Raw genomic sequence first — 72,089 nt, 5'->3', positions numbered from 1 at the left:
AATGGTACGGTAGAGTCACAGTATGGCCGACTTGTATTTGTTTTTGTTAAATGTGTCGTTTTGTGAGTCATCTGCTGAGCTTACTTTTTACTGTAATCTAGCTTATGGGCTATCACTGGAAGAACAATTATTTTGCTTTAAATGAAATATTGTAATATGCAATATCGCCCATAGTTTCATTAAATAGGACCGAAACTTACCCTATATCCCAAATTCGCAAACTTCATTTATGGTATGTTTTCGAAACTTTTTTTTTGAAACTTGTTAAATAAAATTTTACGGGTTTCTGCAAAACATCCTGCTATTTTACAAAAAACATTATGCTAACAGCTATTAAATCACATAATTTTCCCATAAATGGTATCTTTCATAGCTTTGAAATGGCTCTGTAACAAATAAAATAGGGTTAAATTACGTTCAATACATGGTTTTCTTTTTTTATAGAATTTATCGACATTAAATGCTAGTTTTGACAATAATTTACGACATAAAACGTTGGAGTATGGGGTTAGGTTTAGTCCTATGTAATGAAAACTATAGAAGATATTGCATTTTACTATGAGTCATTTTAATGCAAAGTAATTTGTATTTCCAATGACAGCCAATAGCTAGGCTAAAGTAAAAACGAAGTTCAGCAGATGACTTACAAGACGACGCATTTAACAACATGCGAGTCGGTAATACTGTGACTTCACGGTACCCTTCAAAACATGGCGGTAACAGCCATTCAACTCCAATATTTTGTCTGTTAAAAGTCTATTTCATATTTGTGACATGTCATCGTAGCAAATAAAGTAGATTTCATAAAAGCATTGCCTTTTGTAATATGTCTAGGAAAAGAATTGGTAGAATTTGAGATTATTTTTACGGTAATTTGCGACATAAAACTTTGAGATATGGGGTAAGTTTTGGTCCTATCGCATGAAAACTGTCGAAGAAATTGCATATTGTGATATCATTATAAATAAGAATAAATTACCTTTTTAATGACACCCCACTAGCCAGGTTATGTTAAACAATTAGCTTAGAAGACGACTTGCAAGAAAACAAGTTTCACAAAATTTCACACGTGTGCGAGTTGGCAATACTGTGATTTTGCGGTACCATACAAATATTACTGTTATAGCTTCAGCATCCCAATAATTTTTTTCTGTAAAAAAACAAATTCAAGTTTCAAACATGTAACTGTACCAAATAAAACAATTTAATACAAAGCATTGCCCTTTGTATTATATATCTAGGTAAATAATTGATAGAATTTGAGATTAGTTTTGACAGTAATTTGCGTCATAAAACTTTAGGATAAGGGGTACATTTTGACCCTATTTCATGAAAACTAAAAACGATATTGCATATTGCAATATATCATGTTTAACTCACGCGTTCACACACGTTGGCTACTGTCAAAGCGATGTCTGTCTGTCTGTCCATGTGTGTGTGTGTGTGAGTGTGTGTGTGTGTGTAAGTGTGTGTTTGTCTGTTTGTCTGTGTACACGATAACTCGAAAACGCCTGAACAGATTTAAGCCAAATTTGGTACACAGATACGCTATGCTACTTGCAAGAACAGGTCAGATATTGGTAAGTGTGGCTTGTATATTAATAAAGTTATGAAATATCATTTCTTTTCGTACAATGGTTTCCCTATGGAGACGGTAATGACAGTGTAGATATATATCAAGAAATACTGCACAAGATTTCATGAAACTTCTCAGAACATTTGGTGATACTGTAAGTGTCATGTCAATTATCTGCTCATTTGCATATTTAATGAACTTTTTTATTAGTGACATAACTCTGATCAGACTGATATCTAACTGTGGTGTAAAGCATTTAGTAGTGTGAAGTTAATTGGTAGGGTTCATTTTCATATTTAATAAACTTTGTAATTTATATACCACTCAAATTACAGCACCAAGTAAGTGAAATCTGGTACAGATATTGATCCGATAAATATCTAATTGTACTGACAAGCATTTGGCAGTGTCAAGTTAACAAATAGCTCATTTGCATATTTTTGAACGTGTGTAATTAGTCGTTTATGTAATGTTAAATATCTAATGTAAACACTTTTTTCTTGTTTAATATGTCTGAATAAATAATTTAAACACAAAAAGCTCTCAAAAGTTTGCTTAATAAGAAGTAAATCACAATTGTTACATGGTATTTTGGGTAAAAAATTTAAAAATTGTCAAAAATATTTATTTTATGGACGTCCTATTCTATGTACACAAATTTATTTTGCTAAGCTATGTGTTTTTCAGAAAGAGCAGTTTCTCAGCTTTCCAAAAAAGTTAGGTGTTTCTCAGAAAGGGCAGTATCTAAGCTTATTGAAAATGTAAGGTTTGTGTTATTTCATGCTAGTTTACCTAATGTAGAGGATGATATAGTACCCAATACCCCTACTAATTTTTCGCCATCTTTCGCGGTTATTGCAAATCAAAAACCAGTGCAGAGAGGTAGTGCATCCTAAAATATCCAATGTTCAAATCGCTTTTGTAGTTCAGCTGATCCTCAAGAAGAAAAAAATACCCATGTAGTAGGTTTATAGGGTGCACGGTGGGCCCCTCCAGCCCACGGACTATAGCCTCCATTACCGGGAACGGGAATGGAAGACTTCGGCCATGTCAATCATCAGCCGGCGTCGGTGGCAGTTAAGACTTTCAAGCATTACCTTGACTACCTCGATTGCTTCAACGCCCTCGTACGGTTGCCGTAGCCTCGACACCATAGTGAACGTGAATGGTATTCTAATCGTGTGAGCATATGTACAGATTCATTTACAGAGTTGTGCGCTTTTTATGGTCCTTCATATTATTGAATGAATGGAAAAGAATGAAATATTGAGAGTTTTAGGCCAGAATATCGCTATGGCTTTGAATTCATGCCAAATACAGCTAAACAATTATAAATTACGACATGTCTTTCACAATTACGAAATGACATGATGAGATGCAAAATGCGATCACTTTGACATGAAGACTTGACATTCGTATCACGCCATGACATAATAATCCGTGGCATTATTAGGCCAACCATATTTCGATGTGGAAGTCAGAGAAAGACATGATAAATTATGTCTAAATTGCATTGTGTCACAGATTTCAAACCCAAGGAAATGACGTTTACAAGCTAATTTTACATAAACCGCTGCGATTTTGTGAACGAATACGAAAATTTAAATTGCGCGAGGTGCGCGATACATTTCGCGGCCAGGCATCTTTCTAGTTTTGAAAGACAAAAACATTTGTGTGGAATCGGCTTTAAATTGATATTTACGAGTGTTGACTAGCAATATTGCACATGAAGTAGTTGCTCTTGTGCGACGTGTTCTGTCTTATGCGTGAAACAAAATCGAATATTGCAATTTGATACACTGCCCCTTATTTCGGATATGCGATTTTCGATATTGGTTTGGACCCGACAATGTTACATTTTTAGTGATAATCCCGTCTCACTGAGACTGATACATTTTAGACAAAACTGTCAACGGTTTACTCAATAGCTGGTGTCTACATGTAAAAAGCGCGCTCCTTCCTGCCCTTGTGATACTTTCTGATAAAACTGCAAAGTTAGTGTCTATGCTGAGCCGCTGTTAACTCAGCCTGAGGCTGATCTGAAAGGCTGGCACAAGGACAGCTATGGATCTAGAACGGCTGTCAGTCGATGATAGTTACATAAAGGCACTTCTTCAAGTTGATCCCGGGAAAAGTGAAAAAAGAAAGTAAGAAAAGATATCGAGCTGTAGAGAACTGCAAATTAATTACGTGTTTATCACTGTATGAAATCGGGCGTTTACACTTCCGGTTTAGCAACGGTTTGTCAGCGGTTCGTCACCGGTTCAATGGCTGATCCGACTGGACCGGAAGAGAACCGTCGGTTGTTTACTTACCAATACGTTACTTAACCGTCAGCTTATCCGCTTTGTAGGCCGACGTATACGACATGGCTTAAATGTCCTTTAACCGGCATGGTTAAGCCCAACTTATACATCGGTTAGGCCACGTCGGTAACGTTGAATCAAATACTCGTAACCCGTTCACAACCTCAAAATTCTGCCGAAACTTTTGTAAAACCGCAGTACTTGCTAGCATAACGTCATTTACCACTGATACCAGTTGTGTAACATAAGCTAGGTATCCGTATCTGCGCGTGTGATTTTTACTGGGATTTACAGGACATGGTTCATGATTGCATTATCAATGGAGGTATGCTACCTCCATGCTACCTCCACGCTGCATTAATGTAGAGAGTGGCAGCGAGACCTGACTTCTACTGTAGCCTATATTCGCTAAAAGAGTGAGCTTATCTAGGCATGGATGTCTATTTTTTACATCCATGATGTAGGCCAGTTTGTGGAGGGACAGTGTGTAGGCCTACGTTTCGAGTATTCTTCAACCAACGGAACGGCTATATGCCGTGAAACACACATGTTTCATAAATTACAACATTTAATGTTTGTCAGTCAGGCAGTCTGTAAAAGAAATCTTACACTGCATACCAAACGTCGGTTTCGAAACTATCGGGAATCGAGCGCAGTCTTATATAGAGCGCTCAATCTGGGGAAAGCTTTATGACCACAAATGTAGTCGACTTATCACTTCAGACTAACAGGATTAATGTGAAAAAGCAAAAAAGCAAACAACGCTACCAGGCGGCAACCGGTAACCAGCTAATTTCATATGCATTTATGCAAGGAATGCCGTGACGCGGTTCAGCTTTGATGCAAAGGGGCAAATAAAAAGCTGTCACTCATGGATCATGTGAGTGATTATTTACTTCGATCATAGACGTGTTTTAGAGGGTCTATGCTTCGATGCGAAGACAAGTATCAGTGACAAGCGTAATATACAGTATGGCCACATGGTTCGTTGTCCACACGTGCAGCCTCATCAGCTTGATCTGTCGAAGGTGATTAAATATGTGTCTGATTAGCCTTAGCTATCAAGTGTTGGCACGCACAAAACACAAAACTTTCAGATGATCACACCACAGATCCAATTTTAAATGCTGGGAAAATGCCAGGTACGCAACAAATGTGCATGAGTTAGGTATATAGACTGGTCCGCAGCACAAAATCTCATGAACCAAACTGCAGGGACTGACGCAAAATTTATCTCTTTACTAATTCTGTCAACAAAAAAACACATTGATTACACAACAAACAAGGATGAGCGCAACAAATCTCTAAACCGAAGCAATCCGTTGTTTCGTATCAAAGGCATTTTTCGTTCGGATGTAAAATTTTCGAAAAACTGACGCCAAATTTCTCTCCCTACTTGTGCTGTCAATATTAAAACACATTGATTGCACAGCAAACAAGATAAAAGCGACACACCTAACCGAAGCAACCCATTTAAATTCTCTAAATGCAACTTTATTTCGTAATTCACAACACTTTGTAAAATTGTGTTAAGTCTTTTGTAAACATGAGTTTTTACAAATCCCTGTTTCAGATTTTCGACTATTCATCAAAGTTTGGGTTGACGTTATGATTGGGAAATGAATCGGATAAGCATGAAGACATGCGTTTACGGTAGTTCTCTTTTTGGAGGAGGTGATTGCCCTGTATGGCCATTTACTCGGTTTCAGATAAACATAGGAGGTGGAGCATGCAGACATATTTGCAATCGGAACTGCCGATTCTTTATTTTGTTTTGATAGTCCTATAGAATATAGTTGCATTTTGCCAAGGTCGGTGCCATTAACTTTACCGAAAGCGACATAGCCATTCAGTCGCCCGAGATATAGTCTTAAACTGCAGAACTTGCAATTGTTTCTTTCGACTTGCTGATTCCTGCTTCTTCAAGGGCACGTGTGACAACGTAATTGTGGGATGAGCTACTACTAGCCCTGCGTACGATGCTGTGTGTTCCGCTACAGCTAACCGCCCCGCTGTGGTGAGCGGGGCGGTTAGCTGTAGCGGAACACACAGCATCGTACGCAGGGCTAAGCTACTACAAGATCGTGTTGAAATTTTGCATCAATGGCGACGTCATGACTCAAATTATGAAAAAAACCCGCAAAATGCCTTTGCTCAAAACCCTATGGCTTGCCTACGAACCTGACCTAGTCCGACAAAGCTGCACGAAAACAACGTTTTCAACGCCAGCTTTTTCATTTACCCGTGATAACCAAGCCTTGCCATTCCGGGAACGTTACTCGGTTGATCTTCGGCATTGTTCGGCAATGGTCGGTTACCCATAGCTACAGGGTATCATTCATACTCGGATAGACACGATTCAACCGTCGGGGGAAATCGGATGGGGATCGTGACATCGTCATCGTCGCTTGCATCAATGACGGCATCGGAAGATATTTCAATTCACAAAAGGTGAAACAGCCCAAACTGCGGTCAAATTTAATAAGTAGCCATAACTGTCAATTTTACTTGTGGTCAGCTAATCATAAGCTTGCCGCACCGGACGTTGTCAGTTCTTTTCGCGCTGGCTTTGCTCCGAGTCATCTATTTTGCATTGGTCGATCTCTCATTCACATTTTGGAAATGGCATTGTCACTGTGTCAATCGTTCAAGAAGAGCAAGCTTTGAGAATGCGAACACTGACTGCAAAATTAAAATATGATCATGGAGGTAACTGCGCGATACGATATTAAATTGTTCAGTACAAAAGACACTGACGTGCGGATAAAGAAACAACGACGGACGTGAAAACTTGAGTAAGTGGAGATTTTTGGCTATCGGATATGTTGTCGAGTTGATTAATCAGATATCGGCACATGAAAACGGTATCGGGCTCGATACGCTAACAAACCCCTTTGAGTGAACACTACATACGTACTGCCGGAATCAGTAGGAGGGCTTCGTATCTTGGCTAATCTAAAACAGGCAAAACATTTACACTGTAAAGAAGTACCGGGTCGTTTGTTAAAACACGTATTACCACCCGACAAAATCGCTACATTTACGAATCTCTGAGTAGTTTCCCAGTCTACCCATCATGGAAAGGAACTGGCGAGTGAACAAAAGAGAATAATCGATCTGGAACAAGCCTTTGTTTATCAGCTAATCCCAATTAACGAGGATCAGTTAGCACCTCCCGGCAACTGAAAGAAACCGTACTTGACAGTCCGACGTCATAGGCTAACCTGCCATCACACTAATTTATGTGAATACACAAACTGCCAGGTAGACGGTTCATTTTCTGGCGGAAACGTACTTTTTTCATGAAATTTGAAATAATTGTTACATTAGCCGTCTCCGCAATGCGATTTTCACATCGTAGAAATTTGGATAGGAATCCTAACTGATAAGGGCACAAAAGTAGTTTTAAGGGGTACACCCACCTTCCTTGAGTGATTTTGGTCATTTTTTGTTTTATGATAAATTTTGAATCCGTGTAATATATAGCCTTTGAGTGGACGATAAGTTTGAAATCATAACATACTCGGAAATGTGTTAGATTTTAACAAAAAATGAACATTGTGAGCCAGTTCGCGTGCCATCGTTTATCTTATGTCTTAAGGTAGATAAATACTAAATTGGTCATTTTTCTGTCAAATTTTCGAAATTCTCAGAGAATACGCCTTGAAATCAAGGCTGTGTCGCTCATTCATAATAAGTAATTGTTTCCGTGTAATACACGATTTTTAAAATTCAAAACATATGCACGTGGCTATCCCGGTCAAATCGGGGAGCTTTTGTAAACATTGTGGACACATTTGCATTCCTATTTGCATAATTCCCCTTGAATGACACAGCGTTGCGTAATTTACATAGTGACGTTGTTGGGCTTCTCCAAAACCCATGATCACTCCCACCTGTCAACAATAAACCGTAACAATAATGTTTGTTGAAGCACCGTCCCTCCACCCAGGAGGGACGGTGGTTGAAGCCTAGTCCAATAAGTCAGTTTTCGACATACGGAAGTGTCTCCGCTCAAAACGCATTGCGGCCAAAAACTACCTGTTTTACCGGTATGTTTCACGTCTAAGCTTATCCATACCCGATAAGAGACAACTGTTCTCCATCCAACTTAATATTACGACATTAAAACCCCAAAATACGTCCCATTCTGTTAACATTTTACATGTGAGTCGACATGCAACAAAGTTCCACACTCGATCCTGCTCTGAATGAAATTAGGGTCGAAAAAACTACCAAAAACCACGACTTTTTCTGGTATATTATGTCGGTCAATACAATGTCTGACATTCAAAAACTGTTCCCAGAATCCCAACCTATGATGCAGAACACCAAATTATTATGTCCGTTTCTGAATATATTTAGCATATCTGCTCAAGTCCGACATCCAAAATTGTACCTACTCCGGACTAATTGGAGCCGAAAAAAACGAACATCTTTTTCTGATGCAGTGATTGTGTTTTACACATCGGTCAACCATGGTCAAACTCGGTAAACTTCGCGTTGTAAGCTTATGCACCTTCCTCAATGCATCTGAACGTAATCACGGTGAATAAAGATTACGTTCACGTACCTCACCAAGGGTTTCAGTGTCGTTTTATTTTGGAAATGGTTGCGATGTCATACAATTTGACAGTCGATCGGGCGACATCCCCACGAACTCTTTGAACTCCCCCGGATTGTACGCGAAAAAATATGCCGACCGCTCCTCGGACCCTATCGGCAAACGTTGCCAGGGTATTCGTCGATTGTTTTACATTACGTTCGAATGACCTTGCTTTGGTTTGGAATCTCCACCCTCTGACCGGAGCTCAGAGCAATTCAAAAACCTGTTTGTTGAAGGCACGATAAAGTTGCTGCGCTACTTGCCAAAATACGGAAACATCAGTCGGTACCCTCCAAACTTCGTATGATAACCCTAATTATACAAGTAAGTTTAGGCTATACCTCGGAAATACCGATAGTTGTGGTTGGAGGATGAACTAGCCGCTTTGCGGTGCTTGACGGTCTAGTCATTTATTAGATTACTTCTCACAACTTGTGAACAATAAACATTAGTCCGATGTATCTGGGGAACGTAGGCAAGCTTATATTATGAATTAGGACACGTCCGATCTCAGTAATGACTCATTGTCATTTTTTTTTTGCCTGGTAAAGCCATTAGCTCTGGCGACGTGCCGAAACGAAGGCTCCAAAAATCGGTAGTTTTCCGTGATTTATTTTATTTATTTATTTTATTTTCTCGGAACTTTTCTTTGAACAATTGTCATTCCCGATCGACATTATCACTAGGTATAAAATATGCCTGCGTTTAGGTTAATGCACGTTTAATTATCAAATACCGTCGCGTCGAAGTAACAAAACAGGTTTTTTTGCGTTTTTTTCTCGAATTGACGTGGTGTCTATGCAAAGTATAGTCTGACATTCAAACTGACCCCGTCTCAATCAAACTTGGCCTACTTCGAAAATCCAAAAATTACGTCTTTTTCTGATAACACTTTACATGTTCGTCTGCACCTAATGAAGTCCGACATTCAAAATCGATCCGCTCCGAACTAATTGCGACTGACGATAAAAATGTCAGATGACTTTTATGTCTGCATATGCCCAGTGCAGTCTGGCAATCAAAACTGTTCCCGCTTTATACTGTACGGTTTAAAGCATGCAATGAACATTACGTTCCTGTACGTCACCAAAAGTTTTCTGCCTTTTTTGTGAGAATGGTTGCGACGTCTTTTTGTTTCGACAGTTGAGCGAGCAACATGCCTCTCAGTAGAAATTAGAAATAATATGCCAATAGTTCGAACTTTTAAAGCGACAAAATATCGCACCGGTGTCTGCTCTGCCCGGTTGGAAAAGCTTATCGTTATGTAAATTCTATGCGGGTAAAGAGGGAACGTGATACGGGTAACGCACGTAAAGTTTTGATATATTACATTAGAATGCAGATGCTGTGATTTACAATGTAAACCCAATGTTGACCTAGCATTTGTTTTTCAATCTGTACCGGCGCTCTTATAGAGCAGACCACGGTCCCTCTATCACGAACAGTTATATAGAGCAGACATAATTTGTCATTGGTGGACTGCTTATGAAATGAGTCGAAGTCCAGGGTCGAAGTAAATCTCGATTGAAAAGTATGCGATATTTCACAGCACAAATTCATGTCAGTATAGCTTGAAAACGATATTGAATAAGGTAATTATACACTTATACAATAAATTTAAAGAAACCAAAATAGAAAATAATAGAATAATTTCCATGAATTTGAAAAAAACTTAAACAACCACGAAAGTGCTTTTTTCGAATCACCAACTGCTTTTTCCTGTTTATAAACTCAATCACGCGGACAAACAGCGTGCTGCTGGGTTGTCTATCATCGTTATTATAGTAGTTCAACGGCCAGTCGCCACCGAAGAACGACGAATGCTCGATTCAACATATCAGAAAACGCGATATTCAACTGTTTGACTGAAGTTCACGTATTTCTTTACTTGTACAAGACTCGAACCTCACGATTTTAGAATGACACATTCAGTTATAAGCAGTGTGCGAAATTAACGTCGGTCCGACGGTCCGAGACCGACAGATTCCTCGTCGGGCCGAAGGTTTTTGGCAACATGTCGGTCCTTATGACCGACTGAAATTTGGAATAAATGATGAAAATTTCTCCGTCAAGACCTGTCACAGATGCAGATGATGACTGACTCTGAATCATGCGATTCAGACTTGAATGTCATGCACCTATCAATGTTTTCCACCGTGGGAGTGCGGGGCAACAGGGGATGTTGATCGCACTTCGTGTCCTGGTAGTGGGGAATTTGATCTCTATGGTACACCAGACCGGGGGTGGTGGGAGTTGACAATGTCGCAACATAGTAATTTTTTGTCTTGCGACTTTTTACATTTACAAAAAGTCTAACCCCTCCGATCGACGCGCATAGCACGGTGCAACTGATTACATTCAGATCAGTATGAATTACGTCCGTGCATGCAGATTCTAGCAATGATGGAATGGATTGATTTTGGTGCAACAATGTGACACAATATTATAAAAATACTCGTCTAGAGAGTGTAACCCTGGTAATGTTAGCATATCTGTGTCATATGATAACAACACCCAGTTCTACTTCACTAGTTCCACACTTTAAGTGTCGGAATTTACATGTACACAAATGTACATAATACAGCCCTTCGTTTTATCAAACTGACTCTATTTTCTTTGCTTTGATTTTTCATTGAAGCGTTAAAAACATAAACGGTTCACAGAAGAGTTTAAGACAAAAACCTACTACGAGAACAGTGCTGTTGACTAATCATATTTGGTTTTGAACATGGAGGTATTTGTTTACCTCAAGTTTTGAACAAGGACTAGATGTTACACGACAGCCCAATTGCACTACCTGCAGTCGACAGTCAAGTTCAAGTTTCGCTGCGTTTGTTTGTGGACCGCTAGAACATCTTGCTCCCTTGTTGGTCTTTACTTTGGTCTTTACCAAAGTTCACAAGGCCGTACTCTTACCACGACATATCGTGATAACAAGTGTGCATTTTATAAAACAGAGCGACCTATCATTAACAGTTTTGTCGAGTTGCACTGTCTGTCGTGTATATTCTCAGAGGCCGAGAGTAGGGCTTCAAATTGTTTCGATGTATACCGTTTTACGACAGGCAGGCAAAACTCAGCGGTCATCATGGACTGTAGGCCTAAATGTCGCAAAAAATTACGTCTTTTAAGATTTTACGGTATCATTAACTGATTGTGTCGATGGTTTCAGCAGTATCGAGGTCTGTCAAACTTTTCAGAGTCATTTTAATAACTTTACGTCACTGTTCTTATTAATATGCAAAAATTAACATTTGTCCGCATTTTTAGAAATTGAAATTGCACATGCAAAATCGACGAAAACAAATCTTAGTAGGCGACTGCTAGTGTAACAATGAATAATAAAAGGCATATTCAGGACTCAGAGTACAACCTGCAAAAACGGCCATGTGTGCAACATTGATAAAATTTGTCCGCATTTCAAGCTGTGTGTCCGATGTCGCGCGCGTACAGCTGTATTTAGGAACAAACGTGTAACCGTGAACAGCGCTATTGTACACAGCAATGTAGAGAACACCATTCCCCATAGAAAGTTACAATAGAAAAAATTTCTCGCTATCATCAGCCACATGTAGCTAGTGCATGAGCCTGTATTCCCCGGCCCCTGGGTGTTTGACATCATTTATAGTCCGAGAGTAGGGGATTTGACATGGCTAGGAAAAATGTCAAATTCTCCTGTTAGTCCCGTTGTCTCCCCCCCCCGGTGATGGAAAACATTGATAAATGTGTGCGCATGACCTTGAGGAAGATGAGGGCTGTGATCTTTTTCAGATTCCTGATCATGTAGATGAATATTTCATGATCATTCATTTACACTATTCTGCAATCTATGTGAAAAATAGTCCTTTGGAGTGAATACTTACTGACTCTATTGATAAAAGGATATGAAAAATTAAATATTACAACATTCAAAAGCATAGTATCGGTGGAGAAGTTAACTTTAATGGTCGTTAACAACGGCATTTATTGAGGACCGGCAGTTTTCTGTAAGGACCTGAAGCTTTGGCTTGGTGCAGGTCCTTATGACCTGAAGCTATTTTCTCTTAATTTTTTACATGCCTTTCACAAAAGTAATATAATTATTTCTGTTCAGGGCGACACGCTTCCTCCATCGATAGTAGTCGATTGCGACCTTTCACAGGTAGCTTGTAACTGCGACCTTGTTGATTTTTTACATGATTCCCATATTCAATATGTTTTAATTTGTGATTTACGACATAGAAATACCTGATGAAGAATTAGTCGATGTCGGGACCTCAAAATAATACTCTAATTAATGGGTGACCATCCTTTGAAGCAGTCTCTTCTACCGCCATGCACATATTAAAGATGTCTCTTGTAAAATTTCGTGATTGACCTCTCTATTTTATATCGGTGGCGTTTTCTTATTTACTTCGACGATTTTGAATTTCAATCGTATTTTGTGATACAATCATATGTAGCGTTCAACAGTAATATTGGGTCAGTACAAACTGAGTACGCTGGGTTTTTAACGCCCAATTTGGCAATAAAGTGAATACGTTTGTCCATTGACGCACATGCATAAATTTCAGCCTTGAGACAGGAAAGTGAACATCCGCGTGGTCCGACAAACGAAACTAACTATGAAATGGTCACGACGTCGATGGCTCCTGAAATCTTTATCACATGATAGATGTTCTTGTTATCATAAACAGTAGAGTGGGCTCCCTCTACTGTCTATAGTTGAATTGCGTTAATTTGGGCATCTTTAGAGGGGACGGTGAGAGGGTAATAGAACCAAACTCATGATCTGTGACACAATTTTGTTTACTTTATATTTTACCATGGGTTTGGTTTGTGTTGATCTGGTTGGTTAGCCGTCCCAGGGCCTGGGAACAGTAGCTGCAGGCTTGTCAAACACTAACTGGTGTCAACTACTTATCTAGCCGGTACACTGTGCCAAAGTGAAAAATCCATTGAGGATTCTTCTGTATATTGTTCTGGATACTTCAAGAATCCACCAGAATACTACAATATACATTATGTATGCCAGTGGATTCTGGTGGTCAATGGTTTCTGTCGGATACTGAACAGAATCCATTGCTTAATCCATTGCAGGATTCTGCTGGATTCACGTGTTATCCATTATATATGTATTTCAGGATACTACTGGATTCTCTAATTTATAGAGAATCAAGGGACCAGTACTTTTGGCTTGATTGATTGATTACATAATAATGGGAGGGTCAGTTGCCGCATATATCCATACTTATTATTCACCAATTTTTACATAATTATCCAACACTGGCTTCGGGGGAACTGGGGTGTGGGGGTGGGTCCTCAAATAACAGTAATGCTTTGTAGCTTTTGACTCATGTATTTCTACTCATACAGGCATCACATACACTATATATATATATATATATATATATATATATATATATATATGTGTGTGTGTGTGTGTGTGTGTGTGTGTGTGTGTGTGTATACACAATGAGTACTCTTTTTACAAGTGAAGACACCAATGTAATGATGCTTTCTACAGCAAAATAGAGTACAGATTGCATCTGAAAACTATACTGCAATTAGATACACAAATCCAAGATCACTGTAAATGATTCTTCTTTATTCCAAAGGAATGTGTAAATGTTAGTAAAATAAATAAAAGGCAATATAAAGCATTATGTAAACTACACTGATTAAAAAATACAGACAAAAAACATTCAGAACAATTTTCCTGAGACACATTCAAAGTTATCTTCAATACTGTAAAAAAAGAATTTCCATAGCCTTGATAACTCTAATATCAATTAATGCAGTCACTTTTAAATATGCCTGAGCCTAACAGGGAGAAATATGGTTCATCAGAACAATTGATATCTTACCATTATCATCCTTATTGACCTGTATACAAAATTTTGAAGCAATCTGTTGACCTGTTTCAGAGAAATTATTTTAAACAAAAACAGGAAAATAACCCAAAATACAACAAGCAACTAAAAATCTGCTTAATTAAACCCCTATGACAATTTTAAATTATAATAGAATTCATTGTTTCACGGCCTGATCTGTGAAAATAAAACCCAGTGAATCATGTGTCCCAAACAGCAAAATAGTGAAATTAAATCCTGGTGAAAATTAATGCTCTTTACAGTATGCTGTAAATTTTGGCATACGTTTAAAGATATACATGTGTAGTATTCTAAGTTTTGTACATTTTAATTTGTGTCAATTGAGATGTGTCAGCTAATGACTGTGTAATTCACCAAATTACAAGATCAACTATGTGTACCTTTAAATATAGGAATAAAAAATCATTTCAAGAGTTTCTTGATTGAATATGAAGCACTCAAGCTATCTACACAGCAAGAAAAGGCAGACACATGCCTGTAACAGAGGATAATCATTACCTGTAACAGGCCCAGATAAATAACCTTTTTGCAAGACCAGTAAAAACCTGTCAGATTTAGGGTTGAGTAAATTCTGATTCATGGTGGTACAGGATTGTATACAATGCTGTAAATTCTGACTGTATCAAGACCTATAATTGCAGCACTGAACCACCGGTGTGCGTACAGTGGTGTGTCAGCTGCAGGGCCTGAAAATCTGTATGGATTTCAGGGTGTAAATTTGTTGTAAAAATTGGCAAATTTTGATGATAGAAGCAGAAAGAAATGTTATTGTTTGAACACTGAAAAATTTCAGACCCTGTTAGAGATCAGTGTTCACAGCACTGTGTACAGGTGCTGTAATTGGTAGAAATACAGCCATGTGTTTACAGTACTTGATACAGACATGTGCATCAGCCCCTGATAGAACTCCTTCTGTGTTTGCTGACACAGACCTGTATCACAGTTTGTATCAGGGCCTGTGCAGGAACTGTCACTGGGGTGAATTTTTTTGTAGTGTATGTTTAATTAACTCTTACTTATCACATACATGTATGTGCACTGTTAAATCGTAGCTTTTGTTCAGTTAATCAAAATCTCAAAAACTAGGAAAAATTGCTCTGAAAAACACAATATTGCATATCTCAGGACAAACTGATTACTGCTTCAATTATATTATCCTAAGAGACCTGCATTTAAAATTTCAAAGCAATCTGACAAGCAATTTCAGAGAAATTTTTGGACAAGAAATAGAAAAATACCATCAGTAACACGGTGTGGCTCACATTTGTTTCAGCATGTTTAAACACTGTAACTGCACCTTGATAAATTCTTGAGGGCACAAATCCAGATACGTCAAAGTGACACATTTCATGAATACTTCAAAGATGTACTTGTGAAGTATTTGTAAGTTATGCCTTGGTTATACTAAACTTTTCTTGGTGTCAACTGACCTGTGCCAGCTAATGACTTTATATTTCACTGAACTTACAACACCAGCTCTGTGTACTGCTTTTCAAGTAAAGCAATTAAAATTGAGAACAAATCAGTTGTTGACCAACAGAGGGATGATGGATAATTACTCAGAAAAGCTATGCATCACTGTTCTGTCTCACACAATTGTCACTGAACTGTTGTTATCAGGTGGTCTCTCACTGGCTCTGCCATACTTCCTCTGCAGTATGTAGTGTCTTGAATTAGAGTCATTAAGCATTCGCTGATTGAGTGTGTCTATCCTATCAAATCGTTTAGTTTGTCAGATCGCCAAAAAGGCCTGGAGGCAATCATCCTTCCATCTGGTGGGACCTCCTCATCAGACATCAGGTCTGCAGTTACATCATTCCAGAAACCCTTCTCATCTGCATTGATCACTGCACTTCTCCTCTTTAAAATCTGTAGGTAGAAATTATAAATGATGGTTATTTAAAATCATGCAAAGAGTGAGATAAATGATGGCATAATACATAAAGTCACTGTCATAACTAACAATATGGTACATTTGATATTTTAAGAACAACTCTGGTATCATGACTTATTACTGATTTGAACATATTATGTTGCCTTCCATTCCACCTATGCTTAGGAACATAAGGAAATTCATGTATCATTTTAACATTGGCACCCTTGTCCAAAGACCTTTGAGCACATCAGAATGGAACTGTCAATTTACATAACCCTCAACTAAAGTAAGTTTTGCTTTGTTAAATTTTATTTGAACCCATTAGTACATTTGTACAATTATTGTGACAAAATTGTTGACTCTGTATATCTAATAGTGCTAACTATGCAAAGACCCAACCCATACTACAAATATCCATGATTCATTCTGATTTGTACCAACAGAGATTCCCTAGTCAAGCCAGGCATAGCTCACATGTGTAGAGAAAACTGTAGACTACAAAAAATAAAAATTTTGAAAAAATGCTTGAAGGAGACTCATTGTCAATTACCATTTCAAATGATTTTTCAATATCATGCATTATTTGGAGTGCATATAACACGATGGGAACTAATTTGGGATAATTGGATGAAGTAATGTCGATTTCATCTACAAATGTAACTCATCTACTTTTCTTTTTACGTTACGCACTTGTTTTTATCAGTATTTTGTAATATTGCAACATTCAACTATACGGCACCTAACATCTTTGAGAAATTTGAAAAATATGAAAATCCAATTATCCCAAATTAGTTCCAATCGTGTTATATACATTCATATAATTTTCAAGAAATTATATAGACAGCCATACAGAAAAGTTTGAAGTATAATAGAGATACTTGAAGCATGGACTGACTGTTGTTGAATACTGTTCAATAACTGTCAGTCCAGCCACTAAGTAAATACTAGTTCAAAACTATATCCTTGTTCCCAGCGGGTGCAACATGAAGCTGTTTTGACTATGCAAAATGTTTTATGAAAAAATGTATATTAAGTTACATTTTGTGAAATAAGGCAAGAGTTTCTTGCACACAGTTGGTTGTTCCAAAAACAGTTTCGTATAATGTTAATAAAAGATAAAACTATGGTTTTTTAGCACATCGTGTAATCTGGAACATGTTATCAGAGCATACATTGTAAGCTTGTTTCATCTTTCAATATTAAATTTGCAACTCTTGGACATGAGTTTGTCTTGTGATATTGTTTCAAAGTTGTGTTCCCAGGCAAGGTTCATAAATACACTTCATGGATTCCTTCAACAATATTTTGGCCAGTTAAAAGCTGTTAAAAGTGTTAAAAGCTCATCCTGAGTTTGACTATGCTATTATTGTATGTTATGCTATGTACATTTGTGTTTTGAACTCAATCTAAGAGCCCCTTAAGTTGTTTCAACAATACAGATAAAGTATGGCATAAAACTTCGCCTCAGATCACCTCTGTATCATTTCCGACATTGCTGTCGCATCAGTTTGTTTATTTTCTATATCGTTTCATTACCGCCTCTGTATCAGCCTTGCATTGCTTCCGCATCGTATCAGCCTAAACATCGCCGCTGCATCGTATCAAGTCAATTTCATGGTCCAATTGGCCACGGCATATTATTCACTCAAAAATGCAACAGCAAAGTTGCCGCCTTCGGAAATTTCGCCGCCTGGCATTGCCGATGTTTTGAGAGTAAAGGTATACAAAATGAAAGATCAAATACATGTGTCCGACCCCATATGTCCGACATTATCCATTCATGAAATGTTGCTTCAACACACAAAAATGGGAACAAAGTTGAAACATATTGTGATTATAATGCGTTTCTTTTACGAATTGCTTTTATTTGATATGAAGTTTGTATACCATTTTATTTGCGAACATTTTTGTAACAAGATAGCACTCTACCAGGGACAGACATTAACGGTTGCAAGTGAAAGTCGCGTTTGGGCAACTGCAACTGAAACACCAGTACCGTTGCCCGATGAGACAAGTGTCAAAAAATGACGTGGGACAACTTTTCCACTGACTAGAAACCCAGAAATGTGTGGTACTGTGTGCGGATGACCATTTTAAATGACTGAAATTAGTATTTTTAAGCTTAAATACATGTACGTCCTTGAAAGCGCACAAGAAAAACTGGCCATACAAAGTAAGGAGAATTGCTAAAATAATAACTGCAGTGTATCATATACTAGGTTAACACATATAGTGATGCCACCTTGAATTCACCTAACGCTTTACACAGTGACCTTTAAACCCGATTGACGTGAATAAATTATGATGTAGAGGAAGTCCGTGACCTTTAGTCACAACACATTGATAACAATCTGATAGCGGGAACTTCCAAGTGTTTCAATAATTGCTACGCCATTCATACTATAGAGTTACACTCCGCAACCAATTATCCATCAAAAATAAAATTAATTTTAGGCAAACTATCGCACCGTGCGCATACGGTATAAATCTGAGTAGGCCTACATATGTCACGCCGCGCCAATCACTCTAAATCACGTACCCACATCGTCCAAGACGTTCGAATTCATGATTATTAACCGATCATTTAACTTCAACTAGATGAAATCTTGTCTATATTCTCAATTTTCGATGACTTTTGACGAAATGACATCGACTTTTCATGCCCGATATCTCATATCTGATGTCTTTGAGTTCCGTGAATGAGGCGATGCGCTAGTGAAACGATACGGAAACAATACCAAACAACCGAGTGAGTGATGTTGGATTTGGGGTTGGGCGATGCGGAAACGATACGGAAACGATAATGAGGCTAAAAAAGCGAAGCTTTGGGCGATACTTTATCTGTATGTTTCTCTAAAATAATTTGCAGGGTTTACACATTTCATTGTGATCTCAAAATTTGACATTGAATAAGCTGCATAACAATCGATTACATCTGTATCTTCAAGGAAGGTTAACAAGCGACCTAGCGGCCGATATAGCTCCGCTGTGTTTATGTAGAGAATAACTATTTTTGACACATGTTGGTGAAGAAGGTGGAAATCTTTGATAGCTCATTTCAATGGCCAGAAAAAGATGCTAAAATATCTGCAAAAATATACAATTGAAGATTTCATCATAATTTGAATTTTTACATCGGATCATTCCAAGAACACGTCCACTAAAGCTATCTGACGAGTAGTTTTTAGAGAATAAAATTTTCTGACCAAAAATGGCAATAATTGTCCCCCAAAATAAAAATTGCAGATTTCACCATAATTTCAGTATATCACATATTACAATAATCCCTTGGAACCTGTATACCAAATATCAAAGCTATCCACTTGCAGTTTTTGAGAAACAAATTTTTTTAACAGAAATGGCAAAAATTGCCCCAAAATATACAAAATTGCAGATTTTACCATAATGTCAAAATATCAAATTTAGTTAATCTGTACGAACCTGCATATCGAATTTCAAAGCTATCAGACCAGTACTTTTTGAGAAACACATTTTTCGACCAAAAATGGCAAAAATTACCCATAAATAACAAAATTGCAGATTTCATCATAATTTCAATAAATATCATTAAGTTCATCGGTAGGAACCTGTATACCAAATTGCAAAGCTATCAGATGAGTAGTTTTGGAAATACACATTTTTTGACCAAAAATGGTAAAAATTGCCCCCAAAACACAAATTACACATTTCATCAGAAATTCAATATATATTACTTAGTTCGTCTATACAAACCTGTATACCAAATTTCAAAGCTATCAGACCAGTACTTTTTGAGAAATACATTTTTTGACCAAAAATGGCAAAAATTGCCTTAAAAATGCAAATTTGCATATTTCTGCACAATTTGAACAAATCTGAAATAGATCATCCCTAGGGACCTATGTACCAAATATCAAAGCTATCTGACTGGTAGTTTTGAAGAAGAAGATTTTTACAGATTTTTTTACCAAAAACGACAAAAATTGCCTTGAAAATACAAATATGCAAATTTCACCATGATTTGAACAAATCTGACTATAGTTACCCTAAGTAAACTGCACATCAATTTAAAAGCAATCGGACGATCGGTTTCAGAGAAGATGACTTTTTTACCAAAAACAGGAAAAATTGCCCAAAAAATACAATTATGCAAATTTCACCACAATTGAACAACCTTGACTGGGGTTACCTCCAGGAACCTCTATACCAAGTTTCAAATTAATCTGACGTGAAGTTTCAGAGAAGAAGATTTCTTGACCCAAAACAGGAAAAATTGCCCCAAAATACAATTATGCAAATTTCACCACAATTTGAACAATCTTGAGTGAGGTCACTCCTATGAACCTCCATACCAAATTTCAAAGAAATCTGACTTGCGGTTTCAGAGAAGAAGACCATTGTTGACGGACGGACGACGAACAATCAGTCTATCGGATAAGCTCCGCGTCTCTGACAGCGGAGCTAAAAAGGCAGATTTTGTCGCTTAAAGCTGTTAGGTGCTCTGCAAATGTATAACCAAATATCAAAGCTCAACTAAGTAAAATTGATTTTACTTGTGTCATGATGGTTCTACCATGTACTATAATTCACCAACACTGGTGCTTTGGTTACCTTGTCCTTCAAGTTCACTGGTTTAGACTAAAAAATTATCAGTGCAGACTTTGTAGTACATACCTCTCTTATTCTCTGTTGTTGGCATGCCTTTTTGTGTAACTCTGTCTTTCCTTGGGACACTACCCTTTCCCTACTTTTTCAGTGCCTAATAAACATCTCCAAGGGGCCTGCAACTTGCAAGGATATAATAAAAGAGTTAAAACTCTTACTGTGAAAAATCAAAATATCTGACACACAGATGATGAATCATCATATTTCATGTGAATAATCATATTCATCTGGCTATCAATTGGTATTCACATTTGAATCAGACAATAGCATTCCCATGGCCTACAAAGGCTTGACATCATCGGATTCCCACTGCACTAAGCATGGATGAAAGATTGACTCTTTTTACATCCATGGTTATACAATAATACAAAATGTTCATGTTGAAAATAAGACCACATTTCATTTGATACAGAAATTGCATTAATTTAGAAAGTTGGATATCATTAATGAAGTGATGCAAAATAAAATGACATACCATGTTTAGGTAAGATCAGAATTATTTCATGTTTACTTTAAGGCAGATGAGTTGCAACTTTGACATTATTTTTGATTTTTATATTTAGATTAAAATCAGTTCATAGCAAATTTCTACATAACTCAGAGATGTTTACTCTAGTGTAATTATCCACAGAGTTGGACTGCATGAGGAGATTCTTGTAAGACAAATAATAAATGGGTGCCGCACCCAAATATGGCCGCCTACATGCAACTACATGATAAACAGCGTAAATGGTGGATGTACACATTTAAATCTTTACAAATACAACATGGTGCAACCCACTGAAAGGAAGGGAAAGGGATTCACTCCACTTAGAGGAAAAATTCTTGTTTTCACTTATTATGGCAAGATTTTGAAAATTGCGGGAAATTTAAAATTAACAAAGATGTGCTCAATTTCTTGTCTATTCTGCCACAAGCAAATGCTGTTGAGGCACAGTTAATGACTATATCGTTCAATTTGTAGATTGCAATGAATATCTGAAGAAATTGAAGGTACTTTGAGGTTGGACAAATTTCACAGTGTTGCAGCTCACGGCCTTTTAAAGCCCCACTAGCAGTATCTTTAAGCATTATTTTATGCGCTAACCCTTTTCTGCCAAGTCCATATTTCACCATCAGGTCAAGATGGTTAAAATAAATGAAACACAACATATTCCATATGGTGTATTTTAACATAATATTATACATTTGAAGGCTGTAGAAAACATAAATATTGTAAGCTTGATTTTTTTTGACTAAAGATGCTATAACAGGCCGAGCCAAGCAGGTGAAAAAACGCCATGTTTGGGCTCAATACCGCGTTTTACTGACTTGGCTGATTGGGAAGTTATAGTCTTAATACTGTCTGGCAGGAAAAGGGTGAACTTTCAAGTTGAAATAAGTTTGTGAGAGTGTATAAGGTGGTGCATAAGAAGCTGGGTAGAAAGGACTGATGTAGGGTAGAGCTGTGTGCATGTGACATGGCTAATGAATTTAACCCTTTTCCTGCCGAGCGCCCTTGTCCGTTATTCTCCCAAGTCAGTAGAAAACCGCCCCATAATATGTGCCTGCAAAAGATTGGCTCTCCTGCATGTTATCCTGCCAGCCATTTTGGCAGAAATCGCCCATTTTCAGGGTAGTTTTAGCCGTACTTATACGTGTTAGACTTCGATAATTTTACATGCCCGTAGACAGGGGAAGGAGCTCAAGGGTTGCTGCAGAAAAAAATTGAGGTCACCGGCTTTGTTTGCCCCTGGGAGTGCGTCATTTTATTGCCGTTTCATGTTTATTTTTTCGGAAATAAACTCCTTCAGTATTACGTACGTCCGCTAGGCACAAACATCACCTCACTCGTCTGTTAGTCAGAGACCCTGAGGGTCGTGCTAGGGGTGCAGCAGCACCGTCAAACCTGTCCTGTTTCCCCAGGACGTGTCAGAGTGGAACCACACGCGACGCCAGGATCAATGTCAGCACGTTATAAACACGTCGGCCAACATGGCCGCCGCCATATTGGAATTTATGCAATGTGAACTCGATCGCGATCGTGATCGTACTCGGACAAAAAAAAAAGATTATCGTTGTATGTAAAATCATAATCAACCTCACTAGTCAACTGCTTCTTTGTTTCTTTTGCGGTCCATTTCGTTGATCAAAGCATGGGAATGTGATCAAAGGCCCCGCTAGTGCTACACCGCCTAACTCTGTGAATACTTGTCCTCGATGTATACCGACTAAAGGTCTTTGTTGGTCGTAATAGTCGTTGTGGCATGAAAACTTGTGAACAGCCCAGCCGATTCTTCTATTGTTTTAACGTTCCTCTCAACACTTACGGACAAGTTATCGGACGCATACCATACTTCACACCTTCCACTCTTTCACCAGGTTGAAAGTTGCAGTGAGCGCTAATGTGTAGACAATGCATGCAACAGCTGGTAGCTACGCAGAGCGCTAGCGTGTGAACTAAAGGATGGCGGGAATATTTTAAAGCGTAGCGGGGAGAATCAAAGCGTAGCGGGGAGAGGCGAAAGCGTAGCGGGACCGCTACGCTAAAATGGCCTGGGGAGAACACTGCAGGGGATAGCAAAACGTAGTGCCATCGACTTAGCAGGAAAGGGGGTACCCAAAAAGGGCCCGATTTCCACCGCGTTGGGAGAATACGGTCACCAGTGCTTAGATTCTGGCTACACCGAATTTCAAGCGGATTTTCACCGACTTGGCAGGAAAAGGGGTAAACAAGACAAAATAGACTGTGCATAATGGCGATAGGCTAGTTGCGACTTGGATTTTTAATGCCAGTAGTTGATGCACCCCTGTTTTAGACAAAGATGATGGGGCATGTCCTCAAATTGAAGCGTCTGCAACGTCTACCACCCATACAAAGGTTGAACACTACAAGGCAAGCATCCATGTAGGGCCAGCTATGATCGTTTTGAACAGCAATATTTTAGGTCGGACATATCTGATTTTCCAGAACATTAATTTCCAAATACATACAAGTTAACAGTATGTTTAAGAGTTGATATAAACTTTATTTAAAGCTCCATAAGCTGTATCTTTTGGCTATTTTTCAGAACTTTGTTTTGTGGTTTTCCTACACTTTATGCATTGAATCCCTAATTCGTAATTTAAAGCCAAGTATTTAGCATATCAACACAACCTAAATGAGTATAATCTACGAAATTACGGTATTGTTGAAAATTGCATTCAAGCCTGGACTAGAATTCATTTGTAAACAATAAACAATGATCACTACACACATACAAGCTGTGTTGACAAAAAGAATACTTGAAATTTCAGCATGACAAACTTTTAGGATCAGACACAGTAGTTGATATACAGAAGCAGAACACTGAAAAACTTGCAACAAGTTACAGCTTATGTCCCTTTAAATCCCACGTTGACAGAATATAGTATTTTCCACAGAAGATTCAAGGGTTTTACATGTGTGTTGATGTCCCCGAATTTCTAAAATGGTCCCCTTGGGACAGGAGTAGGGGTTACAGTGACCCCTGTTTTGACATCCCAGATTGAACACTGACAGAGGTGAATGTTTTCACCTGTGACGTTGCATGTTCTGTTCCTTACATGTAGGAATATTACCAAAATCAAAATGACTGTTAAAATTTGAATTTACTCATCATATGTTTCACAAATGTATGGTTTCCTACTGCAGTAAAAGCCAACATCCTTCAGAGCTGAAGTAAGTTTGTGAAAATACAGTAATTTTGGTGTATGTGCAATTTTGCACAAGGTAAAGATTGTGCTGTGATTAAATATTTGCCCAAACATGCAAACACTGAGGATACTGTGCATACCTGCACTGAAATCTTCACATAAAGTGCACAGAGTAGTCTAATGTATAATGCAGAGCGCTGAATGTTTTCAACTTAGACATTGTATGTTCTATGTCCTTAGTAATATTACCTATTTTTGAAAATGGGGAATTGCGAGGTGTAAGTCTTCCTAAAAGTTATTTTCTAGAATCGATTTTCATTCTAACATTACTCAAACCTAGCGGCTGATATAGCTCCGCTGTGTAACTAAGGGATACTGTCGCATACAGTTGTCTAGCAGCAATTCCTTGCAAGCTCTATTTTGGAGGCCAAAAGAGTACGCGACAGCTTTGAAAAGAAATGAATTTTTATGTATAAAAATGTGAAAGAACCTTGAAGCTCCCACCTCAATATCAAAACGCTTATGTTACAATATATTTTGGTCTCGACAAGTTTATCCAGCAAAATCGCTGTAGTGAATATCGCCATGCATTCTGGTCATTTTGGATAAAATTAGTATATTTTTAATGCGAATTCACGTACTTGTCACATTTAAGGTGTCAGAGATTCAGAGATTTTTTGTAATATATATATTTACCAGCAACGCGGCTCGGAGCAAAGATACAGGAGCTGTTTCCAGACCGGTGGGTGGAGGGACGGTGATTCACTTCACATTGTATCTATGAGGAAACCATTAAATCTTATTTTTCAATACAGAACTAGCCACATCTGTGTATTTATAGATGCTTGATTATTGATATTAATGTACTTAATTAGACTGAGCTGGTTACTAGTGAATGTTGGTGCAAGAAATTTGGTTTTTCGAATAGTACCGGATGGTGAGAATAGCGTTTGAAAGCAGATGTGAACAACAAATATGCTATTGGACTTTCACCCAAGTGATTACATGTTTCTAAAGGTTTAGGGTATTCTTTGAAAGTTCAAAGGTCAGATAAGAAATTTTACGTCAGTTATTAATAAAACATCAAATAAGACTGTGACACAAAGGACAAATGAAAGTTGGGGGCAATCTTTTTCTTGAAAACACTTTTGAAGGGTGATTATTCTACATTTCGAAACACCAACCAACACCCCAACCCTAGCCCCCCCCCCCCGTAATTTCTGTACAGTCCCTCGCCACAAAGGTCACATTAGCATGAAGTTGCCTGGGAATTAGATGTTCATTGTTTATTTGAAATTTTATCAGCAATATCGATGATTTAACAACACAAACGTTAGACATTTTTGCAAGATAAAGACATTGCTGAACACGTTTATACGAGAAGGAGTAGACGTATGTAAGAAAAGACACTTGGGCTGGTTACATAAGACAAAGAGGACAAGTTAACTATACATACCTGTACCTGGTATGTACACGACCACCGTCCAGCTGATGCAGAACTCAGCAGCGATCGAGGGGGTCGACCTTTCGCTTGTGCGAAAAGAGTTGCCCTCTTCCGTCCAAATTGCTAAAATGGGTTGTCGAGTTTCGTCCCGATTGAACGGAGAATAAACTTGCTGCTTGTCGAACCGTTGAGCTTCTGGTAGTAGCTCTAAAACGTAACTCAGTTCATGACATCGACACGATTGGACGACTCTCCAGTTGTACTAGATTAAAACGTACAGCGTAGTCGTCGAGATGGTCCAGGATTTCAAGGGTAGACTGTAGACATTCCTAAACACGGGCGGGACATGTCAGTAAACGCTAAAAGATGAACGACTGGAGATTTTGATCATTGTTGGCGGTACGTGCAAGCGACGCCACGCAACACCACACTGGGTCTTCTGATTGACCTTTGACCAATATGGCTTACGGCTCCTTAGGTTTTCAAATATTCACGAAACGAACTGCGAAGAATTTGATGATAACTATCATTTTTTACTTAATCTTGAAGAAAATGTTATTTTTTCGCTCTCGTTAGACAAGAATATGCTAACTTAGCCCCATCTTCGTCTTACACCAGATAAATGTACAAACTCAAGGACAGCAGGCTAGAGGGTCAAGTTTTGCCGTGCTATCAGACTGCGGCTTGTACTGTATTTACGCAATATTATCCTCATGAATATTCTGTGTTAGGCACACAGACGTGCCAAACCCGTGCACAGAACAGGAACATCGAAAAAAGCTGTTCGGAGGCGATTTTTGAGGGCAGAGGAAATTTTAATTTTGCTCAGGCAGGGAACATGTTTTTATAAAGTGGCAGGGGAGCAAATTTTAGTGTTTGTTTTGTAGGGCAGGGCAGATATCGGTTGATTGTCAGGGACAGGGCTTGGCGAAAAACGAGGAGAGAGAAAGCTACTTTTAAAACGGGGACAGGGGAAGTTGAGCCATGGTGTTTCTGGGGATTGGGACACAGGGCTAGTACTTATAACTTTTCATGTCTGCAGGGGAAAAGGAATGACAACATTTTGAGGGGATTTTTTTCCAGGGCGGGGAAATTGGCAAGTTTTTTTCGCCACAGGGCAGCTTCAAAAATTCATAGTAGGGAGGGGGAACGGGCAAAAATAAGTGGGGAGTGGGTTTGAGTGCGGCAGGGTAGGTCGAAAAAGTTTTAGTGGGAGGGCAAATTATGAATTAATTACCCTCTCGACTGAAAATTAGTCAGTTCACATTGCTTGCCGTGCACACTATATACCTTATCATTAGTAAGGACCCCTTTAAAAGTGAATTGTTCGTTGGCTGCACCTGGCTGAACCGGATATTTGGCGAGGTCTTTTTCAAAATAGTAAAAAATAGCAGCAATTAGGCCTAATTAAAACTTTGGGTAAGGCCTGTAATCGTGTGTCAGTCATACTACGAGGTACCAAAACGACTGAAGACAGTATTTCCGAACAAAAAAACGGGGGTGTCAAAGAAAGTCGATAACTAAATTTTAAAGTTGAATAAAATATTCATGGTCGTTGCTCACTGTTGATTAATTCGTGGAAAGTATCGTTTCTCCCGACTTTGATTCAACATACCCTCTCTCTCTTTCTTTTTTTGTCGATCGATAAAGTATTTTAATCTTTAATATTACATCATTTATAACCGATGTCATATCCAAACCTACTGTATTTAGTTTCTGACGAAAATACAAGGACGTGTCCAATGCGCCAACGTGGTGCAATATGTTTTGAGACATTGAAGAAATATTGTAGTTCGGCCGCGCTCAACCAGGTTGCTCCAGAAGTAAGGATGTCACAACAAGGTCTAGGCGAAAAGATAACGAATCAGTTGTATAAAACACGGTTTTTAGTTGGATATCGTATCTGTTTCAATTTCTGAACAAGCTTTGGAATTAGCCTGGTATAGCCTAATAACTATCAACCTGTAGGCACACCCCCTATGACGGGAAAAGCGAAATATAAGCACTTTTTTTATGCAATTCATCATCATCGGGTCACGGTCGCGATTTCACATGCGGAACTGAGCTTGGTGTTCACCACAACTTGATGTGGGATTTGATGGAGCTTGGAGGTACCGGTGTATGAGTTAGGTAGTCAGAATAACAATTAATCACAAAAGATTTATGCATCAAAATGTAAAGATTAATGTGACTGAACTATCTTATGATTTGTTTGCTGATTGACGTTTGGGGCAAGGCGGCGAAAGTCCAAGGCCAAAAGAAGAAGTACGCAGTCGAATCACATATTTTGTAAGAAATAACCACCGGTTTCCATAGGTACTGTGCTCAATCCGGCCCTGACTTATGCTCCCGTCCTGTTTCCAAGAATAAGTTTTCGAGCTGCGTTGCTAAGCAATGTCGCTAAACAACCTTGACTCACGTCCGAGCCGATTTTTGATGTCGTTGATGCCCCTGGTGAATGTTAATGAGAGTGTATTGGCAATATTCGAAAACACACCGGTACAAAATGTAATGCAGCTCTCCTATAGTTTTGTGTCAATTAATCAATTTTCGTCGCAAGTCACATCAATTTTAACAAAGTTGAACTCACAAGAGAGTGTCGTCTGCTGACTGCACATATTTGTCATAAAAAATGAGCGACATTTGCGATGGCAACCCTAACAAATCGAAACGAGAGCATTTTGCTAAATATTATGATCTTAGTTGTCCGCGGATTATAGGATTATAAAGTTGTTATAAAACGTGCCTGTCTATAGAATTCTTTGGAAGTCTTGATCGCTTACGTACAATGATTCATAATAAACTGGACAAGTAGAATTCGGACGTCCGTCAATTCTAAATCTCTCACGCAGGATTTTTTACTTAATCAGGCAGTCTGGTATAGACCATCTTGTAAAACGCTCCATCTCTATATACTCGCTAACTCTTTGCAATTGGAATTCTATGCCTGGGAAAACAATACGAAAAGTCCAGACATGTCGCCATACGGTATATTTTCTATACACTTCGGGGGAAGAACAAAATATAAAAAGCTTCATACTTCATAATTGATTTTATTTGGTAATATAAACAGATGAAAGCCGATGTACATCAGCTCTCCTCAACTTTATTACATTTTGACTGTATTTTGGATAGTGTGCGGTGTTGGTGTACTCTTTACATGTAGCTACCGCGAGACACATCTGACTGCGTTTCCGCTGTATATCGTAAATGTTCTTGTTCTGTACAAGTTTACGAGCATTTTCCTCTCGCCAGTCGTTAATAACCCGTTCCAAACGCCAATCATGTGATTTTACCCACCCAACTAACAAACAAAATCTGCCACACATCCAGTTAAAATATTGTTTCACTGCCCTTAAAATATCCACTGCCATTAAAAAAATAAAACGATTCCCTGCCCCTTTTCGATGAACAGCTCCGTTGACTACCTGTACCTGAAAATTTAGCGTTCTTTCAACTGTCACTATGGGTCTGGTCAGTTTCTTCGGCCTGGGGGATCCCAGGCCATGGAATTTTACCCGAATAACCGCCGTCACCCCACAAAATGGAGTGGCCATGAAATTAACAAATCACACAAATTGCGTAACTTCTCACCCGTAGGATGGGACCGTTAGAGACTAGTGACAACTGCTTCTGAGAATTAGTCTTTGACTGTTGTGAAGATTTGCGGTCATGTAACGTCTCTCGTCTTACCAATCAGATATTGTTCATTTATATGTTTATCATCAAGGGAGGCGTTAGAATCTAGTTTCGCCTTACAGAAGTTTAGCTATGTTTTGTTGATCCTTTGACAAAAATGCTATCGGCGCGTGCCATGGGACCGCAAAGTCATGCAAACACGTGCTTTGATGCAAATACTGTATTGCTGATGCGTCAGTTTTCGGTGCGGAGCTAAATCGTGGCGATCAACAGTGCTCAGTGAACGATGGCTTGAAGCAGGGGACCTGGGCGATCTTCACCGCTCCTAAAATTAAAGGCTGTTTTTTTTTCAGTGAAAACCGACTGTTTTGGAGAATGCCCGAAATGTCACCACCATTATCGTTTCACCTCTTTGACACTGATAGTACTCGCACCATACACCATAGGCGAAAGAAATCAGTCCCCTGGGGTAGGGAGGGAGGTTTTTTGTGCAACGGTTTACCTTATTTTATTTTATTAATTTTGACTGTGATATTTCAAATAAAGTTCAACTCCAAACTGTCTGACTGCTTTCTTGATCATCGAAATATTTATTTGAAATACCACAGTCAAAATTAATAAAATTACTTTATTAATTTTACCACAGTCAAAATTAATAAAATTACTTTTATTAATTTTGACTGTGGTATTTCAAATAAAGATTTCGACTCCACACCGTCTGACTGTTTTATATATTACCCGACAAGTCCTTATCTCCTCTCCAACGTGTGTATACACCATTGTAATTGCTCCGAAAACATTGCCAACTTGCTAATCCGTTGTCGGTATCAGCGGATAGTGATTGAGTCAACACCACAGCCGCCCCACACATGTGGGACGGATGTGGTGTTGACTTAATAAGCCAATCCGCTGATACGCTGATACAAGTTGGCAATGTTTGCGCAGCAATTAGAGTGGTATGTGCACTGGTTGAAGAGGAGATAAGGACGTTGGAAACACAGTCAGACAGTTTGGATTCGAAAGCTTTATTTGAAATATCACAGTCAAAATTAATAAAATCAAATAAGGTAAACCGTTGCACAAAAAACCTCCCACCCCGGGGACTTTCATCTGCCCCCTGTGCATACACAATGAACCATTAATTACAACACCGTCCCTCCACCCAGGTGGGTGGAGGGACGGTGATTACAACATCGCTTCAACCCGTGAAAACGACAGGTTGAAATCTCATTTCACATGCATATGTGCAAATCCAAAGCCAAGACGGCTTCATTTAGATGCAAATGAACGAAGGGTGCAGTTGCTAATCATAATATCAAACAAAGGACAGCCGACTTCTAAGAATACCTAACATTAAACTATTTCCCCATCGATCTGCGTATCATAATATGAAACAAGTTCTCTGGGAAGGAAATCAATTCTATAATTTTAGCGTAGCATTGCGGTGTTTTTGTCCAACAGTAAAATCATATACAGAAACAAAGCCTGTGGTTAAAAATGAGCTTACGCGGACCACGGTCCCTGGGTGGAGGGACTGTGCACGGACAAGTACAATGAGACATACACTGATTTTCTTGATTTCGTTAATGCTTTCCTCTGACTAATTTTTCTTTGATTTTTTTCCTTCTGAGTCCACCAGTAGAATTGAAAGCCATCTAGTCGATCGACACCCGTGACACACTTGTCAGATGTTATCTTCGATACCTCTGATGTCCGATGCAACATTCTCTTCGACAAGCTTGCTTGACTTATTCTACCTGCAACTTAAAACTTATAGTGATTTTGTAGCTCATTCTTTACTATTTTGCGAAGTATTTGATAGCCGGTACGTTCTCTCGATACCTCGACACACTTGTCCGACAACCTCTCAAATGGGTTATTTCTCCGGGGAATATATTGGCTATGAAATGCGGACCTGTGAACTTTTATCTCATTTTTGTACTAAATTGAACTGACTTGGCTTCAATGTTTGTCGGCTGAAATATTTTTTTCATGATTGTTTAGAGAGTTTACTGGCGCAATGGTAATTGACACGTTTTGTACAAAGAAAACACCGTTTGAAGGACTTCCTCTGCGGGAAAAGCGTGCCCGTTTCACACGATCTACATTTGTTCACCGTCCCTCCACCCACGGAGGGACGGTGATTTGTTGCATAATTGTTCATGTCAGTGGCTTTTCTGCATTTTGGAAAAAAGTTATGTTTCTATCATTTGTCTTTCACTCGTAGTTCTGACGTCGCGAAGGTCGGACGAATTCTGATCGCATCGTTTAGATGTCAAAGGAAAGTTTCACAAACGGCGATTTTCAGAAATTCTCTCGGATATTTGAGGAAGCCATTAGGCCGATTACCTCACAGCCATGATATAGCTGAATGATCTGGGCCTGACCTACACTTTGACAACTGTAATTACCACGATAAAAATTTGCGTTAAAAAGACTGATAGCTTGTGGAATAAAAGGGTTTGCGTAGCGCTGGCTACCGGTGGCCTACCGGTGGCCTCCAGCCAGTCGTTTCAGCCCATGTCGTTACGATCTCAATTTCCGGCCGCAAGTCACATCGGCATCGTGACCTAAGTCGTTTCAGCATCCCTGTTTCGATTATTTGTTTTGTTTTGTTTTTCTTGTTGTTTTTTTTTTTTGGGGGGGGGGGCAAACTTATCAGTCATTGACTGACTAGTCGTATTCGTAAGCTTGATTGACCTTTGCCTTCTTATCTTTACTTTCACGTGCATTTTGTTTTTTCTCCAACGGATCCGCCTTCAAGCTTTTGATTATCAGCGGCTAGTGCTATCGATAAACTTGTGTCACAGAATTGAAAATGATGTGAAGATATTACTGTGTTTTACCATGTTCCCTGTAAGATAGAACATGCTAATGTTGACACTATACATTTTAGAGCTTTACTTTGTTACAACTTTAATCTTAGGCTTTCGTGCCGAAACGACTTACGTTAGAAAACAGAGAGGCCGACACGAAACTGCTTGCGGTCGGAATTTACGACTTTATGCCGAAACATCTAGAAATTTAACCCGGAAATAAATGTTAAAATACGTGCCAGGAGGGACCGTGGCCAGTATCATGGCGTTTCCAGTCAGTGGACTTTTTCAGGAATTTCCCAGTTTTCACTGAAGCGCCATTATAAATTGACGAAAGTCCATCATGTGTTTTATGATAATTGCTCATTGCATCTGTCTTTGAGGTTGCGGTATTTTGTAAGTATATCATAGTTCCCAGCGATATAAACATGATAGTGCTGGTTTGCTCACAGTGGCAAGAAAATTCATATCATGCAATTGCAGATTCCATCGCGAAACATGAGGTGTCAAGAGGTTAGAACTACATTTACACATAAGTACCAGATACACCTCCATGCTCTATTGTATTTCACATTCAGAACAGGCGTGATCGGCGTTTGCGAAGAAACGCTTTGCGTTAATTGTTCATGTAGTTATGTGTTTAGGGACTGTCGTTGTACATATGATTGTCAAATTGATAAATTGATATATAATTAGCGACATTTCCTATAGTATATGTATTCTTGGCAGCTATTCTATTCATTCAAGGAGATTTTCAGGGGATAATTCACTTCACTCATGGAAACACGGTCCCTTGATCGTTCGAAACGTCAGTCGTACCGGCTTACTGTCACTCACAACTTTTTATCCTGTTCGTCCTGTAAAACATCGGAACATCGTTCCGTCGCAACTTACTGAAACCACGGTATTAGCGGTTCACTGACCTTCAAAAACAGGAACAATTGTTTTCGAAAGTTTGCGTAATATGCCTTTTTTTCTATAACACGACCCTAACTTACACTAAACTTTTTTTCGCATTTCAAAAATTACTAGTGAACTTTCTTAATTTTATAGTTTTTTTGTGCGTCGATATTGACCAGCCAGCGATTTTGAATGTAAGTTTCGGGAAACTTATTTTAGGCTCAAATCAAAAGTAGCACGTGCGCACCTAAGGACCTCAGTAGGTAACGACATCGTCCAATTACTGATCAACGTCCAGCCAGAATTATTGCCACTTCGATCCTGATCATTCTGACCGCCAAGCTGTTTGTGTGAGCAGTCAATCCATGGCTAATTACAAATCAAATCAGAGTGGGTTGAAATGATTCAAAGTTAAGTACATGTATAGTTATGAGGTAAAGAAGGCGCTAGGCGATAATGCGTGCTGGTAGACACTAATGAATGCCATGCTACCGTGCCTCGGAGTGAGAGTTAACACGTTCTTGAACGTACTACATGTAGTACCTAGAATTAGCTTCGCCTTAAAACGTGCGTTAACATGAAGAAAAGGAGTGAAATGAGAATTTCCCTTGTTGGAAGTGATTAAAAAGGGGAATCAATGTGGCCGCGGCAAAACTAGACGTCGAATAACTCCTGTCGAAATGGTCCGGGTGTCCAAGTGAAGCTGGCTACCGTCAGACTTTAGTTACTGGGAAGACTACATATTTACTGGGAGACATTCTGTGCTAAAATTGACCGAGGCTGCTCCACTATTAATGTTCCTTTATATACCAGAACTAAAAGAGAGTGGTCATAGTATTAGTAAGGCACGCAACCGAAGCGATTCATACTTCCTGTGTGTTACCCGAGCGCGTTGCTTATGTAATCACAACGGACAGTGGTGACAATTGCCCCGTCTGTCCACTGACGCCACTCGCTAGCAACTTCGACATAGTTGAGTAACCCTGCTCGAAACCATATTTTCTATCCAGTTTTAGCTCCGTAAACCACAAAAGTGCATGTTAAAGACAACGTAGATCACTATGTTAGCACTATAGTTGAAAATTGCAACGAATCACCCTGCTGAAAGCTGCATTTGGACGTATTTGTAGATTCGACGTACACGGCCTGTAACAGCTTAAGTGTGAGATTTAGGATGTGTAAGTTTCTGCCGGTCACACCCCTAGGAAATATAAGCTGGCTTAATCGACGGGACAGGAAGTGGATAAGGCGCGTTTACGTTAGCTTATAAAATCGTAAACGCCCGATTTCATACAGTGTATAAACCCCCATCAATTATTTTATTCTGAATAAGGAACGCATCTAGCCGAAAAGTAGGTACCCTGAAACTTTGTCCACCGTGACTCTCAGACTGGCAAACGCAACTCAATAACAGCTCTATTGGGCTGGGGAGGGGGGGGGGGGCATGGTGACCATGTGCGGTATGTTTCGGAAACAAAGCAGAGTAACTGGTTTGTAATTAAATATGCCTGACTGAAACTTTCATTTAATGTGAAACTTATTATGTTTGGCATAGCCGTCCGACTTGCGACGCCAGGTCAAGGTCAACATTAAAGCCGCAATTTTCAATCCCAGGTTCTCGCATTAGTTGAGTTCTCCTCCCAGTCAAACACTTGGCCAGTATGATGTTTGATTTCTATACCATTAATTACACAAACTGATCTCAACCTTTTGGCTTCTTTTGCTAATCCTGCAAACAGAGTTCACAGTCCGTTCAAATCGCCAATGGTCATTGATTCCCCAACACAAACGCTCGAATTTCCTAAAAATCATCTTCCAGTCGCGTTAGAATTTGAATATAACCACAGAGTTCGATCGGCAGCAGCTTCGCACTGACTGCTTGGCAGTTTTCTGCCCTGTTGCGGCCGGAAAAAAACTAAAAAGTGGCAGTTTCTGGAGCGTGTGCCCGCGTATTGCCTATTTGGTGTCCACTTACACAGTGAACGCAACCACGGCTTCGCGCCCTTTTACAAGGACGCTCCGCCTTAACAAATGAAACATTGACTAACGCATTAACTTCCTGTTCTACACCAAATTTCGATATTCGATTTATTCCTAGCATATTGCAAAACGATGGTTTTTAAATCTTCTCACTTGTTTCGTGCGAACATTGCATATGTGCTGGATTTCGAGCTAATACGCGTTTCGTTCTCTAATATCATCATCATATATAAGCTGGCCGCGTAATGCACGGCGTTACATGTAAAATCCGTTGTTGGAAATGTCAACTCTAAAACGACAATCACAGAATGAAAAATGACGATATTTCAGAATTCCTTCTTCGATTTCGACATTCTAATTCGGTTGGCCTAATAATGCCACGGACTCATAATGAGGTGCAAAATGCGATTATTTGGACATGAAGACTTGACATTTTTAGATGAAGAATGCGAGAATTTGACCATTAGAATATCCAATACGAAATTACATTTGATCATGCGCAATGCGATGCAAAAATGCGGACATGCAATTATGCGACGTAGAATGCGGACATGCCATTATGACATGCAGAATGCTGACATGAGGAGTCGAACCTTTGAATTAGGCTACATGTTCCAGCAAACTAGAGAGTCACCATATATCTGCAATGCCCCAGTGAATTTGCAAACATTGCCTCGAATGAGAGTAGCCCGAGACTTACACGTAGCCACAGTACTGTAGCTAGTCCGAGGTTTGCCCGGATATATGGGTCCATGGAGCTAGATAGCTCCATGATTGGTCTACAGATAAACCGTACAGAACGTGTAGCTGGTGGCCGAACGGGATTCCCTTCGGGCTTGTAAAAAGGCTATTCGGCGAATCTTGCCTTCCTTTAAATTTGCTTGCCGGTTACCCATTGGGCTCCTACATGATGTCTTGCTATTTGGCCAAATTAATTATGTTTATATATCGGGATTCTGTGTGCCGAGAACGGGTTTCTCTCACTACAAGTACAAGCGACGCCATGTTTGAAGGGAGACGTCACACGTTCACACGTTCACGTTCCTTTGTGTTAGGCCAAAGTAATTAAATTCTTTGTTTTGCGTCCCCAACCGCTTAGGTTTTTAAGGTTTTCATGAAAAACACACACATTGTATTTGAATTGGAAATTTTAGGATATACCCGCTTAGCTTTTCTAAACTAAAAATTTTGTTACAATTTTTTATTTGCTGCAATCAAATAATACTCTGTTAATTTTCTTGTGAGTGTTTTTCAGCAGCTTAGACGCGTACCTTTTCCTATTTGAGTGGACGCAAAACAAAGAATTAAATTACTTTGGCCTTAGGGAGCCTTCAGTAATTACAGGGGGTTGGTGGGTCGGGGGAATTTTGGGGGAGGGGCACCTTTTAGAAAACTAAGGGGGAGGGTCACTTTATATAAACTTATCTTGGGGGGGGGGGGATCACTTAAACAGAAGCTTATTTTACTGCCAAACCTTTGATTGTCCATGTGATATTTCCTGAATAGGAAATTACTGACAAAATACATTGATCCTTTTAATTACATACACATTATCGACAAGCTCTACAAGCAAAGAAGATGCTGTGGTATCCTACATTAAACAATTTGTAAAGTTAAAACACATTAAAGATAAGAGAGAAAAACGTATAGGACATCGATGTCTGTAAATACACAGAAATTGTTAGTTTCGTGCTTAAATAAGGAAAAAAAATGTTCGTAGTTCTCACACTGACTATCTATAGTCAATCAACATTCCGATGAAATTCCAAACTCCAATATCGTGCACATACATCCGCTTGTAACCACCCTAGTCTAATCAACTTCATTAATATCAATAATCAAGCATTTATAAATACACAGATTTACAGAATCCTGTATTGGAAAAATAATATTCATACTTCCTAAAAGCCACTATGTGTAATAAATGAACACTTTCAATGAAATCCAAAAAATCTAATTTCTTGTACACACATGCATGTTTTACTTCCCAGTTCAAGCAAAGTACATTTACATATATTATCAAACATATATAAATTTACAGTTATAGCTTGTTGGGGGGGGGGGGAATTGTTAATAGTTTGCCTGATAGGTTCCAAATATGATTTGATATTTTTAGGGGAAGCATTATATAAGCCAAATCTTGCCGCCTAATAGTTGTGCAAAAAACGGAGAACCTCCTGCAAATACATGGCCCTACGAAAATGCTTGTGTGATAAATTGCGGCCCTCCCTCGCAAAACGCCAGCCCTCCGCCCTGTAATTTCTGTCCGTAATATACATATCAATTTTATGTACATTACCTGATATTGTTTCAGTTTTTCCTGGGAGAGATTAGTTATTGTGGGGAGTGTCATATTTAAGAATGTCGGACAAGGGGGATCACATTTTAGACAAGAGGATAGAGGGAGGGTCACATTTTACAGCACAGGTGCGTGCGAAATTCCCCCGGTCCACCCTTTGTAATTATTCAAGGCTCCCTTAGAGAGGTTTTGTTACGCGTATCTTCTTGTACGTTGAGGGTATGCAGTGATGTACATGTGTCTGTGCTAATGTGTGATTTTTGTTTAAGCTCTGCGTCTCCGATGAATTTTGCTGCATTTTCCCCTGTAAACACGTGAATTTCGTGCACTTTCAAGAAAATAAATTTTCGACGTGAGGACTATTCTTCTACCCTCGGATTGAATCGCCTGATTTTCTTTGACACCGTGCCGTTACAGTATTTTTGACTCTTGAAGAAAGCGTCAGATAAAAAGTTAATATGAGACTTCAAAATTCCGTTCATGACAGGCCGTCAGGACGAATCACTCAAACATAAAACCGTTTCAGGCTTCGGGGACTCAGGTCAAATAAGCAGGCTCAAATGCACTATCGATTCACCCGTGTCTCGCCATGTATTCCACACCAAATAACAATGATCTACTCATTCAATATATCGCAGCACTAACAACGGTACAGAACCGATGTGAGAAGCTGCCTTCATTTCCTTTATAATCATCCTGCTCGAGTGGCAACTGACCCGTTTGCGTGCCCGTTGCCCTGCGCGTACCCGGCGTTATCCGGCTCCAGCCCGTATAAACACTTTGGTGTTGCATAGTGGGATACTTTAACTTCCGCCGCCGTTAAAATATATTTTTGCGCTTGTCGGAAAAAATGTTTTACTCTTCCCCAAATGATGTTGTTACTCATGCTAGAAAGAGTTTGCTATGCATTATAGGTAATTGCGCCCTCACATGAAATATTCTCCGTAGAACTCAATTGCGCTCTGAAGAGCAGAAAGTTTGACTTTTTCGTACTTCCTTTTTCGTTCTTTCTCAGTTCAGTTTTACCAAATGCTTAAATCATACTCATATGTAGAAAACATATCTTAAAGGAATTAATTGTGTTGTCTTAAGAAACCAATTTCGCTCTATTTCGAAAAAAAAGTGTTATTCAATGTATTTCAATTTGCTGCTCTGAAAAAATCTTTTACCATAAAGAAGTTAATTTTACTCTGGGAAAATAAAAAATTTTCTTTAAGGAATTTAAGTTTTCTGCTCTAAATACATAAGGTTTAAGTAACATTTAAGTTAAAGTTCAGTTAAAGTTCAGTTTATTGTTTAAAAATTAAGGTTTTTTTTTTCACAGTGTTGCAAAACATTTTACTCCAAAATAAAGTTTCCCGTAGAAAATTAAAAGTTTTCGGCGGAAAAATAAAATCTCTTACAAATATTAAAGATATTTTCAAGAAAAATTAGAGTTTATAGTCCAAAGTAGTAGAGATCCTTGGCGTGTAGGGGCCACCGTAGATGGTCGTCAACCCGACAAGCGTACTGTGAACCCTCGAAAAACTCACCATGTTTATTGCAAAATTCCCCTCTTACAACGTATCTATGGAAGTGAATTATAAGATTTAGTGAATATACACAAAAATACTGGTGTTTTGATCGTGGAGTTGAAACCAAAATACATTGACACCAATATATACGCATTCAACACCTATCATACAAACGAGGCAACGCGGCTGCAAGTCGAGTTGCCATGTGCACAGTCCCGCTATCCTCAGAGGGACTGTGCCTCGTGAAACTCCATTAGGGAGCGTTAAGTTATTATGGCCGGGATTAGGCCGGCAAAATCCGGTTTGGGGGGGGGGGGAGTCACCTTAAATTTGAAAACTGCAAAGGCGGGGGGTCATGTATTTTTCAAACAGCTCATGGGGGGTTCACTTAATTTTTATAAGTATTCGTCCCGTCACAAAGCAGTTTCATGGTTCAGACATATTCTTGGATATAAAATGTTCTCTTCATGATTTCATTCTCTGAAGTCATTTAACTGTAAATCTGAACAAGAGTAAAATTATCTGTCACATGAACATCTTGACTTGGCAAGTCTGGAGCTTGTCTAATTGCAGATCGAGCTCACTGAGGGCAAAGAACAATTCCTATTAGTTACATTTTAGAGATATAGCAAGTTTTGTAGGAAATTTATTCAACAGTTACCCATAGACTACTGGCACCATGAAAAGTGAAATTCCAATGTCATAATTGTTGTCAATATCTGAACTTCCAAATACCCTATTTTGTATTTTGTATTTTGTATCAAGCAGGGCGACATTTTTTATTTTTGTGTTTCTCATCTCCCAATCGACCGTAACTTTCAGCTCCGTCATGAAAATAAAAAAAAGCTTTTTTTATTTTCGCCGCCTATGAGGCGATCATCCTAGCAACAGCACCACCATCATCAAATTGTCAAAGGACAGAGAGCACAGAACACTGAACTGAAAGACAAGACATTGCGGTGACTGAATGGACAGAACATTGAACTGAAACAAGTACACGTTTTTCTGTACTTTAAAATTGTAGAGACTGAATGGCCAGAACATTGAACTGAAGCAAATACAGAGTTTTTTGGGGGTACTTGTTTTTTAATTTAACCTCCCGCCCTGCTCGAGTATTACTTTGGAGATGAGAAACAAAAAAATAAAAAGGTCACCCTTATCAAACACCTATAAAAGACAAATTAATTTACTTTAGCATTGTAAAAAAATATTCATAGTTTTCTCATAGACTCCAATGTATAGTGAATCAACATTTTGGTGAAATTCTAAAATCCAATTTCTTGCACACATTTCAACCTTTAACCGTCCTGGTCTAACTAAGAACTTTAAAATGAATTATCAAAAGTCTATAAATACAAAGTTTTAGATAGTTTTGTATTGAAAAAATTATTTATAGTTTCCTCATAGACTACCATGTACATGTATAGTGAATCAACATTTTGGTGAAATTCTAAAATCTAATTTCTTGCACACATATCCATAGGTTGCCACCCTATTCTAATCAAGTACATTAATATTAATAATCGAGAGTACATAAATACACAGATTTACCTATATTTGTATTGGAAAAAATATTCATAGTTTCCATGTATTGTGCATGAACATTGTAAGTTAAATTCAAAAATCAGATTTCTTGTAAACATAATATGCACCTTTAACCATCATATTCTAATCAAGTACAATCGATGTTAATTATTCAACGTCTAAATATGCACAAGCATAGTAAGTTTTTCATTGGAAACAAATTATTTACAATTTTATCATAGACGCCCATATATACTGCATGAACATTTTTGGTGAAATTCTTATTTCAAATTTTTGTCCTCGTACCAGTTGTAACAACCCTATTCCAATTAAGTACATTTATGTCAATTATCACATATCTATAAATGCATAGACATAGTTTTGTATTGAAAAAGTATTACATAGTTTTCTCATAGACTCCATGTATAGTGAATCAACATTATCAACAGCTGATATCAATTATATCCAAATATCAAAATTCTGTACACACACGCTTGCACAAAAATAATGCCATCCACCTGTAATTTCTGTAAAATCTCTTTAGGTGTAATTAAAAAATTACTGCAAGTCAAAAGGGGAAATTTGACATTAACTTGTCAGTTTGTAAGGAGGGTCATTTAAAAAATCTGAGAATCTTTTTTTTTTATTTTCTCGTCGCCCCCCCGGTGCGTGTGTGCTCCTTTACTCAGACATTTTTTTTTTTTTTGGGGGGGGGGGGGTTATTTCATATTTTGGTGCAAATGGTAGGGGGTTCACTTATTTTGAGTGATGCGCAGGAAGAATTAGCCTGCACCCCCTACCATAATAAGTGAACGCTCTCTTAAGGCGTGGAATTGAGTTTTATAGGTTTTTGAAAGTTTAGCTTGAGGTTTGGAAAGCTAAATTAAAAAGTTTAACACTAGTAATTTGGCTAAATAGCAAGACATCGGGTGGATGCAAAATGGTAAACCGGTAAGAGAGGAAGGGCAGATTCGCAAAATAACCTCAAGCCACAGGCATAATTGTTGTTTCCCCCTGTTTTATTGAGATCCCTCATCCATTTTTAGGTGACAGTCCTTGAAGAACAGGGCTGTACCATTATGGGTGTCTTTGGCTACCTCACCATAATTCAACAACATCGCAAACATCGCTCAGAAGGGGTAAGTAGGGGAAGGGTTGGAAATCATTTTACCATTGAGATGTACATCTACCTGGATAAATAGTGAATGGAGCCACAAGTTGACAGGACCCTCTGCTGCATCTGCACCGAAGTTAGCACATCTACTTTTGCAATCTTAGCTTGGATTAGAAGGGGTGTTAAGGACAGACGAATTTACTCTTCTCCTGAGCCAGAGATCGCAAATTCGATGGGTCCCAATTCCACAATGTTGGTCAGGGGATGCATATCTTACGATTGGCCTTCTTCCACACTTGTCTCTGTTCGATGAACCTTGAACAAGTCAAGTTCACTCTCGGTACATTCACAGGAGCGCTCCTGAAGATATACTATGCTGAAAAATGTAAGTCAAAATGTCAAAAGAGTTAGGGTTAGACGTTTTCTACGCAACTAGGGATGATTAAATTGATCTATTTGGCTGTTGTTATGGGTTCTTTACAAGCAAGGGACAGGAAATCGGAGCAGTCGACGATCAGTACATTAACACGAACTCGACATGCTTTATTCAACTCATCCCAGACTTCTCATGTCGACTCTAGAGGGCGACATACAACATACAACTTCCATAACATCTCCCTTTTTATTTTCTTAGAACTAAATGAGTTTTTCTATGGAAATGTCAGTTGCTTATGTTTGAAGAAATGCTTTACTGAGCATGTCAGCGATGAACATCCGGTTTGCTGGCTTGTATTGTACTTTAAGGTTGTACTTTTGGAGACGCAACAGCATTCTCTGCAACCTTTCAGGAGCTCTGTGTATTGGCTTCACAAATATTGGTACCAGTGGCTTGTGGTCAGTATCCACTGTAATCAACTCCTTACCATGAAGATACTGATTGTATCTCTTACAAGCAAACACTACCGCCAAACACTCCTTCTCAATCTGAGCATAGTTTTGCTCTGCATGTGACAGTGACTTCGATGCAAAGGCTACTGGTTGTCCGTTTTGCAGTAAAGTTGCACCCAACCCTTTCTCTGATGCATCACACTGTATTGTGACATCTTCCTCTACATTGTAGTACTTGAGAACTGGTGCTTGTGTCATCAGCTGTTTTATCTTTGCAAAGGCTTCCTCTTGCTGTGACTCCCATACAAACTGTGCCGTGTTTTCTATCAGTCTACGTAGCGGCTCACTGACCTCTGCCAACCAGGGAAATCTAGACAGATGATTCATACAACCAAGTGTTGTATTGCTTTCTTGTTATCAGGTCTTGGTATTTCCTGAGTAGCCTGTACTTTCTGTGGATCTGGTCGCAATCCCTTGCTAGTGATCAACTGGCCCATAAATGGCATTCTGTGAGCGAAAGCCTCAGCTTTTTCTTGTTGAGCTTCAAATGTACTTGTCTTGCTCTTTCTAATAGACCTTTCAAATTGCTGTCATGTTTTTGTGTGTACTGCTGAGCAGTATCTCCATATCCGTACACGAGTATGTCACCTACAATGACATAAACTCCTGGTAGATCATCCAGAGCTTCGTGAAGACGACATTGGAATTCTTCTGGGGCTGAAGAAATACAAAACGGCATTCTCAAATACCTGTATCTGCCAAACGGTGTCCAGAAGGTTGTCAAGTATGAGCTTGGTTGATCCAGCTTGACCTGATGGAACCCACCTTTGGCATCAAGAACTGAAAATAACTTGGCATTTGTCAACTTCGGCAACATTTCTGCCAATGTTGGCATCTGATATTTAGGACGACGGACAGCTCGGTTTAAATCTCTTGGATCCAGACACAATCTGATTTGTTTGGTCTAATGACTGCTACTAAGCTACTTATCCATTCCGTGGACTCTGTAACTTTCTTTACAATGCATTTCTTTCCATTTCTTCTATTTTCGCTTTCAGTTTAGATTTCTATGGGACAGGTACACGTCTGGGTGTATGCTGCACTGGCTTCACACTTGGATCTACATCTATGTGATATTCACCTGGTAAACATCCTAAGCCTGAGAAGACATCTCTGTACTCTGATATGAGACGATCTTCATCTGTACGGTTCATTGCTGATGATGTAACCTGACTCTGATTCACCAAGTTGACAGTAATCAGTCCCATTTTGGTGCAAGTTTCACCTGACAGTAGTGGTCTCTGGTTTCCATTTACCACCTTGAAGTTGAGCTCAAATTGCTTGCCTCTATACACACATGTAAGATAGCATTCCCCTACAGCGTTGATCAGGCTATCATCATAGAGCTTCAATTTGGCTTTGGTCAACTTCATCATTGGGTCGCCACGTTGTCTGATATCACAAAGATCAGTGAATGACAACACATGACGTGAGGCACCTGTGTCTAGCTGACATTTGGTTACTGTGTTTCCAGTTGTATCACAGAATGTGAGCGGTATGAAGAACGGCACTGCATTATCTATCTGCATAGGTTTCTTTGTAGGTCTATCTTTATTTCTTTTCTTTACGAAGTTGACTGGGTAAACTGTACTCTCATGAGCAATTTGTTTCAACTGCTGCTGTGAAACTTCACCTATTCTGAGTGACTAATAACTTTTTGCAGAGTACATTCAGTTTCTCTGAACAATTGTGCTCTAGCTGCCAAATCTTTACAGCCCAATACCAGTCTATCTCGAACCATTTTATCTTCTAGTGCATTTAACTTGCAAAGGTTTGCCAATTGGCGAAGTCTGATTACAACTGGTCTATTGTTTCATTGGCCTGTTGCTCTGCACTGTGATACATGTATCTCTCATACAGAATATTGCGTTTTGGCATAAAATGGGCTTGTAGCTTATCCACTATAGCCTTCGTGGTTGTCATCTAAACCTCAGAAAGTTGCAGTCTTTTCCGCATTGTCTTGCATTCATTTCCCATAAGGCTTTTCAAAGTGGCAACTTGAATAGTACTATCTTTTTATCGAGTTCTGTAGCTTTTCATAATCATCAAATGACTCCCGAAATGTCTGCCAGTTGCCAGACACATTTCCGCTGCAGTTCATCGGATCCAATACTTGTATATACAAGTGATCAAGTTACTAGCGGCCATATTTATCTGTCTGGTTCGAGCTGGCTGTCCTTTAAAGATATGTTTTTGTGTACTTACTGCTCTTTGAGTTTCCTAGGGCTTCTTACCATGCTTAGCTAGTTTTCTCTGCCGCTTGTGAAAACTCTGTGCATCGCTTGAAGGCTAGCTATTTCAAACAAAACTGCAGTAGTCTGCTTTCGTAGTGCTCATATGAAAGTTCTAGAACGCATGTGACGTCACTCGTCAGCAAACAGCACACTCACTTGCCTGATTTTCGTCTGAGAAGTCTACTTCCAGCATTCGTGTTGCAATCCATGCTTGCCACTGAGATTCAGGAGACTCCGACTCCTGACACCACGTTATGATTCTTTGCGGGCAAAGGACAGGAAATCAGAGCAGACGACGATCAGTACATTAACACGAACTCGACATGCTTTATTCAACTCACCCCAGACTTCTCATGTCGACTCTAGAGGGCGACATACAAAATACAACTTCCATAACAGCTGTTACCCTATGGGGTTTTTTTGATGAAGTCCTCAAACCATAGTGACCCAAGTTTCGAAATATGGACCTCTTTAAGTAGCGGACATTGCAATTGCCATGTTGCAGTAGTTTCATACAACTTGCATAGAATTCCGTTGCCATACGCAACTGCACATACGATACCAAGCATATTTAAGCTGCTGCTGATTTGGATGAAATTTCCCAAAAGGTGGTCGCTCAAGGCTGACGTCAATATACTCCATAATGACTCATATGTTTGAATCTGTAAGCTCTACGCGTGTTATCTCCTCCTTGGACAAGAGGTACATAATTGACAAACCTTTATAGCTATCAAAGTCAGTAAGCTTCCTTGGAAACTTCTAGGAACTATCTTGGGAGAGGACTTTCTGTCTCCTTAGACACACTCTACTTTTATCCCCCAAACCTCACTGACGAGATCACATCCGGAATCTGAGCCCTCCAAACAATCCTAGATCACACCCTTACCAGCTCGGTGACTTCTCGAACCACATACGCCATGATCTCTACCACATGACCGCACAGGACATCAGCTTTCAGGTGTCATTTACCAGACCTATGCTTCAAATTAAAATCAAACTGCCCTAACACTTCCAGCTAACGAATTGACCGACCTTCCAAATTCTTAAATGACAAAAAACCATGTCTACAATGAATGATCAGTGCAAACAACAAGTGGTCTCCCCAGCAAACAGTGTTTAAACGTTTGTCATAGGTCAAACTGCTAACAATGCCTTGGGAGTAACAGAGTAGTTTCGTTCACTGCTACTCATTACTCACATTACAAACTGTCTATTAACCCCTTCTTGAATCTGACTCAATACGGCTCCCATACCTGTTATAAAATAGCATCAGTATCGAAGACAAAATGTCCTTCCTACGAAGGGAACGCATGCATAGACACTGATATCTGAACCTCTTTCAGCTGTCAAAGGCCAACTGGCAGTCATCAAACCACTGAAATGCAGCTTTTCATTTGTAAAATCAGGCAAAAACGGGCCATCTCAGCACAATTTGGCACAAAGCACCTGTAATTTGACGTTAACCTCACAAAACTTTGCACTTCTGTCCATGACTTTGGAGCCGGCCAATTCTCTACACAATCTATCTTCCAGGGTTAGTTGTTACCTTTTTGCCAATCTTTGTCACGTAAATTAACTTTCAGTGCAAATAGAACACGTTCTTTGTTTTCACCTTTAGGTAGACTTCCTTCAACCTCCTTAAAACAATACCTAACTGCTACAGTTCAGATTTACAAGAATCACCATACACAATAATGTCATCTCGATGCAACAAAAAAAGTCCCAGCGAAGTCTTTTGAACACTTTATTCATCAACGTTTCAAAAGTTGCGGGTGCATTACAGAGTCGCAGCTGGAGGACAGTCCACTCCAAATGTCGACCAGCCGACATCACAATAGGTGTTTTCTCTCGACTGCACTTGTTCATTTCTACCTGATGTTAACCTATTTGCTAGGGTTCAGATAACTGTCAATAAAGCTGAATGCTTTGTTAGTTCCAGCCACAATGGGGACTATGGATAGAGTTCTGTGCATATGTGTGTGTATGCTTGTCGATATGCATGTACATCCCAAACTGTTTCTTGGACATAACGGGACTACTTTATCTCAAACGTGGTATAAGAACACACGATAGAATACATGTTCGAATCGATACATTGTTTTATTTAATCTAATATGGCCACCAAGCGGTCATCATTCTATGCAAAAAACTATATTTTCTTGACTTGTGAAATCCGATGATCAGATCGTCATGCAAATAGGTGCAAGGTATAATCTTGACGCACCTAAGTCTTCTTTTTATTATTGTTGACCTTTTCTTGTGTTCCGTAGGTTTTTAAAAAATATGACAAAATCATTTGGTGAACTTGGATTCATCGCACGTTGAAGTACGACTGAGGATTGTAGCATTGGTGACATCATAATGACACTGAGTACTCTATCAATACCACCCGTGATTGTTAGTAACCTTTTGACGCGAAAGATCTGTTCGAATGTTGTAAAACAGGAAGATCGTGCATTGAGTAGGTGTTTGCATCAGGAAAGTTGAGTAGTTATTTAACCAAAAGTGAATACATCACAATAACTGTGACTTAAGGCAGCAGTAATCGCCCTTGTCTTCGTACTGGTACTTCGTAAGCTACTTTTTGCGGAGGAACAGTGATTTCAAAACAAAAGACTGTCAAACACTAAATATGATTACAGGAAGTTGACCGTGATCAGTGACCGCCGATAAATTAAAACGATGCAGATGTTGAGCAGTACTTGACAATTCATCTCGTGAACATGAACATATCGTTATCTATAATGTTGCTTTTGTACGGATGAATACACAAGACTGTACATTCCCTGAATAAGCGCAAACTGCAAATTCCACAGTTTCGAGCCGAGTCTGTCAGAGATCTTTTGTTATGTGTGCTTCCAGGATTAGGAATTCACTTCCAGAGAATCTTCGATGTAGCCCAAGTCTTGCAAGTTTTACAACCGAACTGAAGCATTTTATTAAAGATAATAATGACAAATAGCTGTTTTTAATCATTATTTTTTTGTTGCCACTGTTTATTTTTATGTCATATTTTCCCTCATACTTTTTAGTGTTTTTGTTAGTTTTTTCTGATCTGTACAGCTCGTTCATGAATTTTGTAGGACCCCATGGAAGATTATGGCCAAATTGAGAAAGTTTAAGTCAATTGGTATATTTAAATGGGTTATCCTTGAATGTGAAAACAAATATAAGTAAATTAATTAATAAATAAATAGAGAGATAAATAAATAAATAATAAATAGTGCTTTTCGTTTGGCGAATTTCCATGTACATTCTTCCTCTGATTTTTCTTCAAATCACGTACGCTTATTGTATACAAATGTTCCAATACTTGAGAGCTTTATAAGGTTTATTAAGTAACCTCTCATGCATCAGTATATTATTTAAGTATACATTGTGTAAAAATGTACTTTTTGTCTTGTTTCTGTACAGAGAATATACATAGTCTTGAGAATGATGTACTCTTTAGCTAATATATAAAGTATACATCGCTGTCCTTCCGCAAAGCTATCAACCCATGGTAGAATATACAATAGGCTTTCGATCGGATTTGAACTCAGTCACCTAGCGAAGACATCTTAGTGAAAACCGCTCGGCCAATCCCCTCGCTTAAATAGAGTGGTTCAATGACCGGGTAACATTGTTACAATTACCCCTTCTCACACTGTAGCACTCGCACTCACATACTCAAAGTAGGTAGGAAAGTTATAGTCTTTTTGCAAATAGGAGTGTTTAATTTGAAACATAGTGAGCACATTTGTCATATTTTGTGTTTTTTAGCATTCTGCATATGTATTACAATTTCCCATTCCTGCTTTTTTGCATGCTTTTTTCGTTTTCTTGCGGCATGAAAAAGGAGTCTTACATGTGCTTTTTAGGATTCTTGGTTCAATATTAATAAATACTGCCTTATGCTTTCTGATAATTGCTAGAGTCGTCTGATATCTCAGTTATGCTTTCGTCATTAAAATGTAACTTTCTCCCGTTCTTTAGTTTTCTTTTTTGTTGCTGCATTTACGGGGAGGTTATGTACGCCAGTAATACACATTGAGTCGTATTCAGAAGTAGACTTTAACTCGGAGTTTGATCGCATTTATAGGAAAAATAGGAACTGCCTTATGATTTTGAACGCAAATGTCTTTATAATGTAATCAAATACAAAGTGGTGAATGATGATAGATACCTCACGGATTTTACTCTATGTTGTATGAATCCATTAAAACGGATTCTTTTATAGCTCTCTGGATACAGAATGTTTTACTTGATTCTCTTATAAATGTAATCAATATATAAATGTAACATGGAGACTTTATTTAAGCTATTTCGTTGATCCCAATTGTTTGCTGTTCGAAACGCACGCGTGCGGCTATTCAGACTCTTTCCGAATGAGATGAGAGTAATTGGTATTATGCTTACAGCACTAATGTTTGGTAAATTATGACCCGCTTTGACCAGAAACATACCAACACAGGGCCGTGAATGAACCTCGAAATGTAAGGTACTATATGGAGATATCATCTCATTTAAACAGAAAGTAAATTGTTTACAACTAGTTCATTCGTTCATCTTCTGCCTTTGGCTACCAAACAAAGGTGCTTGAACTTGAACAGTTTGTTGCTAACCGGCAATCGCCCACAATTCGGAACCCTGCATAAAACGGCTAACCTACTCAATTTGCATTTGCATCTACTACAAGGGAAACCTGCATTCATGGTCCCTCCACGCATCGGTCTGGAAACAAACATTTCTCTTATACCTTTGTCCGCATTGGATATAAACACATCCATAAAGCTGAATGCAATAATCTCCATTAGCACCGTGTTTATGTAGCTATGACAGATGACTGTACTTATTCTAAAACATTTTTGTTCCAAAACTAACACTAACACTAGGCAAAATTCTTGATATACAACAATATATACACATAAACTGATTCTGTACATCTGTCAAATACATTAAGTGTACACGTACGTACACTAATAAAATGCAAAACTACAGTGCAAACATCTGCATTACGTATACTCATGATCTGCTCAGAAATACGCTTCGTATATCAACGTATTGGAATGTTCCATACAGAAATATATACGTTGCGTATGCAATTAATATTGTGCTCCATCACGGTCCCTCTATCACCGGTCTGGCAACGGCAGGTTTCCTATTGTCCCTATCAGCGTTGACGGCAAACAAACCATTCACACTTGATATCGATACCCAACGGGTTGCCGTCTTATGAATATTCAGATCGACGTCAGAAAAATCACCAGCATGCAATGCAGTTTGGAGTTTTGCGCTTGCGCACTGCGCATTTGTGTACACTCGAGGTAATAACAAATGCAACGTGACTTCCTCGGTCTGAGCAGAACATGTGGAAATGACATGGAGATTTTGTCGATTTGGACAATCAAAATATTGTTTGGAACTTCATTCTCGAAGAAACTGTCGACACGGAATGCCAAATTTGAAATGTCAATGGTGATGAGGTGAACGCAAGGATTCAACAGCAGCCCGGAGCCAACGTCACGTAAGACAGCTGCAGAATGAGCGATCCGATTGCAGCAGAGTGGAACGTAAACAAATCATGTAAACAAAATAAAGGCTACGAAATTTCCAAACTCAGAAGGAAATGAATAAGAATGTTCAAGTACCTCACCAATTTATAAAAGACCTGTTTTGTCCATTTAGTTCAAAATGAATACACTGCATTTGACTTTCAAGTTGTAAAAGATTCTAAACTTCACATAAGCTTGGGTCGTTGCGAACTAAGGATCGTCCATTATTACGCAGTCGTCGGATCGTACCTATCGAAAACGACTATCAGTGTCTCATTTAGTGTAACATTCAGATCACTCAAAATCAAGAAACCACACTTTTGTGACCGATTTCAAACAACTGTCACAAGTTTGCGTACTTATTTAACTATAGGACATTTATCGACGAGATTAAGTTCAGGAGGTACTGCTCACGATAGCCGCCATCTTGACTCAAAACATCAATTACTAGTTCGAAAAAACACTCGATATTTCAAGCGGCATTATGATATGTAGTCGCCAAAAACCTGCCCACCAATTAAAAGCAGGTTTAAGCCATACGATGAGGATAGTAGTAATTTTAGTCTTTAAACGTACACCAAGAAAAGGAGTCTAAAAATCGAATACTTTCCGATCACCATACAGGCAAAGGAGATCAAACACGAAAATCATTGCAAATGTTACAAGGAAATGCTGCTAACTATACATATAAGGCAACACTCACCCGAGACAATGTACATTTCTGCTCACTGTAAGATGATTCGGACTCAAAAGGTTTGCTGATTTTACAAGAAAACGGCTATAAACTGGCTACAAACACAGAACATTGCATTCGAAAATGGCGCCAAATGCTCAGCTGATCCCGTCGCTACGGACTGACCCAATCGTCACGGTGATTCACACCTTTGACAATTGAAATTAATCTGCTTGCCAGACCGGTGACAGAGGGACCGTGGATCCATATACGCCAACATACGTAAATATGCTAATCGCATAGCAAACAATTTGTCCAGAGTTAGAATTAAGTACAGTACTTACCTTCAGGATACCAATCCTGGAGACTTGATATGTCCATCTTCCATCCATGGAGACAGAGTAGTGGCCCTGTTTTGCTATCCTGCTTCTCCAATAATTCAGTAACATCGACACAACCATCTTTAATGGCGCTACCTATAGAACCAGTAGCTATATCTGTACATTTACACTTCAAAGACACATGGTATCTTAACCCTGGTGTGTACATTGAAATAAGACTATCCAACTCCTCCTTGACAAATTTCCTCGCATGACAAATCCAACTTTCCGAGCCAGCTACTTGAGAGTGATTGCTTGAAGGACACTTTCTTAAAACCTGTAGTTCTATATCACAGCCAACCTTAGACACTTTGCAGTACAAATCATTGCTTTTAGGGATGAAAATCCTAAACCTATGTCTTGTATGTGCGACATTATCAACATACCATTCCTTCCAACATCTAACAATCAATCTATGGAACAGGCCATCTGGTATGAAATTATCAGGAAAATGGAAATACAGAGGATCTGACAGCTCAATAATTTTTGGATCATGACTATTACTTTCATCATCATTTTGCAGAAGGCAGGGAAGGAAATAGACAGGGGGTTCAGAACTTCCTTGCTCTGTGGGAATCTTACAAATAACATCAAACTTTTCCATGACTCTCACAAGAATTTCTTTGTCTTTAAAGCGATCCTCAGAGTCAACAAGGAATCTAACAATTGTTCCGTCAACTTTCCTGTTTCATGCAGTTGGGCTACCAATTTATCTAACAAGGGTGATTTGCGAAAATTATCTTTGTTTGCCATACCCTGGGTGATATGACTTTGAAAAGGTTAGCAAGCCACTGCACATCGAGTATTACCACTTTCTTCAATACTTGGTCTTTTTCAAAATGAATAACTTCCCCTACATCATGAAAGAACTTTAAGGCAGTTTCAATTTCATTGATATCCATGTTGAGATTCTCCCCTATTTTATGCACGTCATCGATTTGAGTACTTCCTTTGTGATTTCCTGAGGTGAAGTTCAAGCTGTAACCACTTGATCGGCACCTTTCCAAGGAAACAGAATTTCCTAGCAAGATCTTGAATCATTTTTCGAAGATTGTGAATCTCAGGGTCACTAACGGGGCCACTCAAGCTCTGTCTTGATTTGTTATCAATTGCCAAAATATCGACTAGATGTTGATCAGTTGCAAACAGTGCATTATCTCGGAGGTAATTCCAAATTTTTCTCAGTTTTTGTTTTGCATCTCCTTCTGTGTTTAAGAGCTGTAGAAAGATATATATTATATGTTTAGATATATATTATATGTTTAAAAAACTCGAAAACCTTCACAAGCAATTATTAATTTGTCATCGAGTTGTTTGGCTATGGTATATACAACAAGCAGCAGTAGCTTTCTCTCATTAGTAATGTATTGAGCCGTTAAGCTATTTTGGATGAGCAGTTCAGTAGCTAAGAACACAACTTCACGGCATTTTGTTACACTCTCCGATTATTTGAATCCGTTAAGCACTCTATTCATTAACGTAAAGTAACTTTGACATACTAGATTGTATGCAGAACATCACTTTTCCATTGGTGAATATTTACATAAAGTACCTTCTTGATTGAAATGGTCAAAAGTAATTTGAATGGAAATTATCCAGTCGTAGGAATGAGTACTTTCCTGGATAGATCAAAGTCAATGAGATGTTTCAATGTTTTACTTTCAACTGCTGTCCTTATGCTTCACAAATCTCCCTATCATCCCAACCCACTAGGTTAATAGTCATAAAATGCCCCAGCCTCATGCAGGAAGCCCTACCACGCACCGAACAGAAGATACCTAACTCTGATAACTGTGAACAACTCGTCCATATTAAAATTGAGACCGAAAATTGAAATTCTAAATTGCTTTATGGGGTAAATGTTAAATTTCAGATTTGCAAATATAAGCTGGTGCAAACTTTACACACACAAAACGAGCTTTAAAATTAGCCTCTACAATGGCAGACCATTAAGGTTTGTAATCGTTCGAGAGTCGCAATGTCTGTCTCCCAGGTGTATTAAACCGTACATAATATCCTCTATACATATACATATACTTCCTACAGTTTTTTTTACTTAGTTTCAGGGACTGGACCACAATATCTCTCTGGCCTTTTGCAAATGTATACTCCCTCAAGACACTTACGTTCTTCATCTGACACACGTCTTTTTAGAATACCGGGAGTTGCCACAAAATCCTTTGGTGAAAGGTCTTTTCCCACTCAGAACCGAAACCTTGGAACACTCTGCCTGTCAACCTACACAGTATGGATTCACATATTTCATTCCGCCATGCCCCAAGACATGTTTTAATTCAGGAATAGTGTATTTTGTCCTGCGCCTAGAGCTCCCTGTTGAGATTAGGCGCATTATAAATATCCTTTGTTACTATTATTAAATATCTAAAGTGGCTTAACAGGTATATAGATATAATACATTACTGTATATGTGACTCATGGAAATTAAATTACCCAATAATGATAAAGTTATCAATTCACCAACGAGAGTGCCGATTCGGGACGAAATGTTCATGTTTGTAAACCAACAAGAATTGATATGTAAATGTGACAGGCAATGCTTCGAGTCGCTATAGTTAGTTTCTGTACGATCAACAATACTAATAAAATATCACAGAAACTGAGAAGAATGCACGGCACAATACGAAATGTGTTGAAAAGCATGTTAAAAGTGAAAGTCACTTTACTTATGATGATAGTCATGAATGCTATCGTAGAGGCTCTGACTTATATAAGGGGTAGAACATACAATGGAGGGCGAAGACTGTCAAACAGGAAAATGAATCAGTTTAGCATTCTCATTATTGAAGGTCCTTGTATAGTAACCATAATCCCCAATGTGATCCCCAGTCGCAGGTTCTGATATTACTTCCTGTAGACTAAGGCTATTTATATGATGGAGTCCTTATCATTTCCTTAATAGCTTCATCAGGCTCAAGGTGGAGCTCATGAACAACATTCAGTCTTAAAGTAGTGAAGAAACAATCGATAGTGACATTGCCATGTCTTTTCCGGACTTATAATCTGACAAATGGATCTTAAATGACAAATACGCTTTGAAGATGAAGCTTAGCATGAAGCACCCTCTGCCTTTTTATCTCACATATTAGGTATTATCTTACGCTGAAAATATTATCTCTTTTTTAAGATATTCATTTTACTTTATCCAGGAATAAGCTCTCTTCGAGTCATTAATAAGAATTTCAATTCTCACTCCCTTTTTGTGGTAAAAAAATACGCATCTCTCATTAATATCACATAAGTCAAATTAGTTTATTTGAGGAGAAATAATTTGTGATCGATACCTCTTCTTCGTTAATCAAGTCCTTCTTCGTTCCTAAAATAATTACTGGGGGTGGACACAGATGTCTTTTTTCTACTTCAATACGGTTCGCCTCATTCGTTCCTTCCTTCATGGCATGTGTACGTATTGAGTTGATCCAAAATAAAAGGAAATCTAATAACAAAACAATAACAACTGAATGTCGGTTTGTATTTGTGACACTTGAAATTGATACATGTATATTGACATGAAAATTCTCAGCCACTTTTCTTGTGATTTTACTTTAACACATCCGTTTAACACATCCGTTTCAAAGACAGTTTGGGAGTCTTATCTTCATACCCGTAAGTGTTGTTTTTTTCTAGGGAACCCTCCCTTTGTTTTGTTTCGCGCTATTGGCTTTGTACGATCCGGTCAGTCAAGATCGCTGCTTTTAGCTTGAGCAATCACTCGTCATCGGTTCTTAAATTTCATCTTGTTCATTTTACACACTTGTTTTTAGATCTCGATTTTCTTTTATCTACCAACATTTTAGTATTTTAAGAGTTTTTAAACATTTTTACCCCATTGCTCATTTTCTTTGTTACTAGTTCTATCTTTATTATACTCTTGTTGTTTTAAGCTTCCTGAAGAAGATTCCCTGTGTGGAATCAAAACGTTGAAGTTTTAGCAATAAACTCTATTTTGGAATAGTCCTGCCTTTTCACCCGCTGAATACTATTCTCAAGTTTCATTGCATACTGGTACCAAGCACTGCAGTTTGACTGACACTAGTTCTAATAATAAACCCATTTGATGTATTTCAGTAGAAGTCCCTGGCGTCTTATGTACTAAGGATCCTACAGTCATGGCTACATGTCTAAATTCGAACAAAATGAAGTGGAGTATTTTCAATCGTTTCAAGAGACTCTAGAAAAAGAAAAGTGCACCTTTAATTTCACATCAACAATGTCGTACGACAACGCACATTGAATGTGTTAATTGACGAAAACAACAAAAGATGAACTCAGCAGTTTACTTTTAAAACAAAATTCATTACAAAAATATAAAACTAATCGTTTAGTCAAGGGATAGAATACAAACTGTAAAAGTGTACAGGCTACTCATCTCAGCTCAAACGGCAGAGCTCCAGTCTCAGAGTTGTAACAGTCAGTCGGATGAATGAACAGTCCTTTGGCTTGCAGGCTTGAAATTGCACAAAGTTTACAGCAGTGTTCCCTCTAAGGTTTTAAGTTGGTGAGCAACTTGTAGCCCGAAGGACATGACGGCCGCCCCTGCGACCGCAGGGGATGGTCCAGAAGGGGACACCCCCTTCAGTACCATCCCCTGCTGCCCCCTTCGGGCGAAAGGCCGGAAGCAAAAATTTACATTCGTGTGTGCTTTGATTTAAACACTGTTTAGTTGCTTTTAGAGAAAGGAAAGGACACTTCACAACCTTCTGTTCAAGACTAATCCAACACAGCCAAACTGAATTTAAGACTGGACTTAAATTTAGTTGTCTACAACAATATTAACAATGCACTTGAGAGTGACTTGACTCATATTCAAGCTGAATATTGAGTGTTTGAACATGCTTGAGAAGAAACTATGGTTGATACACAGATGAAAAACGATTAAAGTATTATCAAAAGTTACAGCTACTGTCCCTTTAATAAATTTTTATTTTCAATTTCAAAATGCTACAGATGCAGACAAACACAGTAACAGTAGCAGCAACATGTGTATCTTTCCTATTATGTCGCTTGAGGTACTCCTTCTTCCATCCTTTGTCTTGACATTTTTTTCCAACAGCAAAATCATCTTTGGCACTAGATCTTCTACCGGTTCTACAATTAAACAGATCAATCAGAAATAACATTGGCACAAAAAGATGGAGTGATTAAAAATAACACAACAGAGTTAAAAACAGCCACTCTAACCCTTGTTACTCTAAGCAACAACAAAACAAAATCTTTGGTACGAAAATTGATATTCTGCAGGCGACAGAAATTTGTGTGACAACTCTTGTTCATCACAGCTGGTGGCCTCCATCTGGTGGACATATGCCTAAATAACATAACGTCACTGCGTAGGTATGTCCGATACTACTACAAACTGTTTGACTGAATTCTAGCAGATGATGTGCCACTATATGCTACGAAAGATGCAAATCAACTACTACTAACGAGCTCAAACGTGTAATTTGGCAAGAATAATGAATGACATATCTCACAAATATTTTGAAAATTCAGTGAATATATCGATACTCACTTACAAGTAACCGTGTCGCGATGTCGCTGTCTTCGTCGTAAATGAATGTTCAAACTGTCCTCTGCCATGAAGTAAAAAAACGTCCCTTCTATGCCAGCTCTTCGTTTAGCATTGGGTTCGAGATCACTTAATCATCTGTCATGACACTTTGAACTTCATCTTGGTCATTTGAAGGCCTAATGAGATACGCCTGATTGCCTCACAGGGTCCGTTCATGTATATGCTAATTTATTGAGGTACGTAGTCACAACATACAATAAACGTTGGTGGCAACTTCGCCGCCAATAGGCGGTAAACTCGAAACGCGGAAGTAAAATCAGCGCTGAGATCGCACATTCACCCCTGAGTTATCGTTTCCAAAACTAATACCAATTGAAATGACAGAGACTAAGTTGTGCGAAACATGAAATTTTACTGCGCGAACAGTCAGAGACACTGTGCAACTAGCAAGAGACACAATCCCCAATGTCTGACTGCAAGCTGTGCCGGTCCCATTTTATACTCAAGTGCTTATATAAGAGAATATAAGAACAATCTAGAGCTTTTGTTGACATGCTAATTACTGTTCTAACTTTATCTCTCTTACACAACCAATTAAATTTCCAGAACATTCCAAAAACGACTAATTGAATTCAAGGTGAGGACAGTGACCTTGAGAATGATCTTGACTAATTACTGTCATCAGGTGATGAGTGTGGGTGAAATTGACCTACATAACACACCCTCTCTTCAAAAAGAAAATTTTAAAAGAAAAATCTTACAAGTGAGAACAATGATAAATTCTAAATACGAGAGAGACAGTCCGAATCAAATTGTCTCTGTCTTTGATATGTCTTATATGAAGGTTAAACTCATGTAACATTAAACTCCATCTTAATAATCTCTAATTTTGCCTTTTAATTTCTGCAGAAAAACAAAGGGTTGTGATCAATATAAACCACTATTGGCTGATTTGAAGAAGTGACATAAACTTCTAGTTGTTGTAAAGCTAGTATCAAAGATAAACACTCTTTTTTATTAGTAGAATAGTTTCTCTGGAATTTGATAAATTTGCATGAAAAAGCAAACAGGATAATCTAGCCCATTAGTATTTTCCTGCAATAAAACAGCGCCAGCAGCCGTATCACTAGCATCTACAGCTACTTTGAATGGCAAACTGAACTCTGATGCAGATAAGACTGGAGCACTTTGCACTATGGTTTTAAATGTATCAAATACCTGTGGCATTGTTCTGACCAAACTTAGACCTTCCTTTCTTTTTAAGTAAGTTAGTCAAAGGCTCAGTAATTGTAGAAAAATTTGGACAGAATTTTCTGTAGTAACTAACCATACCGAGAAAGCGCATCAGTTGTTGTTTGCAGCTTGGTATGGGAAAACTGGAAATTGCATTGATTTTGGCATCGACAGGTTTTACCTCACTCTGTCCTACAGTATGTCCGAGGTAAGTCACCCTCGCCCAACCAAACTCAGATTTTGCAAGGTGACAGTCAACATTGCTTTTTTGTTTCTTCGCTTTGATAAAGTTTGTATGTGCGATGTGTGATAGTGAGCATGCGTGCGTGAGTGCTTCACAAACTCTACAACGTGTGGAGCGGTCTAGGTCAGAAAAAATGTAACAACTTAGCCGGCTATTGAACCACTCTTTTTTGGGAGTGGGGATTTAGCCGAGTGGTTCTCTCTGTGGCCTCTCCACTAGGCCACTGATGCAGTATGTTGTGGGTTCAAACCTGATTGAAAACTAGCCGTATTTCTACCCTGGGTAGGTAACTCTGCTGGTGGACAGAATTGTCCCCGAGGTTATCGTTCGTCCAGTTAAAGCGATGAATTCGTTTCTTCGCTTCGATAAATTTTGTATGTGCAATGTGTGATAGTGACCATGCGTGCGTGAGTGCTTCACAAACTCTACAACGTGTGGAGCGGTTTCAGTCAGAAAAATGTAACAACTTAGCCAGCTATTGAACCACTCTTTTTTGGGAATGGAGATTTAGCAGAGCGGTTCTCCCTGTGGCCTCTCCCCTAGGCGACTGATGCCGTATGTTGTGGTTTCAAACCCGATTGAAAACTAGCCGTATTTGATGTGTTCCTCCCAAGTGTCACTGTACAGGACGACACTGAAGACGTAAGCTTCACATCCTTCTAGTCCGGATATGACGTCGTTAATCATCCGTTGGAATGTTGCCGGAGAGTTCTTCATTCCAAATGGCATCACCTTGTACTGGAATAATCCGTCTGGTGTAACAAAGCGGATATTTCACGAGCACGATCCGTCAGAGGGACTTGCCAAAATCCCTTAAGTAGATCAAATTTGGTCACATATTTGGCTTTTCCCACTCGATCGATGCAATCATCAATCCTCGGGATTTGGAAAGTGTCTGTCTTTGTTAGAGTGTTCACTTTCCTGTAGTCCGTGCACATACGATAACTATGATCTGATTTTGGCACAAGTATGCACGGCGAACTCCAGTTACTTTTACTGGGTTCAATAAAGTCATTATCCAGCAGATATTTGACTTCTTCCTGGAGATATTTTGCTTTCGTTGGATTCAGTCTGTATGGATGTTGTTTCACGGGCTTACTGTCGCCGACATCAACATCATGATAGATGACGTTTGTCTTCGTTGGAATATCTTGGAACAGGTGTTTATATTCGTGGATCAGTTCTTTCACCTGTTGTTGTTGTGACGGCTGGAGGTGTGCCAGCTTTGTAGATTCAAGATTCTCCAGGATTTCTGAATTCTGGAGTTTGACCGAGCCCAGCTTTGAATTTAGAGTATTTTCACTCAAGTCAGTTTCAGTATCACTATCTTCATAATGGTTTGAACTGACTGCACTGACAGGCTGTGTTATAGTAGGATTATTCCTATCCAAATATGGCTTAAGCATATTTATATGGCATAACTGTTTTTGTTTTCGCCTGTCAGATGTTATTATGATGTAATTTAAATTGCTTAATTTCTTATCAATTAGATATGACCCAAAGTAACGAGCATGGAGTGGTTTGCCAGGAACTGGAAGAAGAACAAGAACTTTTTGACCTGGTTCAAACTTCCGTTTTGAGGTGTTTTTATCGTATTTGATTTTCATTGACTGCTTAGACGACTCAAGATTTCTCTGACTATTCACATGCCTTAGAGAGATCTGTACGAAAATCTGACAGATATTGTTAAATATTCAGACAATCATTGTCGTCTGATAGAAACTTCTCTTTGAAGAGCTTAAGTAGGCCACAGACGGAATGTCAAAATACAAACTCAAATGGGCTAAAACCAAGAGACTCCTGATTTGACTTTCTAACAGCAAAGAGCAGAAAATTATTCCTTCGTCCCACTGCTTCCTTAGTATCAAAACAGTAGGTCTTAATCATATCTTTCGAGGTTTGATGAAATCGCTCGAGCGCACCCTGATTTTCTGGTGATAAAAGGATGACGTATACTTTTTAATGCCTAGCTGACCCAGTACTTGTTGAAAATTTCCTGACATAAAGTTGGAGCCTTGATCGGACTGGACACATTTAAGGAGGCCGAACATAGTGAAAAATTTGACTAAAGCTCTCACTATAGTCTTTGCTCTATATGTTCTCAGTGGTATGGCTTCAAGAAACCGAGCAGATGTACACATTATTGTCTCTATGTACTCATTTCCTGATCTGTTTTTGCTAGGGGCCAAACACAGTCTATTAGTATCCTACTAAATGGTTCTTGAAATGCAGGAATTGGCTGTAAAGAGGCCTTCTGAATGGTCTGATTTGGTTTACTTACCATTTGACATGTGTGACAAGTTTTAAAGAAATGTGCTACATCATGCTTTAGATTAGGCCAATAACAGTGACTGAGAATTTTATGACAGGTGTTCCTGACTCCTAAATGACAAGCCCAGGTGGTTTTCATGGGCCAGACGCAATATTTTAGAACGATAGGACTTTGAACAACAATTTGATGTTTTATAGCCAAATCGTCATGAAGCAAGACATCTGGAGGTCTCTATTTACGCATGAGAATACCAGATTTTCATAATAACATACAGGAATATCTAAAATTTTACCTTCATCATCAACACTGTAAAGCAAACACAAATTGTATGGGTGTTTGTGTTATTCTGCAATAAGATTTGATCTAGAAATGTCTGACCTTGACAGTGGGAGTATTACTGGAAGATACAAATCCACGAGGGATAACGGAATTATCCATGTCACACACCTGACTAAGAAAGGTGTCATTTAAGTCAATATCTGTTACATCATTTTTGAGAATATTTTGATTCTCAGAAGTTTTCTTTGACATGGCTCGAGTAACAGTACATGAAGGGTATAAAACCAGGAATTTTCTTCTCAATTGGCTGTAAATCCTGATCTAAACTAGGTTATCAGTCACAAATGGATTAGTAATGACCTTGTCCCAAGCAAGGCCGTTTCCAAAAAGAAGGTGAATCCTTCAAAAGGCAAAAAACCATAATACCTAATGTCACAAGTCCAGAAACAAAATCTGAAGACAAATAGACCTCCTTAATAAGAACTTTAGAACGTGATAATAACTTTTAAGAAAACAGCAGGGTATCTGCCAACAAAAGCGACTGGGAAGCCCCAGTATCTCTCAAAGTTTTGACAGGGGTAGCGGAAGACAAATCACCAGAATGTGATATGAAACAATCATGAATAAATGGTTCGAAAATACTCATAAGCTATCTTGAGAAGCATTGATCTTGACTTCATTTATTGGGGATAAGAGGGGTTTAACCTGATAAATAGTGTTGCACATATTATCAGACTCTAATTGAGACGATGAAGAAATTAAGCCGATGGGTTTAGATCCACATTGACCACTTTGACCTTCACGTTTTCTTTTCAATTTGAAAAAATCTGACATTAAATGGCGTCTTTCTTACAATAATTGCAAGAAAGTGTACCAAACTGTTTTCAAGAAGGAGAGTGAGACTTGGGATCTGATGGAGGAGGAATGTAACTATTGTCATTTAATTTTCTACTCTCCTTTGATAAGTTTTTGGATGAGAAGTAGAGTTGAAATTTCGCTGCATTGCTTCGGTATGAAAAGCACTGTGATGGTTTGCTGAGAAATGCAGATTTGAGGGTCAATGAATAACCATCGGCCAAACATGCAGCAACCTCTGACGTATCTGCCTTTTGACATTTGTCTTGATGTAACTCCGATTGCACCTTTTAAATTCCTCAATTAATAAGTTGACGTAATTCCTCATGATCCTGACAGATTTTTTCAGAAGAACACCACCGATAAAAATAGATAATCTTTTGTTCGAACAAATTCAACATAAGTTTGATCCTTCGCCTTCTCACAATCCCTAAATTTATGACGGTTAGCTTCAGGCACCTACTCATAGCCCTTGGGTATAAATTCCTTCACAAATCATAATCTGAAGCCTGCTCTACTGACAACTGAATGAAGGTCTCTCTGGCTTTACTCACCAAAGCACTCTGCAAAAGCATAGACCAGGACTTCTTAGGCCAAATAATACTTTCAGCAATTTTCTCAAAATGAAGGAAATATTTGTCAACATCCTTTTCTTGCAAAATGGGAGACTAACCTGAAATATTAGTGATGTCAAAATTGTCAGAAGGTGAGAATTTTCCTGTATATCCAATTTCTAAATGTTTCATTTTTAGCTGTAGTCGATGTTCTTCCATGCATTTTGATGTTCTTCCGTTTCTTCTTCCCTGTCTCCTTCCTGTCTACTTGTTTTCATTTCTAAATCCATTGCCTTAATTTTGTAATTCTAGTTTCTTAATCTCTAAATTTGCCTGCATTTCTAATTCTAATTTTTTGAGTTATATATGTGTGAGAGAAAACAAACAAAAGATGAACTCAGCAGTTTTCTTTTAAATCAGAATTTATTACGAAAATATAAAACTAATCGCTAAGTCAATGGATAGAATACAAACTGTAAAAGTTTACAGGCTACTTATGTCAGCTGGGACGGCAAAGCTCCAGTGTCAGAGTTGTAACAGTCATTTGGATAAATGAACAGTCCTTTGGCTTGCAGGCTTTAAGTTGCACAAAGTCCACAGTACAAATCCAGTGTGGCAGTGAAGGTCTTGGAAATTCTTGAAATTAATACTGCTCGAGTTTCCAAAGACTTGAAATAACACGCATAGACACGAACCCAAATGTCTGACTGCAAGCTGTGCCGGTCCCATTTTATACTCAAGTGCTTATATAAGAGAATACAAGAACAATCTAGTACTTTTATTGACATGCTAATTACTGCTCTAAAATTATCTCTCTTTGACAACTAATTAAATAACCAGAATTCCAAACACAAGTAATTGAATTTAAGGTCTCGAGATCGTGAAGGACAGTAACATTGAGAATGATCTAGACTAATTACTCTCAGGTCATGAGTGTGGGGGAAAATGACCTACATGACAAACGTCAATCCAACTGGACTATAAATAAGAAGTCGGCCTAATATCAATGCCAGCAATCAACTCTTAGATAATGAATGGAATGACATCTTGAGACGGGCACAAAATATGTGTATAAACATGTAGATCAAGGGAAAAAAAACCTTTCTATAGTGATACATGACACTACGAAAACAAAGCTAATAATGGAAATTTGATAACTTACAATACTTTACAGATGATTTTAAAATGGAACGGAATTCAAAAGATGATGTGGTCAATGCAGCTTGGTTTGCTCTTTTGCAGTTGTGTAAATGCTTTGATATACATATTGCTAATGGTTGACTGTTCGATGACAACAGCTTATAACATTATATGTGTAACGCTAACGGCTGTAGTGTTGTTGATTACATTATTTTGTCATCTGAGCTATTCAAGCACATGGCGTATTTTATAATATCATTCCAAGAGCTAAATTGGACCACTTTCCACTAACCTGACTTTGAATACCGCCAACACTGAAAGAGCTGCGCATTTCAACTGGGCAGACAGCTGTAAAGATTAATTTCATCAGACTTTGCTGTCTCAAGGTCCTTAGGTATCGATATCTGAGGCACAAGATGTATTGCCGAATGTCAGTCTTGCCATCTCCAAATTAAATGACACCATGAAACTAGTGGGATCTGACGGCCAATGTAAAAACAGAGGATACAACCAAAGAGTGGCCACCTCCATGTTTGGGCAATGGTGCGTAGAGTTGATACGATGTATATATGAGAAACTCAAATGTTTTAAAAGTGTTGACACAGATTTAGCGTCACAAGAATATAAACAGATTAAGAAAGATTCAGAAAAACCTGTAGAGAAAGTAAGCTAAATTATCGAAGAAGTATCAGAGCCCTATCGCACGAAGCTTCTTCAAAAATTCATGACGATTTTTAGTCAGTTCTTAAAAAAAATTGTCCATAAGCGTGAAAGTTTAGTAAGGAAATAGATATTAGCAACCTGATAGAAGGTAAATCTCCATATATGTTCTTCTTTCATACGGGTTAGGACATGCATGGTATTTTCAAGAAGTCGGCAGTTGGCAATAAGAAAGTGTTTTCTGCCAAATTTTACCTCTAGTGTAAACAGATGTTTGCAACAAATGTGGCCTACAAACGTAAAAAATTAAGTAAAAACTACGCACCTATAGCACGTTTAAGAGTTAGTTAGAACCAAAAAAATACTCCTTTTTAGCTGCCACTGTATGTATATTCAGTCATTTGCTAGACTTAGAAGTTCATGTCATTTTTAGCAATTGAGGCAGGGCGACACCTTGGCATTGACCCAATTCATGGACTATGCAGTATTTGTACATCACAAGATATCGAAGATGAATACCATATCTTACTAATATGTCCACTTTACTCAAGTTTGAAGAATGAATATTTAACATCTGAGAGTTTTCTTTTTCCCGAATTTTCATAATTTCAAAAGATTTATGGATTCATCAGACACAGAAATTCTAACAAATCTGTACAAATTTGTCCACAAAGCAATGACACTGAGGAACGTAGCTCTTGCAAATCTTTAATAAGAAAATGTGATTGTTTTATTTTTGTAAGTCTTTACGATTCAAAATTTAAGAATGCTTTGTTTGTATATGTTAGTGTGGTTCTCCACTTGCATACGGGTCGGATACCTTTAAACGCAATAAGCGCATTAGCATACATAATGGAATCTAACTGTCATTCAACAGTTTTAACCAGATCAATGGGAAACTTTCAGGTAAGAAATCCGAAATAAAATTTCTACAGAGTAATAAACAAAAAGATAATTTCAACCAGTAACGAAGAATAAGAAACATCCTAATCGCCAATTTAGAAGAAACTTCACAATAACAGATCTAGACAAAGTGGACACCACAGACAATCAACTGGAATCGTACATTCACAGAACAATTCGCAAGTCAACTTAGGACAAGTTTCCAATGTGACAAAAATCTTCTTCTGCCAACTTGACCTGGCTAAAATCAGCATTCTCTCTACAGGACTTATGTTTTACCCAAAACCGGAAAAAATTAACACCAAAGAACTAATTAATGCATATGACGTCCGTGAATTCAAAAAAAAACCCGTTGATTTCGATAAATGTATAGCGACAAAGACAATAATCAAACACTACACATATCTCGTATTGACATTTTAATAAGGAAATTTATAATTATAATCTACCTCCGAATGAAAATCCAACACTTGAAGCTTTCCTAAATACACTTGGAGATGATGTTCTGAACAGCCTAAGTTGGAAACGACATACGACACATCGGCAAAGATGAATGAATTGCCCTTCAACAACTCATTAACAGACAAGTTCTGACAATTAAAGCTGAAAATAAAGGAGGTGGGATAGTAGTTATGGACACTTCATGGTACATCGATAATTGCAATGATCATCTACAAAACCAGTCATTTTATAAAGAGCTCAAAAGCAACCAAACTGATCTATATATCGGTGAACTTGAAAATTAAGTAAGAAAATGGAAGAAGGATAAATGGATCTCTCGTGACATTGCCTAGAACATTGCCTATATTCTCTTATATAGCCACTTGAGAATAAAATGGGACCGGCACAGCTTGCAGTCAGACATTTTGGACCGTGTCTTTTGCGTGTTATTTCAAGTCTTTGGAAACTCCACAAGTATTAATTTCAAGAATTTTCAAGACCTTCACTGCCACGCTGGATTTATAATGTGAAGTTTGTGCAACTTAAAGCCTGTAAGCCAAAAGTGGGAAATTTCTATCGTCTTTTGAATATTCATAAGAAGAACACGTCACTCTGTCCGATAATTCCACAATGCCAAACCCTGACATCATTTTGTTCGTTTTTACCCATGCTGCTTTTTGATTTCCATTTTCTTTTATTGACCAGCATTGGAGTATTTTTAGAGTTTTTTAAACATTTTTTACTCCATTACTCATTTTCTTTATTACTAGCTCTATCTGTGCCGTAATTTGTTGTTTCTAGATTCCTGGTGGAGATTCCCTGTGTATCCAAAGGTCGACGTTTTGAGCAATAACTCTATTTATGAACAGTCTTGTTTTTTGATCCGCTCAATACTACTCTCAAGACCAAGTTTCATTGCCACCTGGTACCCAGTACTGTAATTAGACTGACAACAGTTCTAATAACAAACTCATTTAAGTGGTTTACTTTTTTGTTTAAAGTAATTTCATTCTTGGCAATGCCTCCTGTCACTTTTTTGTCTAATAGGAATGGTAATTGTGTATCATATGACTATCCAGGCATGCCTCATTTTTGCATCTGCTTAGGAAAAATAATAGAGACAGTGTGCTGTTACCGTCGACGTCTTGCTTCTTTTCAACCTCTGTTCAACATTATATCGACTTTTTATGTGATGTTACTTGTGCCCCGTGTTTGTTATCTAATATCTCGCTATTTCTCCGTGGGAATCGATTGTAGCAAGGTTGGGCCAGATTGCCGGTCGGTTTTGTGCAACCAAAAACAGACAGAATTGATGAGGTGTCGTTACAAGTCTTATCTATTTGGACAAAGGTCACATTGGGTTGTTTTTTGTGGACTTGGCGGCTACTGAAGAAAAACCCCATTTCCACAATATTGGATTTGAGTTGTAGAATTCGACTTGACAGCAAGTTGCTACTTTTGAAATGAAAATGAAACTACCTACCCCAGAGTGATAGAACTAGCATCCGGTTGGGTAAATTTGAATATCATGATCAAGTCTTCAACACACTGACCCTACATAATGATTCATCTAAATTTAAATTTGTAAAAGTCGTCTTTACTTGTACATATTTATAACAGTGTGCATGACTCGAAATATTCGTAGTTTCAGTGCGCCCGTGCACCCGGATTATACCTTGCTTAGAAGGGATGGGATAAGGCCCTTACTATTTTTGTAATTTTAATGCCCTAAAACTGCTTCTTTTCAATGATTAAATACAAATGATATTCATTACTGTTAAATATGAACATAGGCAAAAATCTTTACAATCATCGAGCAAACGCTTCTCAGTACAACTAAACATTTCGATGGCGTTTCCATTGTGCTATTTTATCTTTATCATATTTTGAATATTACCTCTTACTCGCCAATGTCCTTTCCACATATCGTCAACATCTTTGGCAGTCTCTCCATCATGTTTGCCATGCAAGACATCATCCAATGACTTTGTAAGATCGGTGACAATGAGGTATATACACCTGTAGGACAGAAACACCTATAAAGAGGAAACAAAATGTCACGCTTGAACTCAAATGATTTAATAGCTACTCGCCTCAAAACTGTAAATACTTAAAACAATTGTTTTTTTACCAGGGACATAGTTGACTTAACAGAAATCTTATAATTCATTGAATGATGTTCAATGATAAGTATTTGAGTTGTCAATCTATTAAAGCAAACGGATGTTTGCAAATTATTCGATCACAGAAGTATACGTCAGTTGGTTGCAATGCCTCAAGGAAAATTAAAAATTGAAACAATGTACAGTAATACGACATTATTACTAAATACCTACAGTAATGCCAATGGCGGAAGGACTTGCCAATCATATAATCAGAAAATAGACCGACCTGATGTGTAATGTAGTATATGCTTTGTCCACCGAAGTCCCAGAGAGAAAAGTGATAATCAGCAGTATCTCTGACTTCTAGGTTTTTCAAACGTACTTCAATACGTTTTAGAGCATCATCTCCATCCTCACCGTCTTTTTTTAAATCTTCATCAACAGATATGTCAAGACATGATGCGTTCCTTTGTTCACCTTGCTTAACTTTTGGAGGAGAGCATCTAACATTGCGTCTTGTGTTTCTTCTTTGTTTCTTTTGCCATGATACTCCTCAGATCCTAAACAACAGGAAGTAAACATACCGGACGATGGCTTTTATCGATAATTCGTATTATTACATATGTAACACAGTTTACTTGCATCCAACCGCGCGCGTACTACCGGTATTTGCACTGCAGTGTAATACCAAAAACATTATGCTATTCCTTTATGTTAATGAGTATTTACCAATTTTGACCCGGAACTATTTTTGTTTGTAAACACAAAAAATGTCGGCTACAAGATTTCATTTCACTTTTGTTCTATGCTCGTTATAGTTAAATGCATGATATTACCGATTAAAACTACGACAAAGAAAATTGCATGTACTTATTATAGTGTGAGGATGATTTTTAGTATCCGGAAGAGCAGTTTGTTTGTCAACGAAGCAAAAACATTGACAACAGGCGACGTCCGTTTCTAGCTCCATGAATGCACGGCGGCCATCACAGTCATACATCGAAACACACGTAATTGCGGGCGCAGCAGAGCCAATTAAACAGTAAACATTTTCAGAGACGTTTTTGCCAGTAGTTTTCTCACCGGACATTCCCTGTTTACAAAAGAATGTCACTTTTGCATGCAGTTTATTCTGTGCTTGTTTGTCCTTACATGCTATTGATAAACAGTGAGCGCCTGTGTGCCACGGTAAACACTGAAATTTGATCGATCGACAAGTTACGTTTGCCGTATCTTACTCTTAAATTTCCCGTAAAAATCTTCAAACTGTTATTTGTATCGATTATTTAGAAGAATTTCGAGCTCAACATGTAAAAAAACCTAAAGCATTATGTTCAAAGTTCTCTTCGTTTGGCTATCTATGGCATGTTGCTACGTAAGTATACGTGTGAGCGATCGCAAGCAGAGTTCCAGTCCTCCGACGTTCCTCTTAGGTCATCCTTGGTAAACATGTAAACAATAGTTTAGCCAATCAAAAAGAGGGTGTGGTGGCGTTGACCAATGAAAAGTGAAAGCTGTTTCGATGCCTCATGACAGTGATGTCAATGTTATATAACTCTGCAGGGTCGCCCTGAAGCTTTGACACATAAGTAGTACGCACGACGATTCTCTCGATAAATGATGCAAATAAAAGACGGAACATATGTAATAATAACAGAACCCCATGGCCTTTGAGTGCACGCGCGCCGTACTAGCATTACTTGCACGAGTGCTGCGGTGTATTCGGCTGTCCTTTCACGAGCGAAGCTCGTGAAAGGACTGCCGCCGTGCACTCACCGGCCATGGGGTTCTGTCATATAACTCATGTAAAATGTCATATAACCATAACAACATCCTTAAACAGACGTGCGGTACACGTAGTGTGACAAACTCTTGTAACAGAAATGTACGCATTCAGTAGGCGACAAATAGCAAACGAACCTACATACTTGTTACTTGCAAACCGCTGTTTAGTTTTCTAAAGTAGTGGGTACATGTCTTTTTCAAACTGAGAGAGAGAGAGAGAGAGGGTGACTGTGTGTGTTTGTGTGTGTTTAAAGTAAGATTGCTATATTTTCAACGTCTTGAAGGGCGTTTTCCAAGTAAAAAACAAAACAGACAAAGCTTCTTGCTATTAGCTTCAGGTGGTTGAAACAGCTATTATGTTCACGGATATAGACTAAATTGAAAACACATCGAAGTCGACTTTATAATACAAATTTTAGAAATTCTTATTATCCTCGCAGTACCAGTTTTATAAAGTTTCGTTAGCTAGCGGAATAACCTTCATTATTCCTAAATTTCTTTACAAACGATTTTTCTTCCTTTACCTTACAACGCTTACGATATTTTGCCTTTCATATATACATAGTGCAAGACGGAGTGCAACATGCTACTGTTTAATAGGATATAACAACTTATAGCCATTGCAGCTGTTAAAAGTAATGTCGGATTCTAGCTGGGGTAAGTTGAACTTGCGTAACGTAACTTCTGTTTTAATGACATCCTTTTTAAAAGTGTAACACCAACATGTTATTCTATATTCAATCTCTATTATTAATCTATGAAACTTAAAATTGCCTTCTTTATTTAGATCCGAAGCTTGAGGGCGTTTCCGATGTCCTCTTTGGTGAAAACCATTGCTTGAAATGCCGCCCCAGTCAACCAAGTAGAAATGTTTAACTTCTAAGATGTTAGAGTGGTGGAGATGTTAATGGAAGTATTGTTTGGTGTTTAACATATTTGCTTGATATCTTTGCCAGAGCTGTAAGTTTGAAAGTATGATTATATTTACTCAACTTTAAATATCTCATAGTCCTATCCCACATACATAAATTGACGCTTTTAGACGGATTCACATATGAAGATAATTTGGCTAAAAATGACATGTTTTTTCTGGGAAACGAATTTTTAAAGTTTATATTTATTTTCTAATCATGCGAACTTTGAAGAATTCATCCTAGGGTTTGCTGATGAGATTTAAATACTGCTTTAAAGACAAGTCTTGAGGAAAAGTTGTCTCAAAAAGGGATTTGGAATACTGACCATAATGCTATAGATCTATTCATCTCATCATCGAAACTGGGGTAACTTCAGTACATGTTTGAAAACTATGTTGTGAGTATTTTTGAATTAGGGCAGTTAATTTTGAAACGAAGACCACGCTTTGTGTCGCAATACTCCTTGATACATGACTCAGATTGACCCTTATTTACATGGGTGAACAGCATTGGTTGTAACCAAGTGCAGCTAACTTGAAGTATGAAAATTCTCTTAAAAGATATCGTATGGTCAGCTTAATGTTTTGGTTTCTTGAGTGTCAGTCTTTATTGTAAAGTTTGAACTATGAAAAGAACGAGTACTGTGTACTCCGTTTTGTAACAAAACATAAGAGTAGTTGCTTTTTAAAATAAAACCGAACTAATGATGATTACATTGTTTGGAAGTTAAATTCGGGATTTGCATGCAAAATGACACGAGGCTAAATTTACAGTCAATAACAACGAGAGGTTGCATATTATTCAAATTCTGCTTTATTTCACCATTTCTTGTGAGACAAGAGTTGCCGACACAAAAACTCGTTTCGTGTTGTTTTGGCTAACGAGATTGTAGTATAACATCAACGCTTTGCATTTGTGCTATGTTATTTTCCTCGGGGCCTTTTTCTCCACGTTTTTTTTTTGAGATGATGATATGGTGAAATAGTATTGAATTTCGACTTCTTCACTGATTTATCTCATACCATAAATTGCAAATTCAAATAAGAAAATCGTGTATCAATTCAGAAATCGCAAATAGGTGCGTAATTGGCCGAAAATGAAATGAGTATTAACATATTCGAGGACAATGTTTTTAGCAAAATATATCCGCAACAAATACTCATGGTATCACACATCATGTAAGGTGTGGTGCAAAAAAATAAAAGTTCAAAGGCACTAGGTTGGGCAAGGTAGTCACTTAATATGAAGTCATGCCAACGAAATTTTGTGGTTTGCAACATTGATGTCATGGGATTTCGTACATGAAGACAAACACGGAATAGTCTGTATGACTGTATTGCGTAACGTTTCAGATAATATTGCAACTTACTTTCATACAGGAGTAACACTATTTATATAGTTAACCTACATAACTTGTGGACTCCCTAAAATTCAAATATCCCTTCCACACAAGGATTCTGCAGCATCCTTCTTTCAGGTTTAAAGATAACTGGACGATACTTAATGTTACCAGCTAGGCCGAATAATTTGGAAAGATACCTCAAATAATCAATAAAGTGCCAAACTTAAATGCTGACTCATGTCCAACCGAATAATTGGAATTATAGCAAATCTTCAAAATTAGCTACAGATAAGACTACGTTCAACCGAAAAGTTTGATGTGAATGTCAGGTTCAGATTAACGTCCCTGTGAAAAATTG

General features: G+C 38.4%; 1 long non-coding RNA gene across 1 annotated transcript; it reads right to left on the bottom strand.

Annotated features, from left to right (window-relative positions):
- Window positions 1-14,054: 14,054 nt before the first annotated feature.
- On the bottom strand, window positions 14,055-26,404 carry LOC139137138 (uncharacterized). The gene is made up of 3 exons (XR_011553321.1): window positions 25,992-26,404; window positions 20,891-20,997; window positions 14,055-16,230 (listed from the first exon to the last, which is right to left on the bottom strand). It is a non-coding gene; the product is annotated as an uncharacterized lncRNA (long non-coding RNA).
- Window positions 26,405-72,089: the final 45,685 nt, after the last annotated feature.

The sequence above is a fragment of the Ptychodera flava genome, chromosome 7, assembly GCF_041260155.1.
Source record: "Ptychodera flava strain L36383 chromosome 7, AS_Pfla_20210202, whole genome shotgun sequence".
NCBI classification, from domain to species: domain Eukaryota; kingdom Metazoa; phylum Hemichordata; class Enteropneusta; family Ptychoderidae; genus Ptychodera; species Ptychodera flava.
Note: the sequence above shows the minus strand (reverse complement) of the source record. Positions and strands in the feature narration are given on the sequence as shown.